Consider the following 65,049-nt stretch of genomic DNA (forward strand, 5'->3'; position numbering starts at 1 on the left):
GAAATCAGCTTGTCTGACTAATGATCGTAAAGCATCATAACTGATAAGCATGAAGATGATACAAAATTATAAGGCTTAATTAATTTAACAATAAATTGATCTGACATTAAGGACCAGGATAGATTTAAATATGTTATACTAAGAAAAATAATGGAAACAAAGAATTGTTTGTTAAAAAAGATCATTAGTTTGATAAGATGATCATTTTGATTCAACTTAATTCCATACTTATTTGTAAATTATAGTCCTTTAATAGCATTGGAACCAGTGTATTTATTTTGATGATGATAATATATTTTAACTGAAACTTAAAGTCATATGACTGACTTATTTAACTAATTAGCTGTGCAATTAAGAGGAATCTATTGTATTTAAAAAAGTTTCTTTTATACACTACACATTTAATTGCATATTTCGAGGACTCCAGTATGAATAATTGCATAATATAATTAATTGAATGGGACTATAACACTAAAAAGGTAAAAATTGACACAAATGATAATGGGACAAAAAAAGAAGCACACCGACCCTCCATTTCTATGGATGTTTTAGAAAGAGAAACACATTTTCTTTTAATTCATTAAATATTAAAAAAAGTTTAATACCAAAACTTTTTATATCAAGCGTTTAATCTGCAAAAAATGGTAAAAAATGAGTATTTTTTCATTAAAAAATAGGGGGTAGGGGTAACTAAAATCGGCTTTCTGAGTTAAAAGAATAAGATTAAGAAATTTTACTTCTTTTTGGAAACATTTATTTTCTGGGGCTTAAATCTGTTACTCAAAATGTCTAACTCATAAGTCGAGATTGCGATGCCTTATGTAACAAATTTCAATCAGAATTCCAGTCGCAGCAATATCACTAATTTTACATTTACACCGTTTTACCCACCGTTTTAAGCGAAAACGACAGCTCTTCATTGAGACGAAAATACTTTCTCAACTTCAAAGACGCACGCAATGTTACATTTTGTATTGTATGTTGCCATGCAGTTGGATTACGTTTCTTTTTCAAGTGATGTCCGCCTTTGAAATTCAATGATATCTTCCACGCTGTCGTTACCTTCATTCCAGGACTTTTTCATCATGAATTATTTTAACAGTGTTAGTGGCTATATTTGGTATAGCTTCATGTAGGCGCAGGGAAATAATTGGAAGGAGCGGATTCCAATAGGTAAGAACGCTAGCTGTTGGATTAGCACGCAATTCCACAACTACTGCAATTTATAACCCAATGAACATTCAAATTAAAAAAGTTAAACCAATTATTATTGGGCTTAAATTTGTGATTCCGTGACATCAAAATAAAAGCACATCAACTGTTACATGCAATTCCTACATAATACGAGGTGATCTAATTTACGGTAAGACATGAGGTACCCTTAACACGTGGCTTTCATAGTCACCTTTCGTGCAACTCTGCCTATCAAATATCGCATACAAAAACAATTCAACGGCGCGTCGATGGTAACTTTCAACCAGACACACATTTCGGTTTTAATCTTGTTTCATTGCCTTGACAAAACTGAAAGTCTATTTTGATTTTGATTTACAAACATGTCAAGGATTCCAATATTTCTGCCCTTTTATTTGACACAGTGAATGTGAAATCTCATTTACATCATTGTATAAAACCAACCACGTTTAAGTGAGCAAAGATCGTTATCATTATAGATAAAAATACAATGTACTATTGCTTTTGTAAATCCATACACGTGTACATTATACTAATATCTCTCGGACGTTTACTGTGGCAATATGATCTTCATCAGAACATCATTCTGTCATATCATTGTCTACAACTTGACCTTGAAGGTGTGCATTGGAAAGCCTCTTTTTTCAAAGTTACAAAGATTCACTTCGATTCTTATCTTCACGTTCATAACACCAAAGAAACATAATACTTCTGTGCAGATTAATGTGGTTTATTTTAAACAAATTGTTATACCAATTGATAGAACAGCTACATTTTGCGGAATGAAGATATTTGTAATGGTTACTAGATCTGTCATGCGACAATTATCAATCAGATATCGTTATTTGATTTTGACTACACGCAATGATTTCCACCATGCACTCACATAATATGGTGGAATGTCTGAACATTGTCTGACTTATGATTAAGTAAGTATTGAAGCTTGTTTATAACAAGGTTTTTGTTGGTAGACGAAGGTTTATCTAACGATTATATAAACTATTGATGCTATGATTATTTTTTCCTGGATCATGTACGTATATCAAAGTCCTTAAAAATGGTGGTTGTTATTCCCTGCTTAACGTTCAGCATTTAAGGTAATGGCAACAACTTGTTCACCCGTTGTCGGTATAATTTGACCGGACGGAATGCTGTCCTGGGTGCTTTCGACATGGTATTTCAGTGAGATTCGGCGTCAGATTCGCGCTATCACAAGAAGGCAATTAAACCAACATACTCTGTCTCCGGCACACATACACATGCCCTCATACACGACACACATGGTGGCATTTCCTTAAATGACTTAAGCTGTTGATAGGACGTTAAACAAAACCAAACAAAACCATGTATAACTGTACGTATAAACAATGGAACCTTGATTTAAAACAGGTTTAAAAATATTGGCGTCAACAAGGAGGCCTGAAATCCGATTTCAAATTGTTTTGAGGATGTAACATCCTTAAGATTATGGACCTACCAATGTCATTCTCTCCTACTTCCACGTACCAATTATTTTGCATAATGCGATGGGTTGGGACAATGGAATTCTATAATTAACTGAGTAAAAATAATCCAGTTTGTTTAGCAACATTTATCCTGGTAAATAAAACAGTTATGGAACCAGATTATTAAACATTTCATTCGTGTTACAAACTTATTTGTCGATTGCAAAAGCAATATTACAGAAATGCATAGGAAATGGTAAGAGTAAAAGTATACTATAAACTTACAAAACGAATGGAATGGAATAAGTGGTAAAACTGCTTGATATACTTAATCCACTTAAAAAGTATATATAAATCTAGGAGGTTTGAAAGACATGGTATGATTTATAAAAAAAAGTGTAATGATTAAATGATAGTTTTGTTCTCCAGTGAGATAAGTAATAACAGTTTTCGTTATTTCCTCGAAATAAGAATGCTCTGAAACAAATTACCTAAAATGTCAGAGTATAACAAGCAATCCTTTACAAAAAGATGTTCTCCTTACATTCTTGCTCAAATAGTACAGCAACGCCGCAAGTAGAGGTGGAGGGTTGCAGTCAATCTCTATGTCATCTACCGCTTCCATATTTAGTGAAATTTGTGTTTGTCTGTTTCTCGCACCTCAGACAAAGATATCCCAAGTCATACCCCGTGCTAGATTTTTCTATCTCGTCCGATCTGTCTTGCACCTTTACGTGACATTTCGCGGAATTTTTACACTGCGATGTATTCATCAGCGAGTTAACTGCTTGAAATTAACAATCTGCATTATAAATGATCTGTTTTATTGTTATATGTAGAGTTTTGATGCTGTTAGATATCTTATGTTGTAGATAAAATATAATCTATACTGTGAAATACATTGTCATCTATGTAAGAACGGACAGCATGTTTACGCGGAAGCATTCAAATGTAGCTTAAGTAGTGAAGAGATCATTATCATTTGAGGCCCCAGACGGGATACTTGATGTTTTTAGCAAAAAAATATTTTTGATCGAGCTGCAGTCTCTGTAACATCCTAACCGAGGCTTATGCCTCGGTTGGGATTTTGTTACAGAATCTTAACCCTCGACCATAACCCGATCTCGCTCAGTTACAGGTCATATATTTTATTAGTATAGTGCCGTTGTCTAAAACTCGAATCAGTTGAAGACTCGCTGATTTACCTGTATAAATCCGTACTATTTCTTACACAGAAAAGCAGTCCTTTTACTCGACGTCCTAACATTGGTCTTCATCACTATCTGTAGTTTACAAGGAGTTATTTCCCTTCCTATAAATACCGCTTTTTGTTTACTCGATGAATATAGGTTGAACAATATACTAAAAATGTTCCGCAAATCTCGTGTGTACCCTGTAAACTGCCGACCTTTTGTATTCCTTTAGGCGTCATAAATATTCTTGATCTCTTCATGTATATTGAAATATTCCACTTCTTGCTTTTGTATATTCACAGATACACTGTTTAATTATGTTGAATATATTTCTGCCTATGTTTCTTTGCCAAAGGTCTCTGTGTATAAATGATGACAAGCGTTTGCTCTTTTCTATTTTCCGTAGATATATTTCCATATTCCTTTGCGTTTTTTTTCCTTTGGCATTATTTCTTTATTTGATCTTAATTATATATGTACTTTCGTGATTACTGTGTTCTCTTCCTTGTCACACTTCTTTCTCTTCTGAGCTCCTTTTTATACTCTCGTCCTTTTTCTTAATGCTCTGTGTTGTGCAATAAAGAGGAATACTTCATTTTTTTCATTTTGTGTTTCTTCTTTGTCCAATCAAATTCTCACAGAACTTTATTTGACCCTGTAAAATATATTTTGTTGAGGCACTTCATGTATTTTTCAAAATAGCTTAGCATAACAAAGTTGATACATAACCCTTTCTGATGTTGTTCTTAGGTTCGTGAAGTGATGGTTGGTAACTGGCTATGTTGAATTTCCTCTATTGGGACTTAGTGTAGGGAGTGATCTGTCAACACTTTTGTTGTTGTGTAAAGTTCTACAAACTGCCTTATAAACAAACGACAACTCTTTTGTGATGATACAACACTGCAGCGTTTAATGTCACGGATATATAACAGTTGAGCAAGTACAGTATTTATTGTAATTAGGATTTGCCTTGAGCATTCTCATTCACACAGCCTTTTGTCTCGTCCCAGATTTATATATACACATTTACAAAGTATATATATACGACAATAAACACATCACAAAAACTAGACGAAACAGACCTATATAAGTAATACTGTTGTAAAGGCGCATAACAATAACTTATGTATTATAGTATTTGTTTTCTAATTCTAATATATATATATATATATACAAAATATATCACAGATTCCTTGGACGGCGTTTATGTGAGAGGTTACCTCCCTTTCAAGAAGTTACCTCCCTTTCATAGCGAGTATGTTATCTAACACATGGTCACACAGTACGACAGTGGTAATAAAACATGATCAGTTGTGTTACAATGATATTAAATGTGTTTTATCACATGAAAACAGACATATTAAAGTATGCAAAAACATATAAAATAATTTAAGATCGTAAAACATCTACAAGTTTGTGTCAATGTGGTTATAAGTTTGTGCAGTTCCAATATAAATGTCAAAACGTCGACGACTTGTTTCATTACCAGACCGTTATTTCCACCACTCAGTTGAAATACGTTTCGTATATTTAATAGGGCAAATCCTCAGTTTCTTATACTTATACAAACCTGGAAATACTGTTTCTGTCTTAACTATATGTATGCTTCACATTCATAACTGTGAGAAAAAAACGGCCTGATCAATGATAAATATGTCATTTGATAACATATTTCAATTTATCAATAAATTATAATCTGGACTCACTTTTAAGTCATTTTCAGTTATACCATTCAGAAAATACCCTGTTCATGTTCCAACAATAAAATAATGACCTGTAATCTTAAATGATAAGGTAGGGCCTCGATGTAGATTTTTACCTATGAAGGTCAGTAATATTTAGAATATTAAGAACGAATAGTTCACTCTTATATTTGTCCTGTATGAGAAGGTTAAAGGTCAATCTTGATCAAAAAATATAACACAAATTAACCTCCAGAAACCCAGCCTAAACAAGTCCTGGTCAATCTTGTGTGATCTTTAATACGAAAATATTAAGTGATCTTCAATGCAAAAATATTCAAACAAGTACAGTGTATAAGTTCCATTTGTTAACAGGACGTTCTTGTATCTCTCCTCGAATCAGCAGTAAAGTGTTCATTTTACAAAATGGTTAGATTGTCTCTTGTACTTGTTTGATATTAAAATGTATTAGGGCTTGTCACATCCGCTCGTTGTTGATCTACTGGCGCTGGTTTTGATTGGTTAGCTGCAGCATCTTCCCTTTTGCCCTGCGCGGATGTGGTAAACCGGAACGAGGTTCCTGGGGCAGGTGGAGCCTCGGTCTTGATTGGGGACCGTCTTCCGGCATTGGTCGGCGGGCGTGAGAATTGTTTCTTGAATGCTTCGCTTACTGGTGGACGGATATTGGTCGTAAGTTCTACAAACGAAACGAAACGCAGTATAGACAAAATATCTACAAAGTTACATTTGAATAGGAATAAAAATTATCACGAAATGTTATATATATAGACAAGATAGATGCAAAGGTATTTATGAGGACAAGATAAAAAGGCAACGTTAACTATTTTGGCAAGAACAATGCAAAGGAAACGTTACTTACATATACGCGATACAAACGTAACTTTACATGTATATTTATCTATTCCAAACACTGCCTTTCATCACACACAATCAAACCCCTTAAACTCGCTGTTAGGAGAACCATCACTTGACTGTATTGAATCAAACGTGGAAAGGAAGCAATTATAAATATCATAAAAGGGAATTTGTTCATTACACTAATTCGAAAGATATCGTTTTACACATTAAAAGATAGCGTAACTAACAGAGTTACAACAAATTACAATATGAAGGTGTCGAAAACAATAGAAATATCACAGGTTCACCAAAGATTGGGATTTAAGATTTTATATCGAAATCAATATAAATAGCGATTAGAGAGAAACTGACTTTATAAACATAAATTGGTAAAAATACAGTAGAACTGTTTATACAAAATCTTTTAAGTAAGCCTAAATACCTGACCTAATGGTTGGAAACGTTTTTGCATGAGCAGATTGATAATTAAGAATGAGATGCTAAAACACATAAAAATAGAAATATATGAAAATTAGTGAAATTGTAATATTGTTCACAGTTTTTGTATTTTGTATGACACAGATCCCACATCATTTGAAATAAGTTCCGACGAAAGCAATCCCTTTTTAGTTAAAAACCTGTTAAATAGTATATTCTCGTACCCATACATGTACAGTAATTACCGCCTGTATTAATCATAGTTTCAGATATATGTATATATTTGATGTTACGCCACCACCTTAGCTGAAGTTAAGCTGTTATGCCTCTGATTTATTTAAAGTTATTTAGTTTTGTTATACAAATGAAATAAAATTACATGTTCAAATTTTCGGATTATAAGCAACACAACTCTTCAGCAAAACACTACGAAAGTCAAAAGGTATGTGTCACATCACGTGATAGGCTTTTACTTGCACATATGTGGCAAAACAGGTGAGTATAAACCAGTGGTGAGGTGTAGTGATACAAACACATTCCATAGCGTAAAGTGTCTGTATAGTTCCTTATTTTGTAGGATCATATGATATTACGTGATAAATCAGCGGTATTCGAGGCGGATCTCACCTAAACACTAACGGATCTAATGTTAAGAACAGTCTGGTGATACCATGTGTAGTGTAGTGTAAGACGCCGTGTTAAACAGATGTAGTGCAGTGATCAGTGGTGAATGGCTCGCTTGAATTTCCGTGAAATATTTTAGGTGTCCCGTGGGATGCAGGGAATATCATTTGTAGAATTAAATCTTTAATTAATAAGCTCTTAGCAAAAAATGAATATAGCTAGACCATGACTTTGCATACTAAGGCTATGTCAGCTACAATATTAACTGTGGATTTAAAAGTATTTTGTAAAGAGTGACCCGTTTTGGAGTAGGTACCGATCTCTCCTTGGAAACCATATAATTGGTGCTGTGTTTGTGATTTAATGATTAACACACATTGTTGGGAAGGCCACCTGTCTTAGTATATATAGCTGATGTCTGCCTAATTACGTAAATTGTTTCAAATCAAATTACTAGTGCTGCTTTGTTCATGTCAAACGTTTCAGTGCGATTTATGATAAACCGATGTTGATAACGTAAATCACAGAAATAGGGGTGCTGCTTGTTCTGACTGTTGTGTGGAGACATAATAAGCGACATATAAGCAGCACAATCATTGTATACCTCCTACCTCCTGGAAACCTAGCACTTCCGGGAGGAACTCAAACTCTGGAAAACCAGCAAGACTACAGTCTGAACATGTGTTACATGTCAGAGGCCAAAACACAGGTTAACACTGTCATTTACTCACGCTTCTAATCAAGACAATCGTTCAATTGTAATCTGCTTATATCAAATCACGAATTGATCTAATTTTCAATAATATTTCATATTCAGCCGCTAACTATGACTGGTCGGAAACAAATTACACCATACTCCTATATAAAATACTAAATTGTAAACGGACTATGACATGCATGTTCAAATTAGTAATTCTGATTAATCTTGTTACGAATAATATAAAAGCATTTTCCGAATTGTTTTTAAAATGATTTACTGGCAGACCGCATTTTGCAACGATTTTCGTAATTTTAAAAATATGAACTTACCTCAAAACAACTATTTACACCAATTTATAAAGTAAGCCCCAAAAATATTGTTAGGATATAATAAAGGAAGTTCAGTTTTACCATTTACGTTTCACACAAGATGTTAATCATCTACAACACTACAGAGAACCTACTTCTATCCAAACAATTGCTTTGATTTGTAATTCAGTCGTGTGTTAGTATGTTTTATCAAATGTTAAGGGTGTGTGTGACGTAGTACCCACCATCCTGATCAGTAATGACGGGTTTGGGTGGAGCCTTAGGCCCCATGGACTGCATCTGTGGCTCCCCCGGGACTCCGTTATCCTCCAGGATGAGCCTGTAACACACAACGTACACGGATATATAGCAGATGGAGGAAGGGCCTCGTTACCCAACAGTAGTAATGCCACACTAAGAAACGTGTACATATGTATATTAAAAATCGTCTGTTAAATGATGATCAACGCTGAAACTGCAAAAAGAGCATACATTGATCTAAATAAGTTCATTTTGAATAATAAGGTTAGGCTAAAAATCTTTAAATTTTATTTATTTATTTAATTTTTGATTTTTGTCAAACTACTGGTATAGTTTTACGATAGCCTACCCTAATGTGTTTGAGTCAAGTAAAGTAAAGAATTGTATTCAAAGTAACTTATATAAATTTTGTAAATGAAGTATTTGCACACCCACTGTCTAGAGGATGATCCACACACAAAATGAACGTTTCAGGCCTAATAAATGTTTGTTAGAGAAACAACCCTGACACAATTCACCATACTACATACCTGTCAATTGTCCTCTCCATATCCCCAGGCATAGTTTGTTTCTGACCTTCGCCGATAGGGGGCAGGATAGTTCTCTGCTCATCCATAAATTCGGGGTTGTAGTCATGTCTGTAGTAAGTCTCCTTAGACCCCATGGCCGCTTTTATCATGTCCATCACCATCGTCTTTTCTAAAATAATATCCATAGCGGTGTTGTTAATGTAATATCTTCTCTATACAAATACCCATAGAGATGCTATTCATGCTATGTCTTCTCTATAGAAATACCCATAGAGATGCTATTTATGCTATGTCTTCTCTATAGAAATACCCATAGAGATGATGTTTATGCTATGTCTTCTCTATAGAAATACCCATAGAGATACTGTTTATGTTATGTCTTCTCTATAGAAATACCCAAAAGAGTTACTGTTTTTGCTGTGTCTTCTCTTTGGAAATACCCATAGAGGTATTTTTATGGCTATTTGAAAACAATAGTGGTCTTATTTAACTATTTTCTCTGTAGAAATACCCATAGTATTTGTATGCAATTGTTTTCATTGTACCAATGCCAGAAGTTCTGGTAAGTTCAGTAAATAAAAGAGGCAGACAGTTTGCCTCGTATAAAGAAGTCATTTTGCCAAATGGTACAGAACTTTTCTTACAATAGTGGTCTAATTTAACTGTAGTGTCTGTAGAAATGTCCACACATCGTTGTTTATACTATAAAGATGTTTCTATAAAAAATTTCCACAACCAAGTTGTTTATACTTTATGAATGTTTAAATTTGACATTAAAATCTGAAGAACGATTTTTTTCAATAAACTGAACGAGCACTTTTCTAGAGTAATTTTTCTGTTGACAAAATCTTATTTTTAATGTTATTAACGGTTATACCTCGCTCCCCTGCCGAACATAGCCAAGCCTGGACCGCGTTAATGTCCTCTGTCTGGAGGATCTGACACAGCATGGACAACACCTACACAACAGACGAAATATGGTATCAGTTGTGCACACAGGTACGAGAGTACTTCATAAACAACAATACTCAATGTGTGGCAGGACAACGTAACGCCTGGACATCATAATGGGTATTTTTTAAAAAGTCAAAAAAATAGAAAGCACTAAATAAATACTTTTACAAATGTACAAGGTGATAAAAAACAAACAGATGACCATAATAAGGGTCACATCAGCCTAGATGAGTTCACGATCATCGTTTAGGATAGAAGAAGGAGAATCTAGACAAAGAGGAATATGATATGTCTCCACTCTAGGAGAGTGTCTTAAATTTTCGTAAAAACAGACGTTTCTATATGTTTATCAATCCTTTGGAATTTGCGAATTATATCTCTAGAAGTAGTTCCTGAACACTCACCATGCTTTCCATATCTGGCTGTGCTGCTATGTGACGTAACAGTGGTTCACGTGCGCCCTGTCGAGATGCACGCCGGGAAGCCCCACGTGACATTGCACGGGAAGGTGGGGGTATAAGTCGACCCGTTTCCGCGGAGTAAAGGGTCCGTGGTCGTTCGGGTTCCTTCGGTGCCAAAAGAGCCTGCGGTTTTTGTTGTTGTTCCTCCCCCATCAGGATTCGTGTAAGCTGCTGGAGTTCGTCCCTCCACGCCTCTGTTACAGGAACTGAATGGAAACAGAAGAAAAAAAATCATGATGTATCGTTGTACATCAAATCTGACCTTAACGAAACAGGTCCGATACCAAACGCATCCAACGAAACATGCGTTCTAATTCAACAACTAATTCTATAGGTCTATTTTATTACTTGTGCACATTTATGTACCTATAAGTTTTATTAAGTATACATATAGAGTACAACATTTTTTTTTATATAAAGCAGTAAAAATTGAAATGGTTTTCCTCAGCAAAGGTTTATCCGGTATTTTTTCGGAAAACGGACCCTGGGATGAAAATGGGAAATCATTAACCTCAGATTAAACACAGGGAAATGTGGATGATCATTATGACAATTTTGAAAACAGCATATCAGACTTTTAGACTTTAAAGCTTACCTCAAGAACACCACTATAATTCAAGTCTTTATACATATGCTGCATGTTGAGAACTCGATCAATTGTGAAGATTTTATGTTAATTTATGCATAATTTGTTTAGGGTAAATTTGGAAAAATCACCTACGTTTCGATCTGACATGGGTCCTGGAAAAGACCGTCAAAGTACTCGGATAACCCCTGCTCAGGTAATTGATACATTTGTAAGAGAGTTCATTCATCAATGATTAAAATAATACTCATTATATCATATTTTTTAACTTGATATGGATTTGCACTGTGATCAATTATAATAATCCTTGTGATTTGAAAGACAAAGACAGAAGAGAAAACACAGCATTTTTAACTGTTTATTACAGACAAAGACAATATTGACATTATGACATTCATAACATTATATAACTATTTATGTACAAAAAAAGTCATAAAAATAACTCCCACGATTCATATGTTTTGATTTGTCACTGTATTTTATTACCTAGAACTAGAACCTAAAACACAAAACTCGCTACGAAACTTAAAGTTGTTAAAAGTTTGCATATCCTGGCACAGCGATATGTAGAGCTCTTTACGTGTTCACTATATATGATTTGTAATAATTAAATATGCGAATCAGTCCTAGAATTAACTGGAATATATACAATCGAAAAATAAAGAAGTAGGTAAGTCCTATATCTTTGTTTTCAGATGTCCAATATTATGCATGTATATCTTTTCAAGAAACACAATCCACAATCCACAAACTCGGCTGGTGCTAGCTATGGCGGAATGAGTATTAATATCACGACGTGGTAAGAAGGATAACTCCAATGCACTTCTAACGTAAATTATTATGTGTCCTTTGGACTCACAATTGCCTCTAAAATGTCAGTCTACTCATATCACATCAAAACGTTAATTATTTGTGGAAACATTCCGAAATTCTGTGAAATTGTCACGTGTTCTCAAACTTCCAAGCTGGACTACGTTGAGTGATGGTCTGCACTAAAAGCACGTGACTTAATTCCATACAGACCTTGGTTGCATCACCGCAACAAATGATTGTAGCTGTACGAGTACCTAAGCGACCCGATCGACCTGACATTACCCCTAACGTCAGTTCGAGGTGTCCCGCTCGCTAATTAAAAAGCAGATAGGGATAATCGTCAGAATCGGCGCAAACGTTAGTGTTCAAACTAAAATATAGTTTAATGATTTAAGAACGTAGGTTTACAGAAGTATCCACCATAATACCAATTTCATTCAAGGTGTGATTTATAATCAAATTGAAAAACCTCAACACTGCATCGCACGAAAATGCCCCCAAGGACTCATTTAAACGACATTAAATATTGAAAGGCGGTTTTCTGTTTGGATTTGTAGTTGAATTGGACGTGGTAACGGTTTAACACCATATAAACAATCATGCTCTTTGTTTACCCTCCTTGTTTAATGTAATGATGGCAGTGCAATATCAATTGTATTAGCTTTCAGACCTTGGTTATTATTTTCTACAACTGCTATAAAACGGGTTGTTTTACGTAACGTTTGAATGCTTGAAAATAATCAGTAACTATTCAATGCCAAGTAATTATTTGCTCATACTTACTCTAGAACTCAAATAGATTCTATTTCAGGTAACGTTTCAAATACACATGGACAGGGAAGGGAGCATCACTCTACATGTTGTTGTCAATGATAAATTGCTCACTCACCCATGCCGACTTTGGGGATGGCCTTTTCCCTCCAGGGGTAGCTCTGTAGGCCGGTGAAGTACTGTAGCCCCGTCACGGTATTGATGGGGTGGAGCTGAGAGTTAACGTTGATGGCGTTGACGGGAACCTTGCCGTGGTTGTTCATCTTGTTGTTGTTAAAAGCGTTTGGAGGGAATTGCAAGGAGTACTTTGGACTAGAAAAGTAGCCATTGTCATTCACAGCACAGATAGGCACATCTAAAAGACCTGTAAAACAGAAATTTGATACAATATGAAATCCCGGGTTTTTTTACAGCCGTTTCAAGTATATCACCTTGAGGAAGGAGCCTGTGAACATTGGGTTTGATTAAGTATTAGGCATGTTTAGGCATGTTTCCTAGCAGGACAAACGTCATATACGGACACCATATATTGCATGTAATTCAATAGGAGCAACATTTTCCCAAGAATTCATATTTACATATTACAGATCTAGAGCTGGAGAAATGTTTTTCAGTACATCTGATATAAATTCAACATTTACTGAAGTCAATACAAAGCATCGTGAACCTGTTGGTACATTTCTGGCTAGTCTTACCAACTAGTATTTTACATTTTACAATATTCTTTTTTTTAACGTAAAGACAACAGTGATATTCTAATAAAGATGAATGAGTGAAATTAAATTTGACTTTTTATTTTATTCGGGCTCCGAGACGGGTACATTGTTAAAATGTACAGGTTCCATTAATGATATCATAATGCCTGCCACTACATTGTTTTTTTTTTCATATCTAATCTCCTGATATTACTTTCGGGGTAAACATTTCCCTTCAGAAAACTATAGGTTTCTTTAAGAAACAACTTAAAGAAAGTTTGTACCTGGCCTTGCATCACGCTCACTCGATAAACAAAATTAGCGGACAAAACAAATATTGACAGAATTTTACGTACAATTGTGTTTTTACACAATAATCCGACCTCAAAATAACATAGCACTGAAGGTTTGAGGCCTGTACGGTAAAATATATTTATTAAGTGGGTTACTTGCATAATGCGAGGTGCTACAATGTTTGTCTTACATACTTTTTTACTTAAAAAAATAGTTTTGCGCTTCGGCCAAAGAGATTGCAGTGTTAGTCCACCATCGAACACAAATAAATAATTTAATCATATCGATACACAATCCCAATGCTTTCATGTGGCTGTTTCCTAATTGTTTGGCGCTATGTAATAATTTTTTGAGCTAGAAGATGAGGTGATATCTAGTTACATATCTAATAAAATATATCGGGAAGATAATATTTCCTTGATATGAGAGTCGTTGTAGATTTGGAAGAGTGTGTTTTTGTATGTCCGTCTTTTGTTACAAGTGTACATTTGTTAAACTGACCAAAGTCTTGATGTTCTTCTCATCGCCTGTCAATGTGATATACTCGGATATAGATGATGACTTTACCAAAATAAAAGGTTTGATTGCACAGAAATTAAAACTAAAACGGTGACCTGTTTTATAAAGCATCTTATCAAGTAAAGTAAACATGTAAATATTTTGGTGGAACTACAATGTAAATATTTTGTAATAAAATCACATTTTTTTTCTATAATTTTCCAAACGCGATACCATATTGTGATCTATATCCAACCTCACCGCCGCATGTGTCCATGCAGAGCATTGATCAATCAAAGAAAAACAATCTCATGATCTTACCCTAGATGTAATATCTGCCTTCCACCCCCCGAATAAAACTAACAATAAATAGTGTATATATATTAAATGTATAATTAAAGCTTTTATACGATTGTGAATTTATTAAACACAATTAAAAACAGGCAATTATATAAACCGGTTGATCCTACGTGACGGGGAGACTAGTCCACGGACAATGACCGACTTCACGCTCCACGGCCACGTGTGTATAGGGAACGACAGTATTATCCGGCAATCACACACACAAGAATTCCAACCGAATTACGTTTTTATTTTGTTAAAAGTAATAGTCCACGAACAATAGCGGGTAATGCCTTGTAGCTATGACGACATGTAAACTGTCAGGAAGCAGTCTGAGTGTCGTGGCCTAACAAGCCGTTGTCGTACTTTACGACTTACGTTTGGGCTGATCCTGGTAATACACACACTCATTTTGGTGTCACTCTATGCGTTAAATCCACCTAGAATGGTTACATAACATTTGGAAAGGAGTACCAAACGCGAACTAGCGAGTTACAATTGAGATCGAGCTTACATCGACTACGGCAAATGAAGCTTGAAACGTATTAGAAATTTTCTTTTGATAGGATGTATAAATCATTCGTAAAATGGTAGGAATATTTAATCAAACTACAGGTGCACATCCCACGCACCCAGTGTACCTGTTCAACAATATCATAAAAAGGAAGTAGGAAAGGGAATTAAGTATTACCCACTAAGGAGGTTTGTTGGACAAGGTAATGTGGTCTCTCTCATCATATACTGAGAGAGGGTTTGGTATCGAGGTTGTCTCTCATTCATTACTTTAGAAAACGTTTAAATGTTCAAAGCAAGGTTGCCTCTCGGATGAATTACATTGTAATTATAGAGGGTTGCCTGTATAAGGCACATATGTCTCTTAGATAATTACTTAAGGAGGGTTCGACTGTACAAGACAAAACAAATCAAACTGCCTCTCAATTGAAGGATAAGTGGAGCTCTGACTGTAAAGAGTAATGTTTAATTTCACTTTGCTCATTGACAGTGTGACTAGTGAAAACATACCTTATTGGAATAAGCTGCATTGTGGTTTTATGGGTTATCCAAGTTAAAAACTAATTTAATCAATTCAATCCTCAGTGTGATCTAATACGACTGTGATATTTCTATAATCCAAGTTCCGTTTAGTAATGTGATATAATAAGTAATGTTACCATTTACAAGACTAGATATTGTTATTATTATTGATTGCTACTGTGTACATGACTACACAATGCAGGGTTGATTCTCATATGACTCCTTGCTTGTGTGAATACACAAAGAAGTCGTCAGAATATTTATTATTTATACTTAATAAATAAGTAGCATTCATATTCTTTGGAATATATACGATAACTCTGGCGGTTGTGGACACGCAACAGACACAGCTCACGGTGAACAATGAGGTACATATTCTGTCAGGTTTCCAACGAAGTGTCCATCGGAATTCCCAATGAGTTAACATCAGAATTCCCAATGAGTTAACATCATGATTCCCAATGAGGTAATATCAGAATTCCAAATAATGTAAACATCAGGATTGTAACGAAGTAAACACCAAGATTTCAAAGAGGTACACGTAAGGATTTTCGATGGGATAGATATATTTGTGATAAGATTTCACAAGGCTTACCTTTGATGTGCCTGACCCTGTTTGGGTGAGGATTATGGCGAGTGAAGAACGAGTTCTGGCTGAGCTGGCCGAATCGGTATCCTCCATTGGTAGAAGGGCGACTTCCAAGCTTCCTAAAACTGTCAACGGACGCCATGAAACCTTCGTCGACGGGACCTGGCCGCGCAATTAAATCTCCGTTTGATGGTCGAAACACTTCCGACTGGCTCATCCTGAAACAACAGAAAACATTAACACATTAGAGAACATATATTATGTAAGCTATATTGTACCAGAGAAAGACTTCAACCACAAGTAACTATCGTGATATTCATAGGTCTAATCAGCAGGGGTACAACCAAAACAGCAGGAAGTGTTGTCACCGTGTATCTGTGGTAATATCGACACATAAAATAATATGCCGTGCGTTTTACCTGAAATAGCATATCTTACCTGTGATGCATATCGATTAAACGTAGGAAATCATGTAACATTAGCCAGCCTTACTAATTACATGTTAGTTGACCTGACTTCTTGACTATGTATATCACCTATTCTTACAATGTACACGACTAATAGGTCTAGGCGCCGAAGTTGTTTTTTGTAAGCCGGTATCTAATATCAATTTGTCAATATGTGTACACCGGAAAATGTCAATTTCTGAATGTGTATAACACTGGAAAATGTCAATTTGTCAATGTGTATACAACTTACTTATATTGATTTGTCCATGTGTATACAACTTGCTAATGTCAATTTGTCAATGTTTATACCACTGACTACTGTAAATTTGTCCATATATATACCACTGACTATCGTCAATTTGTCCATGTGTATACAACTTGCTAATGTTATTTGTCCATGTTTATACCACTGGCTACTGTCAATTTGTCCACATGTATCCCATTGGCTAATGTCAGTTTGTCCACATGTAAACCACTGGCTAACGTCAATTTGTCCATATGTATACCACTGGCTAATGTCAATTTGTCCATATGAATACCACTGGCTAATGTCAGTTTGTTCATGTGTATACCACTGGCTAATGTCAATTTGTCCATATGAATACCACTGGCTAATGTCAGTTTGTTCATGTGTATACCACTGGCTAATGTCAATTTGTCCATATGTATCCCATTAGCTAATGTCAGTTTGTCCATATGTAAACCACTGGCTAATGTCAATTTATCCAAATGTTTACCACTGGCTAATGTCAATTTGTCCATATGTATACCACTGGCAAATGTCAATTTGTTCATGTGNGTGTATACCACTGGCAAATGTCAATTTGTTAATGTGTTTACCACTGACTAATGTCATTTGTCCATATGCATACCACTGGCTAATGTCAATTTGTCGATGTGTATACAACTGGCTTATGCTGATTTGTCAATGTGTATATCACCGGCTTATGTTTGTGGCAAATTGTATAAAGTTGGTCAATGCAAATATGCCAAAGTATATACCCACTGACCAATGCCGATGTGGGATATTTTTATCTATATATTATTTATATACACCGACAGGTATCATTACAGAGAACCATGCTTAATTGCTAAAACAAACTAGCACTGCCTTTAATTCTTATTATCATGGATATGGGTTTGAATTATTTTCTGGCATTCTTTTTTTTACACCAGATGAATGTACTCTATGTGGGGTAATCATTGTTGAGGTTGGCAATAGTCAAACACACGTAGAGAGACAATTAATATGACACGGGGCCGCCATTGATTTCGGTCAGTGTCTCTGATCGCAGTTACCTCTAGTACAACATCTCGCCGCTCAGACCTATTATGACTAGGGCTGATGCATATTTGATCGTCTCTATATACAAAAGTACACCTCTGGCAGTGTTTGCCAGTGAGGTCCGAGACGAGACGAAGTAGTATCATCCAATCAATAAACCTTTATTATCTTAGGTGACTTTGAAATCGCAATAATTATCTGGGGTTCGTCTAGATGTACACAGATCTGTCATCTGTAAAACGATAAAAATAGCACACGGTATCTTCTATCACTCTATCATTGTGACCAGAGCATCGAGAAAGCGAAATTCAAGACATTAATTGTTCAAATGTCGTGAATTTGTATAACATATTGATCAAATGTCTTTAATGTTTAACGTTATTTTCAGAGGATGTCAACGTATAACGTTTCGTTCAAAGGATGTCAGTTTATGACGTTATTTTCATAGGATGTCAATATATGACGTTGCTTTCACTGGATATCAAAGCTACGACACAAGACAGTCAGTCATGTTTTTACTAAGCCATTAACAGTGTATTATAGTTCTGAAATGCTTCGATAATAGTGCATGCTCGATTCAACACACCGATTTATATAGTGGCTAACATGGTGTTCATTCTATATGTAAAAAACCAAGCGTAAATCCGATTTCATAATTGAATAATCTGGCCGGTGTTCAGATTATATACAATCGTCTGAATGGTGACCTTTAACTCGAAGCACGAGTATAACAATGGCGACATACCGAGAACAAGAGACGAGGTTGATATACGATCAAAAAGAAGTTTTCCGCCCCACTGCTAACGATTCTGATCACAATTATTAGAGCAATTTGATGGAGTTTGGAGATTGTTTACACATGCCTAAAGGGTGATACTTTTGTTCCAAGGCTCGATAGTAACTGCAGAGTACATGATTGACTGGGATAGTAACACTCTTTACAGCACTGTTTGTTAGAACTAAACCGTTTAATCATACAACTCTTTATTACGAATACACAGACACATTAGTCATATCAAAATATCGTTTCCCCGTAGTCAACTTAATACCATTAGGATCTTCAAACAAATCACCCTATTTATTTCGAAAGATATATTTAGATTTAGATCATTCAGATATGTCTAAATTACTTTTTGATAAAAAATAATTTAAAAAATCTATTCGGCAAAAAATCAATGCATTTGTTATGTGTAATATGTACGCTACGTTAACACGTTATGTTACTTCAGTAGGTACCTTGATGTGGAGTAGTTTACACTATTAAATGTAGTAACATATATTGTGGTGTTTTATTTTATTGATCTTCGTAATTGTCGTTTCAATTTATAAATATACACCAAATCCACATACGACTTCCACGTGGCCACACTGTCACCTTTTGATGTAAATATGGTACCTTATAACTACTCTGAACTGGTTTGGTCATTAAACGTTTCGGTTTTACAGTATATGAAATATTCCTATATCCGATTACTGATAAAGATTACCCCAAATCCATTTATTCTATGAATTTAAATCTCAGAGTCCAATATGTAATTCATTTTTAATGTAATAATCAGATAAGTTTAAATGTAAGTCTTGCGTCAACTGTTTTCATCGCCTTAACGGATAGATAGGATCCGCGCATTTTCAATGAGCTCTTCAGATAGCAATTCATAGCTCTGGTGTCAATCATACGTTTTATACATGGTTACTATTAAAAAATATTGAAATGTCATGACTTTGCCATGATTCACACGACGGATCACGGTAAAGATTGTGTGAGCGTATTGATTCCAGTTTTCCCTCAGACATAGACATGTCAATATCATTATTGTAATCCAAATTGAACTTAACTTATCTTTATTATCCGAAGTTAAGCATGCTTTGAAGACTTAAAAACATATTGAGTATATGATAAGAAATGATTGAAACCAACAATATAAGATTTAAGGAGAATTGTTTAATTATTTCGCCAAACAATGAATTTAACATACAGAAGATTATTACATATTTTAGCAATTACCGGGCTGTTATATTTGAGTTTGATATCATTACAATGTATCGACATCGGAGTGTTATATATAATACCAATAATGGAATGTTTACAAATATTACCAATATCTGATAAAATGCTACTGCGTGACCCCTTCCTCCAACACAAAAACGCTTGTACGTCTCCGGAGATATAACACTGATTGACACGCTAATGTCTCCGGAGATATAACACTAATTGACACGCTTATGTCTCCGGAGATATACACTAATTGACACGCTAATGTTTCCGGAGATATACACTAATTGACACGCTAATGTCTCCGGAGATATAACACTGATTGACACGCTAATATCTCCGGAGATATAACACTGATTGAAAACGCTAATGTTTCCCCCTTGATTTCTAAAATTGATGTCATTGTTTTGCTGTAAAGCACCAGATATTATGTGACATAATTATAATCATGGGGCGTGGCAGTACTCATCTAAGGACATATAAGTGTTGATCGTATAAGTCCCTCCTAGCTTCCAATAGGATTTCAATAAACTAAATCTGGCACACTAGTTATTACGGTGGCCATTTAAATTTGAGAGCGCTGAAGGTTCAATCTCTTCACAAAATGACAAGATCAATTGGTACGATTTTTATTCAATTTTGTAGTTCAGGAATTGTTTTTTTAACAAGACAAAAGTCTCATTTGTGATGCTTTGGATGTCCATAGCAACAGAAGTGTGATTTAATGTGGATAGCAACAGCGGTGTGTATTTATGTCCATAGCAACAGAAGTGTGGACTTATGTCAATCGCAATAGCGGTGTGTTTTTATGTCCTTAGCAACAGAAGTGTGTATTAATATCCATAGCAACAGTAGTGGGTATTCATGTCCATAGCAACAAAGGTGTGTATTTATGTCCATGGCAACAGAGGTAAACAATCATAATCAAAGCTACAGTGGTGTGTATTCATGTCCATAGCAACAGAGGTGTATATTTATATCCATAGTACCACACCATACATGCATGTTTTTATGTTCATAGCGACAGAATTGTATATTAAAATCCATAGCAACAGAATTGTGTTATTCTTTCGGTGGCAGCGGTGATGTGTACATGACTATACGTTATAGATATACTCCAATAACTGTTGTATCCGTTCCCCGTCACAAACCCGGACTGTTTCGGAATGTATTATACGAGTTTTTACAAACCCGGAATGTTTCGGAATGTATTATACGAGTTTTCACAAACCCGGACTGTTTCGGAAAGTAATATACGAGTTTTCACAAACCCGAACTATTTTTTAATGTATTATACGAGTTTTCACAAACCCAGACTGTTTTTAAATGTATTAAACGAATTTTCAAAAACCCAGACTGATTTTTAAACGTATTATACGAGTTTTCACAAACCCAGAATGTCTCTGAATGTATGATACTATTGGGTAAACTAGTAGTAATTAACGGAAATGCATGTAACAAGAAAGCGCCATAACAGGTGAAGTCCTACTTTAAAAGGAAACTTTGTAAGTATACGTTGACCCTTCAAACGTCTTAACTGTACAGCTGGAACACACGCTCGTAATCTCCTTCACCACAACGACGTACGTCAGTTAAATCGTAAACAAACATCGGTGGTTTGGAGTAGGAAATATCAGAAGCACTAAAATATATCCGAAAAATAGTCGTCGAGAAGTGCCGTCGGGATCGATATTGATCGGTTGGCTAAATAGCACGGACATTGTATATTTCAGTGTTAGGTTATCACCGCTCTCCCGTCGCTATCGAATTGTCAAATATTTATTTATTTCAGTTTATCGGAATACGTATTTGACAAACGGAACACAAAGATATGGCACGAGAATTGGACAAAGCCGTCTGTTTGGTCACAGAGGGGTTATGGCACCAGTCGGTGTGCTTGCCTTTAACTCTAATCATATATAATGTTGCTAATTCTGTTGCAAATACGCCGTATATCAATTTGTTTACAAAATATCGATTAAAAAGTTTTATATAGCATCTTTGAACGTATATCAATGAATAATGTTTAATTGTTTTGATAATTTTGCTCGTCGTAAAAACGTCCGTTAGTACAACAAGGAGTGTTCACAGCAAACAATATCTATATATCTATACAAGAATATCCAGGCGCGTACGTACACGAAGCCAGCGTATTTATCTGGTAGACCTCAGAACAAGTCATAGCCAAAGACTGGAGTAGGGGTTGGGCTTAATTTGGGGTTGCCCCAATCTCCTCCAAACGAAGGTTGGTGCAAGGTCATTATAAGAAAATATAGAACCTTTCTGGTGTGTTTAAATGGACAACATTCTTGGATTTGCACCTCTACAGTGTTGTGTTCTGTTATAACATAATAGTTTATTCAAAGTGTACTATTTTGTCAAGATGTTATGAACAGGGTAAATCAAAACTGTCATAATCAGAATGTTTATGGGTGGCTGAGGACGATTTGAGTTTTCATACAGGGTCGCATCTGTCTCTTTATACGAAGATTCACCAAGCGATGGCCGTATATTTCATACAAGGTCGTATCTGTCTCTTCACACGAAGATTCACCAAGCGATGGACGTATATTTCATACAAGGTCGTATCTGTCTCTTCACACGAAGATTCACCAAGCGATGGACGTATATTTCGGCAACTCTGGATTCAAGAACATAAGGATCCACATCGAAATATATGTGAGCATATAACAGTACCAGCAACGACAGTCACACTGCGTCGTCAACCCAAAACGTTCAGCTGAGATTAATGGCATACAAAGGAGTACCTCCAGACATAGGTTTGCATTAGAACACAATCAAGGTTCGTTGGTAGATGTTATGGTGTCACGAAGACCAGCTGGCTTGTTTCTATAAGCATTGTCCCATCAAACATTTCTTAACCCGATTTCCGCATTCAATTGCATCCTGTCTCCAGCAGGAATATTAGCACCGTGGGAGGCTTACAGGTGTAAATGCTTCGTTCGTGTCTAGATAATCATCATTTCGTTCTACACTAAGATATTCTTTGACAAATTCTAGGAGATTGATCTAATGGTTGTGTTTTGTCCAACAACAAGTTGTTGAGTTGTTGAAGGATATGCTCAGCTGTGATAAGGGAGGTAATGACAACGAGTTGTTCGATGGACATGGCATACTCTCTAGGTTTAGGGAGTATTACCTCCGTCACCTTAGTCACCTTTACCCTACAATAACTTGACGACAACAGTCCTCAACCCGGCCAAACCAGACTGTTTCTCAGAGGTTCTTCAGATTTGTCTTCCTGCCCATAGCAGTCGTTGCTTCATTATCATTTTTCCAAACATTGTTCAAAATTCAGAATACGTCTTGAGGGCAAATGCGGTTGATTTCGTATACCATCATGTTTCTGATGTGAGCTTCTTTGAAATAATGTACGATCGATAGATTCGATTAAGGGGCTCAACAATAGCCAACGGAACACGTTATCGAATACGTACTACTCACCTGGGTTGATCATATCGGCGGCAGTATCCTATGAGCATATCATTGATCATGTACTTGAATAGAGAGACTCCGATTCTTCAAACGCGCACGAAATAGTTTTAGCTAATTTTGTCTTAGGATATATCTATCTGTTTTATAACAGATATACGTTTACACACAGTAAAAAGATACATGTAGAAAAGTCATAATTATAATTCCTTTTATATCGCTATACAATCGAGAAATCCAATGGAAATTGCAATTACATATACGAGTTAAATATGCACATGAAAATGTCATCTGGGATCGCAAACACAACTAACAAAAATGATTGTAAAAGTAGCAACATTTCAGTTTTATAGCAGAAAAATAAAGTACCACAGCTTTAAATGAATTCAACAATTATCTGGGATACTTGAATCCTTTAAGTTAATTTTGCTAACAAAATAAGAGCGTAATTTGGCATTTATTTTTACATTGAAGTGACAAAGATATTGTATATGAACTTTAACACAAAGTGAGGTATATTTTGTTAAATTTGCTTAAATATACAAGCACTAAACAGATATATTATAATTCTAATAGCCCAACAGTAAATATCGCCATAGACACTTAATAGGAAACGAATATTTTTCTATGATAGGTTTTTCTATTTTTGTATTAAAACATACACTGGGAATATAATTTATTTCACATTAATCAATAAGTTTGTCATTTAAATTTACCATTTATTTGAACGTTTACCAATTAAAAACAAACTAGGTCGTAATGATTTCGATAAAACGTGAACTGAAATTAGCTGTCCTCTTTACATCAGCTGTGTGTGAATTTAAACGTTTCTATATCACACTGAAAATCTGCCCTATTGAAATAGAAACGAGACCCTAGTTTGGAGTAGCGGAATAATCAATTGCTATGATGTGAATTGACTCATAATCGACAGTTCCATGATTTCATATCTTCAAATAAAATGAATTACTTTTATTTTAAGATTTTCGATATAACTTCTAAAGATTTCTATGATTGTCATAAATAATGTCCAAAATATACATTCCAAGCCTATAAACCCCCAGAACAAACTGAACTGATAAGTCTCGACGAAATATAGCCATGGCCAAATTAATGATTAGCGTTACTGTGACTCATGTTTTAATATACATTTATAACCACAAATACATTTTTAAGTACATAAACATTTATAACGACATGTAAAGACAGCCCATAACCCCGCATGCTTAACTACAGCAAATAACAGTTATAAAATATATATATATCATGTAAATAATGCAGTGTTACCGTAAGGACTTCTGTTGCAATTTTGGTATTGGTGTTGTAGTTTCAGAGTTATATGTATTTTGTACTTTAGTGTTAGGATTTTTTATGTAATTTTCGTGTTATAACTTAGATGTATGTTGTAGATTTAGTGTTTTGTCTTTGTGTTACAGTTTTAGTGTTTTGTCTTTGTGTTACAGATTTAGTGTTTTGTCTTTGTGTTACAGTTTTAGTATTTTGCCTTTGTGTTACAGTTTTAGTGTTTTGCCTTTGTGTTACAGTTTTAATGTTTTGTCTTTGTGTTACAGTTTTAGTGTTTTGCCTTTGTGTTACAGTTTTAGTGTTTTGCCTTGGTGTTACAGTTTTAGTGTTTTGCCTTTGTGTTACAGTTTTAGTGTTTCAAATTCTGTTGTAGTTTTGGTGTTATACCTTGTGTTGTGTAACCATGCTTTATATTATTGTTTTTATCGATTCAACAATAATAAAGATAATTGTAAGAAGTTATTACAAACGTTAAACAATGATTATATATGAGTATTCAACGAGCATTCACATTACTCTGTTTACATCATATAGTTTAACCGTTAAATTATTGTTATACAAAATATAACTAGATAAAAGCATATCTAAGTGGTCCACTAGCCCAGTTTGCTTGCTGTCAATATATGCTTTCGTCATACAATTGTAATTAGCTCCCTTTTCTAGCACAGTCTAGTCATTCCCTCTAGCTCATTAACCATTATTACACGTGCATATTAAACAAGTATAAAACCATTGTGAATGAAACGACATCGACAACTTTATCTTACCGTAGTTTCTCTTAATGATTCCAAGCGTATTAAATGATTTCATGACCAGGACATATTTAACACAGCATTCATAGTGGGAGTGAGCAACAGGAATTGTCTAATGAGGAGGAACCAGTCTACGTATGATAAATGATGTCGATGTGTTTCATTACAATGGTTGTCAGTAATAAATTGGTAAATGATAATCTTACCACTGCCAGGAAACAAATATTCTACAAACAAAAGAGTTAAATACTATGTATATAATATAACAATGTATAAAAGACAAATTAGGAATGCATTTGTGACATAAAATCCTGTAAATTACATGTTACCAACATCAGAAGTACGATGGTATTCCGGCTAATTCAGACACGCTGTAAGACAAAAACAAACAAAAACGAAAATATTGTGTCATTATTCCCGATACATTGCTGGAATCACAACACAAATTTCCATCCAACATGATAACAGAATGTCAAATAAAAGCACGAGGTATGTTTACACTTACACATACTATGCGCCATCCTTTAAATACATCACCGAGGGAAACACATAATGAATTCACTGAAAGGTATTATATAAAAATACCTTACTTGAGAGCAATATCTTACTAAAGATGTACAAGTTTACTTACATCTACCAAACAGTCAGTTGAATACGTCGTTATGATTTGGGATAACTGCTTATGGCAGAACAAAAACGTTTAAAACTCCATACAAATTAAGGCTTGTATTACACCTTGACTACATCAGGGAAAATCACATGAATATTTACACAATGGGCTTGTATTTGGAAATGTTCAAAGCAGACAGGAAAAAGGTTAACGGATATTTTTGTATAAAATGTTTCATACATTTCAAATATATTGTGAAAGAATATTAATAAGCTAGTTACAAATGAACTCATTGGGGACACTTAGAGCGTTAAATAAGGCAATATACAACTGTGGCCATAATAATGTCTTACCACCTGTCGCGAATTTATAAATTCAGCGATAAAATTATAAATGCACCATTTGTTGAAATATTCTTAAAACATTAAATATGTATATTCATAGAAAAAAAATGCAAATAATACGTTGTGAAATGGTTCAAAATAATTCATTGGTGCAATGCATAAATATATCCTACTTAATGTGACTAAACTCTTCAAAAGCAAGAAGAAGGTCTGAACCTTTTATATCCTTAAGTGTATTAATTGCTAGTTGTAATCTTAATAGACTAATGGTATATATATGAGCGCAAACCCTGCAGGAGGGAGAGAGAACACACACGTAATGGATTTGATTATGCCCAGCAGACCTGTGTAAGGAACACTGATGACTAAATACTTTTTTTCTCAGACATTATTCCTTAATACTCAATAATATTCCAAAGTCTACTATGTCAGGAACTCTGGGGAACTTTTACACCCTCCTCTCAGCTCCATTTGTATGTAACACAATTATTTAATTTGGTATATCATTTCAAACGTTTCACAACTAAACAAAGACATCTGATGTTAAAATATGAAAGTATGAGACCCTTGCTTACTTTAAATGACCTTATTCCATGTCTGTTACCGGATATTATTGGGATACAAAGTATTGTATTATTGATAGAACGAATGCATGATTCATGTCTTATGTCTAATCCTAGTATTTATCAATAAAATGCACTGACTCTGACTTGTTACTTGGAACTCGTGAGTATTAAACTGTATACACCTATCCAACAGTTATACTCTATATGTTATGTACATAAGTACGTTCATCAGGATTGACCAATCAGCTTATGCAAAGTACGTGCATATGAGACACATGTATAGAGCTCTAAGGACAGTACGGATATATGGTCCACATAAACAAACTATCGAGTGAGGTGTACACTTTCTAATACGGAATACAATCTAGCAAGCCAATACAAAATATCAAAGTGTAATTTGGGGGGATCAGCTGGGCACAAATAATAAATACTTTCTATATCTTACAAAGAGACACATAACAATATCTGATTATATCTAATCGGTGTCAATAGGCAAAACTGACATGGCACAGACAGATTAAAACGGTTGCTTTGATAAAAAACAGTTTTCTCTTAATTAAAATCCTTGAAGTTTGCACTTGTAGTATACTCAAACACCCCTACAATGTCAGTTTGACGAGGCTAGTAAAACTTAATTAAACTGTAATACATTGATGTAACGAACAGAAATAAAATGCAAACTGTTTAACACGCTGACATAACATCAAAGAGGAATTCACACACTACAAACTCTGGAGAATACCTTAAAGTGCATGTATTCAAATGTATATTGGTTGAATTAACATCAATATTACGGCATGTATATATGGCATTTCCGTAACAAGTAAATGCTAGGTAAATATAGACATTGACTGTCGGTACATAAACCTAATTGAGGTATAAATTACAAGCCATATACGTTATTACACCTGAAGTCCAACACTACCTTAATTACATATTACCTGTGCAAGTCAGTGCAGTAGGTATTCACTAAGTCTACGTTGGCTATCATTAACACTATCTTATACACCTAGTCTATTCCGACATAGGTGTGGACAACACTTTAATGTATTTGATACCTGTTCTGATACTTCGTGAAGACGACTTAACTATTACGTATATTACCTTATATACCTGTCTAGTTATTTATCTACCATAGCAATGTGGAATATAAAAGTAAGATCAATATAAAGTGTACCAAATCGTCAACACACAAAGACAAGATCTCTCGAACTGAAAAAAGCGACCATGAGCGCTAAACAAAAAAATAGCAAGGTGTTCAGGTAGGTTAAACCTTTTCTGCACCACATGTGTCATCTGTCCTGATGTATGTGGTCAGATCGATAAAAGTAAAACGGTATTATGCATCATCATATTACTGAAACCCCATACCAGTGATGACATGTATGGATTGTGATTAGTGTGAACCAGTATGTTTGTATTGACCGACTCTATTACGTCTTCATACCACATTAAATAGTGCGTATACCCTAACAAAAACAAAAGCGTGTACTTGAATAACCACAATTCAGTTCTCGTCTGTTTGTTAAATGTTCTTTCCTGTCACATTCCTGTGTGATATTATGGGTTTAGAAAATGTAATCCCGTGGTGATGTTATACCGAAATGATGTATGCCAACTGTCTATATGTTTAGATCTTTTCTATTAATTCACTTGACCTCAAGTATTCAAGATGAATGTTCTACAATAATTAGGTACTGGGTATGCGATTACAGCAGCATATTTCAAAAGTGATTATTTGTTTTTGGTTTATGTAATTTATGCTGTAGTGTTGTTTCATAGTGACTGTTTACCCTTGTTATATGTTGTTATATGTAAATGTTCATGTTTCTGTATTGAAAAAGGGGCGGATTGCCCTGAAAAATTGACAATTCCCTTTGTCTGGATTGTTGTTATTTCTTCCTTGCCCATATATTATATATATATATATATATATATATGTTTGCACTACATATCCAGAGTTCACAAAGTTAAATAGTCACGCGAAACAGGAAAGGTGACTTTTTCAATAACACACATTTTTCATATCATAAAAAGAAATAGAGGGTGTGTTTCGATTGACACAGGTAATTCTATAAGACTGGTGACGGACAAAACTACGATTTAAACCACTTAAAATACGATTCGTCAGGATTCAGGAAGTTCACTGAAGCATGAAATAGACACCTCCCCATGTCCCCACCATGGACATCAATTGAAGTACGGTTATACACAATGGACGTGCTCTGTCAGTCTATGTGTGGGGTAAATGAAGAGGGTTTGTGATTTAAAAATTTGGAATTACTGTTCTTGTAATTGTGTCCGCACCGATAGATATACAGGTTTAACGGTACTAATTTCGACATCACTAGCACGGACTGCGGTTTAGTAAAGGTTTATGTTGGCCATAGAAAAGCGATAAGTGAGAGTATAATGAGTGCCTAACTCAACTCGATCCAGTTCATGTTAAGTGACCAATGGGATCTTACTACAAATTGTTGATGTGACTTATTACTCTACACCGACAAGCATAGCACGGGGTTGCATTTCTTGTTGATGTAATCATATTTTTGTGACCTTTTTGGTTTTATTTCATGTCTTAATTTTACGTTTGCATCAGAGCATGGCATGTTAAAGTTCATTCAGGTTCGAGTTTGTTGGTATTTATTTTCTACATCAAACCTAGAATTTAACTGACGTCACAGGAAAAACAACGTGATATTACAGAACACATGTATTAATGAAGTATATGGCGCTGGAACAAACGCTCGTTATTTGCGTTTTCCCTACATGTTCCAAGACTGGTGGCGATGGCAGTGTTCGCGGAGGTCTAGTAAAAAATCATGGAGGTCTCGGATGTACGGTTGTACAGAAAGGACACTTACCAATAGATCGATTTCACGCTGTGCATATCACTGAATGAGGTATTGGGGATGGGGGCACAGTGTACATAGACATAGGGCGGTAATCCGTTTACTTTGGTGTATTTGTAAACGTACGAGATGAGAGAATCCAACCAGTACACCAGTCGCTATCATTAATTTCAAAGCCCCGTACATTGTCTAGTGTCTTATTACTTATCGCAGTCCATGAAACGGTCATCTAGGGAAGGAACTTGGAAAGTAAGGTGTGTAAATTATTCCAGTTCAATTTCAATTTTTAAATGCACATACTCTGATGATGATAAATTTGTCATTCACACCTAGGATATGATAGATAGCTAACAGGGGGTCATTCAAAGGTGTTATCGTATTGAAATAACCTTTAGCCGTACGTGCAATCTTGCCACCTGATACTAACCCATGACAATCGTGTACAGCTTTATATATATACGTAATATATAACTCAATATATCAAAATCTGTCAAAACCCCACTTGACGAAGCTAGACCATAGAACAGCTGACATGCTTACGTATGGCTTGTGAATATAATTGACGACACGTTTGGTTTCAATACCAAAGTAGGTCGAGTGTATGGGACGTATTTGGTCTCAATACCTATGCATAGGAACTTGACTCAATTATTTGTTAAAGGAAATTATCATTCTATAATTTTTTACACAATTAACAGTTCATATTGAAGTACTGAAAATAATATAGCTAATTTGATATTCCGTCTTATCTTAAAGTGAAATCGATTGTGAATCTCTTTCACAAGGACATAAGAGTTCGTCAACATATCTGCTAAGGTTTGTCTCAGTTTGAATTTACATACCATTTAGAACATTAATACATACAAAAGGTTAATTTACATTGATCTTATGATATTTTAATAATATTGCACATTTACATATTGTTTATACAGTAATTATAAAATTTGAAGTACTCAATGGACTCAGTATGATTCTGTATGACATATATTTACATACATGGATGTAATTTCTATAAAGGGCGCCAAGTCGTTACGCGTGTTCATAGACAACAGTAGTCACAGAGATTCAAACGTGGGAAAGCATGTCTGGAAAAGTATCTATAGCGACAATGTATATCACTGTATAGGAAGTATATACATTTTATTTAAAATAGTTTAAAACCCTTTTGCTTCGTATTGTGAAGACGCAAACGTAGACGGCATTGATGCAAATTTGATTTCATGATTAAACATTTCGTAAGATAACGGAGCTGAAATGTGACTCACAAATACCTGTTCATAATACCAACTACTGCATCTAGTGTACAAAATTAGTTTTGGTGAAAAATAGTTTCTTTGAAGATCAAACCGTCGAAGTTACATGTAGCAAAGAATGCTTTCATCATCTTGTAGACACTTAACACCACCATAAATATATCAGATCACAGGGAAACCTGTATGATAGAACGAATGTCAATACACAAGGGTACACGAAACGGTAACAATTTCCTAATTGACCGTAGTGCGCAGCTTATATAGAACTAATTCTTCCATGGCAAACATGGAGAGTCCACTTAGGTTTATACCCATTCGACATCGGGGCTATGGCAAACATCCGTCTGACCTCTTCACATCCATGTGTAAACCCAGTAAAAAAAGGTCGCGTGTTTGACAAGGAGAAACAAATTGATTGTAAAAGAATACCCCTGCTAAATCGACAGGCAATTCATATGATCTCGCGTTCTGGGTTCGTAAAGGTTCCCGCCATAACTGCTGGAAGCAGACGACAACAGGACTTCAAAAGACAGTCGTAGTTGTTCATTGACATACAATTTATCAATAACATTTAAAAGCAGGATAATATAAAACATCTTCTTTGACATTTTCATGAATATTGAAATTGTAAAAAAGTGTTCCTGCTAGAATTGTTATGACCGTCTCGTGGTAGCACAGACCCAACCACTACCATTACAGCAATATCTCAAAAGCCCACATCGGCATTGCGGTTGTTTATAAAAATGGCAAAATGATTGTCAAAATGTTCAGCTTTCAGTAACTGTACTGATAAAATATGTAATATTCTTAAAGATATGAGTTTCCAAAACGTAGACGTACCTACATTTGTATAGTATTTTAATTCCTTATAAAAGAACACATATATGTCCGAAATATGTCTATGACATACCGTGGTAAGATATCTAACCCTAGTATAAAGGAAGGAAGGAGCCGTTTTGCAAACAAAAACTGTGGATTGTTAACCGGTAAACATTATAGATAAAGGGTCCTTCTGAAACATATAATTTAAATGGATTTACAACAGTAATGCGTCTCGAGTCTTACCGATATACGTAGGTCTACAACACATCCAATGAAACCCTAATCACGTGGTGACGTCATCAGCGTAACTTTAACAAGTGTTTATATACTAAAGTATGACACTAAGGTTATCGGTTTTATTCGTAGAACGTGTGAGTACATTGGTTTGAATGCAGATGTAGAACGTTTCAAATAAATTGTATACCTGTTCAAATAAAAATGATTTACCTTTATTCAGAAAAATATTTTGGACTACAGCTTGAAAACACATGAAACGCAACTTTCGGGTGCATAGAGCTCCAATATTGAATACAGACATGCGCTGAAATGAGAGGAGTTAGAACACAGATGCATTTCAAGTCGAACGATCTGGAAACAAAACTTAAATCGGACCCTGTAAACGACCAAACCCTTTATGACAGCGTGTAGTACGCTTTTATTGATTATACCTCCGTCTGGTGCTTCCGTTAGAAACATGCTGTAAGCGGATTACCTGACAACAAACGGACTTATGTAAAAAGGACACGTATGACGTAACAGACGGTTGGATCATCAATGCTTAATGCCCATTAACATCTCAATCAAGTCGGTAAATCTACCATACCTCGTATGTGTACATAGAAGAGGTTGACCGCTGTACCGTACCGAAATATTTATCGACTAATTATGCTTTGCTTGTATCCAAAAGATCGTTATTCGATATATATGCGAAAACATGGCGACATCACTGAGAATATTGCTTGAATGCGCTCGTATCCTGTTACGGAGGCAACGGACCATACGATAGGCAATAAAGCCATAAAGCATTCTAGAGGCCTTTGATATAAAGCTTTCATTTTAGGACAATAACGGTGAAAAATATTAATAAATAAATTGCAATTAATGCAATGAAAATAAAATCAATTTCAAACATTTCCCAATTGGTATCCCGAACTCAACCATGAACTACAAATCAATATTTTACTCAAGGTATTATCCTTGCGGGTAAGTTTAAATTACTTATTGATTGTAACGAGAAATAAGCGATTGTAATCGTGCCCTACATCAAAAAAAAAATGCCCTCCAATCACAGGATATAACTCTACAATTAAATCGTCTCACAGAGATAACAGTTAACAAACTTACGTACCCCTCTCCTCTTTTACCAAATTCACATACTACTGTAATATTGTTCAAGACCTACGTTAACTTAGCCCTAGATGTAGCACCTCAGGACAATCACATCATCAATACCTGCTCAGGGTCTGCAACTTAGGGTCCTGATCTACACCCATGCTACCCTACCCCAAAGCAACTGCCATGTTGCCTGACATACCTGACGAATGCTACATTGAAGTCGGTGTATCGGATCGCAGCATAACGCACGTCACGGATGGACGGGACGCAGCCCGTCTCCACTATTGCTGTCATCTGACGTCAATAATTGATGGGATAACCTACAGTATCCGGAACGTTCCTGAAGGTGAATTAATATGTATTTCCAGTTCCAGGTACACAAAACAGCCGTGTCTGTACTCAGGCTTTGCATGAACCGTGGAGTTTAGATCACGACGTCAGGATTAGTCGTCTGTGACACTACATACCTGTGTTCCAGAGTGAAGTCTACATGTAACCGTTACCTATCGATCTGTAGTCAGATCGATTGAGCGTAACTGTCAAAATTCCAATGTGTTCAAATTCTTCAAATGTGGTCAAAATCGATACAAAATAGCCGTAAAGTAAATAGCAGGATTACCCTCTACCGAATGGTTAATATTTAGGCGTGCCATTAATAAAGCCCCGATACCTAACGTTTAAACACGTGCTTTTATAAGCTTACGCCATGACGTAATATATACTGAAATTCGATCTGATGGTTATCTTTCCGTTGACATTACAGATTATTCTTGGTAAAAGTATACATTACGAGTTCTGGCGACAGTGGTACCTCGACTAAAACCCTCGGTTTGTCGCTTACTTTTGTTTTATGGGTTGCGATACCTAGGTATTCCCATTGAAATGTTCATGTACAATCAATAGCCTGTATGTTGGAAGGTTCGACGTATATAGTGTTACCCTAATATAAAAATACTCGTTTCATTTATAAGTTATATTAAAACGATGAATGGACTCAATTTCGTTTTATAAGTCAGGGTGAATCTCTGTCTACGTGTATTTTGCTACCATTAACACTACATTATTCTTACGGTCGGGAGAATCTCAACTCAAACCAGCCCGTCTTCCAAGTGCAGACAAGAAGGATTACAAAAGCATATCTTTGCATATTGTTAAGTAGCGTTCTAGGGCGTGTTGGTTTGGTACAGGTGCAATACGACACAGACAGGAACCAAATAGCTACAAACTTTAACACACCTCAGATAACCATATTTTATAAATAAAAGTATGTAGGTTAACATTCCAGTCCTATTCGCATAGTATACATAAACATTCTAATTCTCTTCATAGGTCCTCATAGTGTTGTTTTACACATGTAAAACGAGAAAGTGCTGTCATGCCCCTAAAACACAACCACCCTGCAACACCGATACCGCAAATATCGGTTGTCTGCGAGTAATATAATGTCGACAAAAGCTGTTAAAGCTGTTCTATTTACATGTACAAATTCTACACGAGGTACCTACCTATATATGGGAATTTAGGACACTTACTTTGACTAAATTTTGTGAGCTTTATTATAGAAAGTTTTCTTTCACATTGACGTAAATTGTCTTTCAATAGCAATGCAACATATCGTTTAACTCTGTCTATATTTAGTTGAATTGAAACTATATAAGTTTATTCATTATTTTCAAAATAACAAATTATTACACAAGATTAACAAAACATGTATTGACAAAATAGATTCAGTAACATGATGTTTATATGCAAATGCCCCTACGTTTAAAGTACTGTAATACATAATGTATGTAGTGGTCAGAAGGCTTCGGACAAAATATCTGTGTGATGATAAATCAGTGTGTGCCACTGGGGTAGATTAAAGTTAAGTGTAAGTTATATGTACATGTTCAGACAACAGCTCCTGGTGGACGTCGTGCGTGTTGCTGAATACTAAATAGTGTCCCAAGGGGAGTCTAACAAAGCCAGCACACAAATAGTGTTCCCGGGGGAGTCTAACAAAGCCAGCACACAAATAGAGTTCCCGGGAGAGTCTAACAAAGCCAGCACACAAATAGAGTTCCCGGGGGAGTCTAACAAAGCCAGCACACAAATAGAGTTCCCGGGGGAGTCTAACAAAGCCAGCACACAAATAGAGTTCCCGGGGGAGTCTAACAAAGCCAGCACACAAATAGAGTTCCCGGGGGAGTCTAACAAAGCCAGCACACAAATAGAGTTCCCGGGGGAGTCTAACAAAGCCAGCACACAAATAGAGTTCCCGGGGGAGTCTAACAAAGCCAGCACACAAATAGAGTTCCCGGGGGAGTCCAACAAAGCCAGCACACAAATAGAGTTCCCGGGGGAGTCCAACAAAGTCATTATACAAATAGTGTTCCAGGGGGAGTCTATCAAAGCCAACATACAAATAGTGTTCCATGGGAAGTCTAACAAAGCCAGCACACAAAAAGTGTTCCATGGGGAGTCTAACAAAGTCAGCACAAAAATACTGTTCCAAGTGGAGTCTAACAAAGCCAGCACACAAATAGAGATCCCGGGGGAGTCTAGCAAAGCCAGCACACAAATAGTGTTCCATGGGGAGTCTAACAAAGCCAGCACACAAATAGGGGTCCCGGTGGAGTCTAACAAAGCCAGCACACAAATAGGGGTCCCGGTGGAGTCTAACAAAGCCAGCACACAAATAGGGGTCCCGGTGGAGTCTAACAAAGCCAGCATACAAATAGGGTTCCCGGGGAGACAAACAAAGCCAGCACACAAATAGAGTTCCCGGGGGATTCCAACAAAGTCATTATACAAATAGTGTTCCAGGGGGAGTCTAACAAAGCCAGCACACAAATAGTGTTCCCGGGGGAGTCTAACAAAGCCAGCACACAAACAGAGATCCCGGTGGAGTCTAACAAATCAGCATACAAATAGGGTTCCCGGGGAGTCAAACAAAGCCAGCACACAAATAGAGTTCCCGGGGGAGTCTAACAAAGCCAGCACACAAATAGAGTTCCCGGGGGAGTCCAACAAAGTCAGCATACAAATAGAGTTCCCGAGGGAGTCTAACAAAGCCAGCACACAAATAGAGTTCCCGGGGGAGTCCAACAAAGTCAGCATACAAATAGAGTTTCCAGGGGAGTCTAACAAAGCCAGTACACAAATTGAGTTCCCGGAGGTGTCCAAAAAAGTCAGCCCCCGACCTACACGTCTCGTTGTTATCATGTTGTGTGACAAAAACTTTACTTTGCAGATATTTAAAACTTAAACAGATTCCACGGCTTGAATAAGCAATGCCTTAATGCATAATGGATGAAATAGCTTAGCCACACACTTCAGAAAGTATGAAGGCTTTGTAAGTTTTGCAAGGATTCGCCAAGGAGCAAGTTTATATGTATTTGCATTTGGATCTTTCACCATAATCTCCCACCCAGTGTTTAGATGACACTACACTCTTGATAGGAAAGCGAATATAGTTATTACACAAAGAAAGGCAGTCAAATCTCGTACTTGACCTCAATGTGATTGCTCCAAAGTGTCCTGTTTGGGCAGCTTTAATGTATGAAAATGTCATTTCAGAAATTTGAAATGTCGCTATACGAATGATTCGTCTCTGCATGACTCCCCAAGACATGCACCGATATCAGTATGTAATCACACTTCTTGATAAGATATCTGGGGTAGTTTCATACAACTACACTCATTTATAATTAGCGGTCTGACATGTATTTGACGCGCTGCCATACAGCACTATCACTGACGACAAGGCCACGACGTTATAAATGTGGCAATGTCAGTTCGCACTGTTTCCGGAATGTCTGTCCAATATATGAGAATACATGTAGAAACGCACTACTACTTAATTTTCGATATATGGTAACATTTCGAGTCACAACATTTAGTGCTCTTTGACATTTCCAATTTTACTTCTTATACAAAGTCGTGGGTAAACTTTGGTTGTTTTCGTCCCGTGTCAATATGTGCGTAAATAAAGCACCTTACTTCTCTCTATATAAATCATGTATATAGTTATCCAATATATGAGTCGACTAGGAACCTTCTAATGTGTTGTCTATGTATTCGCAAATTTAATTGCAAATTTCTTCTCAACCTAATTTGGACCTCCGTCATATTACTACTGTACTTGATCGATAGCATGTCGAGTGAGAATGGATAGCCCTTTACAGTCTTAAGTTTATCAACTGATCAACAAAGAAAAACAGACTTTTACAAACAACAATTGTCGTATCGTTTAAAAGACTGTTTTAACAAATCGCTACACATTTTGGACGCCTGTCAATATATTGACACAGAATGATATTAGATTGGTTTTACATTACGTAACCTTACTCCTTTTCCGATTAATCCGGCGTAAACATGTCCAATAAAACGTGGATGTAAAAGATAACCACAGTAGGCCATATTGTCGCGTGCCGCTACGTATGTATCCCGATTCTAATTGACACAGACATGTCAGAAACCACAAATATTTAGATGTCCATTCTTTTATTTATTTTACGATGAAAAAAAATCACGTTACTGTAAGGTATGCTCCAGGCAACGTCGATTAATTAACTTTTAATTGAAACGTCGTGCAGGTAAATATTTATATTAGATGTAACAAGATAAAGTCAGTAGTAAAACGTGTCAATAGAATCAAAGTCTACCTAGGTTCTTCCCAGTGAATGGATTACCGCCCTATGTCTATTTTTACTAGTACTGTGCCCCTTCGGTTAAGGGTGTCAGGAGCGCGTGCTATGACGTCATATTTGTGAACATACCCAAGTACCTATTTTAAAAGGTATTTGAGTAAAATGTGCAGATGTAAGAAAATGATCAAATATTACTTATGATATAAGGATAGGGGTTGGATGCACTTTTCTGTGTTGCCAACAATACGTAGACAATTAAAAGTCACATTCATGTCTTTGATACTGAAGACAATTCCTCAGTGAGGAGCTCTCCTTAGCTGATGCCGTGGCCACTAGAAGACCAGTGTTAAATCTCTTAGCTGATGCCGTGGCCACTTAAAGACTAGTGTTTAATATCTTAGCTGATGCCGTGGCCACTAAAAGAGCAGCCACCTTTACGCTTTAACACATTGCTTATTGTGACACATCCAATGCTACTACAAGACTTATCATACACCGCGCTGATACCGTCATCGTGTGTCTTAATCCAAGCTAAGTAAGGTGTTCCCAGGCAGATAACATGTGATCCCACTAACACTACAGTGTGGGTGCGGGACTCCCAAGAACCCATATAAGTACGCCACAGAAAGAACGTCGGTACAGGTCGGCACTGCGATTCGTCGATCTGAATAAACACACATACCTTCGGTACTCATATGTCTAAACAATCAAAAAGCCCTACGGAACAGGTCGTCAGTCTAAATAAAGTGCTTAGTTAAAGTATACCCGAGAGTTTGATATGAACAATAATTTACCTTTGGTATTCTTTAGTTTCCATGGGTAAATTTTAATAATCTATTTTAAGCTCAGCACGAATGTTAGTGATTCTTTCTCTATTTTCGGTACCGAGGCTGTACCAGTCTCAGTAAAACTTCGGTTAACTTGAGGAGTTAATTAAGTCTCTATCCCTAAAAGACTATAATACCAATGTCTAACCACCCTCGACAAAACCTAGGTAGCTATCGGTGTGGTTATGAAACCAATAAACCGACAAACTTGTCCACTCTAACGTGAGTGACATGTATGAGGTATAGTTTACGGACGCTTGAAGCCGCGGTCAAACTGAAGTGCTTCAGACTGTTTATACAGGAATCTACACGAAAGTCAACAGGACTGCCTTCAACGTATATATGCTGTGTCCTAGCCCAGTCTTTAGATGGTACATGCCGGGAAACAAGAGCTCATCCACTTCAGACAAAACCGGTCAGTCTCCGAAATGGTCAGACAAAATTGGTCAGTCTCGGACATGGTCAGTAAAAAACCCGGTCAGTATCAGACATGGTCCGACAAAACCGGTCAGAGTCAGACATGGTCAGTCTATAACTGATCAGTCTCAGACATAAGCAGCTAAAACTGGTCAGTCTCAGACATAAGCAGCTAAAACTGGTCAGTATCGGACATGGCCATGGACCATTCAACTGCTATTTTAGTAGTCGGTTCAAACATTTAAGATTCTGTATGTTCGCAAGCAAATTCACGTGTAAGGTACAGACATATACGTAAACGCACTCTAAGGTTCCTAGGCCACGGTTAGACCCTAACTATCATCAGGAGACAAGCTTCGTTGACGGTTCGTCATGTTCTATGTCCCTTTAGACCTTCTTTAGAGCATTTTTATTAGAAGACAGGTCTTGTTGACAGGCTCTTTTTCGGCTCCCTAGTCTAGGCATTCTTTGAGAACTACCCATGACTAAGATACAAGTATTCTGTATATTTGTTTTAGTTCATAAACCTCATTTAGACCTTTCCTAGGCTTAGAAGAAAAGACATGATGGCAGTTTTTAAGTTCCTAGACCTGATTTAGACCTTCACTAGGCTTAGAAAAAGCGACTTGAGGGCGGATTTTAAGTTCCTAGAACTGATGTAGACCTTACCTAGGCTTAGAATATATACTTGATGACAGTTTTTAAGTTTCTAGACCTGATTTAGACCTTACCTAGGGTTAAGATACCAGCCTTGTTGACGGTTTTGAAGTTCCTATACCTGATTTAGACCTTACCTAGGCTTAGAAGATAGACTTGATGACGGTTTTTAAGTTTCTAGACCTGATTTAGACCTTACCTAGGGTTAAGATACCAGCCTTGTTGACGGGTTTGAAGTTCCTATACCTGATTTAGACCTTACGTAAGCTTAGAAGATAGACTTGATGACGGTTTTGAAGTTCCTAGACCTGATTTCGACCTTACCTAGGGTTAAGATACCAGCTTTGTTGACGGTTTTGAAGTTCCTATACCGCTTTTAGACCTTACCTAGGGTTAAGATACCAGCCTTGTTGACGGTTCTTTACGTTTCACTGTTTGAGTCAAGAACACAGTGACACTGCAATAACACCACTTACAGATGTTACGAGCCCAACAATACAAAAAGTCTCCAATATGTACTCAGACTAAATCCCATATAACTCTCCTCTCGACTAATGCACTGTTTTGGAGACCGATTCTTATGAGGGTATGATAAACAAATAGACCAACTGTTAAAATTTCAATTAATTTGTCTGAGTTAGTGTTGTTTGCCCTGGCTTATTTGAGAGTCATTGAGCAGTGTATAGCAACTGATACTCTGTCAATACACAAAACAACTGGTAAAATAAGCAACTGTCCGCCTACTATTATACTTTTAGGTATATCGTCTGTCAAAGGGCAAAAAACCTGGATGTACAGTGTATCTTTCTATTAGCCGACTAAACGGCTGAGTAATTACAGGTAAACCATATTCAGGTAAGAATAATACCTTCAGTCAACAATGTTTTAATTTCTTGAATAAATCTCACAGTAAAAAAAAAGTTTGAAACGACGACAGTTAAATTTCTGTAATATATTCAAATCTATGTGGTTGGAATTTTATTGTTGTTGAAAGGCCTATGGCTTCAATCGGGATCGTCTTGTTTAGAATTTAAATGTCTTATTCAAAAGACGTTAAGGACTAAAGCTCTTTATAAATGAAGTAAGTTATTCACCAGACAGTGGGGTGTATATTAAGTTGTGGGAGACTCATTGGTAGATGAACTTCACAACACCATAGGAAACCTCAGTATGGTCTATACTAGTCACGTTATGTTGTTTACCAGACCCCGTGTGCTATATACTAGACATGTGTGTTATAAACCAGGCCTGTATGTTATATACTAGATCTGTGTCTTATATACTAGACCTCTATGTTATATACTAGACCTTTATGTTATATACCAGACCCTGTGTGCTATATACTAGACATGTGTGTTATAAACTAGGCCTGTATGTTATATACTAGATCTGTATCTTATATACTAGACCTTTATGTTATATACCAGACCCTGTGTGCTATATACTAGACATGTGTGTTATAAACCAGGCCTGTATGTTATATACTAGATCTGTATCTTATATATTAGACCTTTATTCTGTATCTTATTCACTATACCCTGTATGTTATATACTAGACATGTACGTTATATACTAGACATGTATGGTATATACTAGACCCCGTATGTTTTCACTATACCCTGTATGTTATATACTAGACTTGAATGTTATATACTAGACCTGTATGTTATATACTAGATCTGTATGTAATATACTAGACATGTATGCTACATTGTATACACAATACCCCGTATGTTACATGTATTTATCACATACCTGTTGAATCTTATTATAGTAATACAAGCAATTTCCAGACCATGAAATACAACGTTCTGTATTGCACATGTGCAGCCGGAATAACTTTTTGGTGGAATCCCCTTGTCATGGCCAACTGAAAAGTTCCCGGTATTTTCAAAAAAAAATCAAAGTTTGTAAAATCTTTGTATCGATCTCTACCAAATACGGAAGGTATGTGATAAAAGCAAGACCACACACTTGTGTTTTTCTAACGAATCAGAAAGTACTCATTTATTGCGAGAACGTATATATTCACTGTGCGCTCCGCGCACTCGTGAATACTTTCTGATTCGTTAGAAAAACACAAGTGTGTGGTCTTGCATATATTCTATACCATGTATGTTATATACAATGTACTAGACACAGTATGTTATAAGACTCCGTATGATACAAATGTATATACATGTTCTATATACTGTACAATATACACTAGACTGTGTTATATCTCAGACCTCGTATGATAAATATTATATCATATACAATATACACTAGACCCTGTCTATTAGATGAAACACATTTCCCCCACATTCTCTGTGTTAGGTTACATTTTCACGTCCAGGTCAGTGGTTTGATATTGACTTGGTATTACCATTTTTTAGAAACAGCAGGTTAATGTTCACTTCATGACGACATTTCAATTGTAACGTCATAATGCTCTCTGCTAAATGTAGTACTTTCCTCCGTTTAATTTATATACATTTTGTACGTTCCAACTTGTTTAATGATAAAAGCATTATTAAGCATCTAATTTAACAATTAAGGACTTTTATTTCGGTGAATATGTCGCTATATGGACATGAGAAAGAGATATTAACCGAGGCAAAGTCGAAGTCAATATCACTTTCTCATGTTCATGTAACCACATATTCACCTCAATAATAGTCTATAATGTATTAGACCCTATATGTTACATACTAGGCATGTATGCTATTCCCGAGACCCTGTTTGTTGTATACTAGATCCAATAAATAGATGTATGATATTAACGTATCATATCCGATGATATTCGTTAACAAAATATAATGACCACATTTTATCATTGTTATCAACCTTATGGTATCTCAATATCAGATCTAATACTACATATGTTTTATAATTGGTTTACTTAGTGATTCGGTAGAGACAATCAAAAGTAAATCGCTGTTACTGTGAAGAAGTTTAAAATTTCGATAATCATTTTTGTATTAAAATTGAGCCTGATGTAGTGGCCGAGTGATGATCGAGTTACCAGCTTATAACCCACAGCCATTGTACGGCGCCATATTGAATTACACCAGATAGCATTCAGTGAGTTACCGATATATCAAAAAATCATTTACATGAGTCAGAACATTATTTTATACCAATCAAATTATGAAATTTAATCCAATATTTTTAACGATCCAATGAGTGTATGTATTATCAGGGTGGTCGGGTGGTGCAGGGTGGTCGGGTGGTGCAGTGGATAGCGCACTTGCCTTTCACCAAGGCGGCCGGGGTTCGATTCCCCGATCGGACGTGAAAAGGTTGGGGTCACCTGCCCGACCACGTGGGTTTTCTCCGGGCACTCCGGTTTCCTCCCACACTAAGACTTTAATCAATCTCTAAGGCGAGGACAGCTTGAACCTAGATAAAGTTCTTGTTCTCAGATGTAACGTTTTATCATCAAACCAATTTTTAAGAGGTTCGAATCCATACAACACATATACATGGAGTTGCTGTATAAATCCTTTTATGTGACTTTAATTGTGGTCAAACAATTACTAAAGGTTTAACATTAACGTAACGCTGTTCTCCAACTTAAACCCGTCGGATGTCAGTCGTTCGTTCAAGCGTGCCATTTGCGGCAGGTTCCGGTATGAACAATGTGTCTACATGACCACATTTCCTGTGTAAAAGGTGTACTTAGCCAGTTAACGCTAGTCAATATTAGCCGATACAGTGGTCGCTCGCCCATGTAATTCCATAGTAATACCTAATGGACGCGCTGTGTCATTCAAATGGTTCCTTCTCCACAAATATATACCGAGTATTGTACTTAACAAATTAACATATCTATTCCCCGTAGTGGTTTGTTTGTCAAACGAGGCGTTCTGAAGCTTTAACCGATATGGGGTGTCTTCCAGTCAATAGTTGGCAGGCAAATTTGTGACATGTGTAGTGTAGCTAGGCACATCAACGATCGGGAAACATAATGGTTCGGTTTAAATACTGGATTAGGTGTCAAAATATCGTAAAGGATATTCTTATTACGGCATCTACAGTTCAAAATATTGTGCCAAGCATCCTTGGAATCAAAAAACATTATCTGTCTTGGGTAGGATTGGTGCGCCTACTAAGGAAATCTGAGACAAGTAATTTATCTTACCTATAAGAAAAGGATTATTTTTAAATAGAAGCGGAGAGTTTTGAGTGTCGCTTTTGTCGAGGTTTCTATTGTGTCACCAGTAATACTACACCCATTCAATGTGCAACGGGTAATTGCTTGATATTTCCAACTTTCAATTTGATACATGTACATGTCATCTGATTCCGTAAATCGATGAAAGTATATTGGTGTAGTGACAACATCATATATTGACATACATTAGTGTGATGGTAATATTGTAGTGACGACAACATCATTGTAATCCATGTGATGACATACATCATTACTAGGATTGCTATTAATGATTCGATGGCGTGGAGGACAACGGGATAGTGGTGGAATATATATACCTCACTGAAATTAAATGACAATCAAAATAAAATAGGTCGTTTGTTATAGTAGATATACTCTAAAAAGCTGACTATTCCGTGCGTGCTTCCTTTCAATGGGAGGCACTTTGCACATCAGGACAGCATAGACAACACGAGGTCATCAACTGGAACGGACTGATCAGCTCAGTGCCATGCATGATTGGCCAAACCCTATACACCAAGTTCTCCGTTGTATAGCTATAGGTAGATTACACTAATCCACGAGTACGTGAATACACTGTACATAACGTGTAAGTTCTTACTATTACAGGGATTAAAATAACGGGCCAACGATGACAGTTCGAAAAAGAATTAAAACTGCCAATACCTCATCTTTTGAATCGTACTGTACGTTTTTATATTATGAGTGTACGCGTTTTCCATCTATAAGCAGAGAATGGAGTGTTCGGGTGTTTATTACTCATTAAACATATAGCTAACTACACATGGGACTGAACAACATTTCCTCGCTAGACCTGCCATTTTGACGAGGAAGCCATCATGAAATAAAACAAGGTTAAGATTTACAGTGTCCCTCATCGCGTCAAACAGACACAGACAATGAGAAAGAAAGGTTGACGTTAGCGGAGGAAAGGTTTGAACTAGCTAAGGAAAGGTTGGAGCCAGAAGAGGAGGGCTAGAGCTAGCGGAGGAAAGGTTTAGGGAAGGAAAGGTTTGAACTAGCTAAGGAATGATTGGAGCCAAAGGAGGAAGGTAGATGCCAGAGGAAGAAGGTAGAAGCTAGCAGAGGAAGGTTGGAGGTGGCGCAAAAGAACCGCTACATATGCCTGTGAAAAGAGCAATCTTGGGCATCTACCGGAGCAGTGAATGTATCTGCGATCATATTTGTAACTTACGCGGAACATGGAAACAATAGATCACAGGACGGCTTACCGAGTGCCTTCGTTTAGTAACTTAATATCATGGCACAGATACAGGACTTCAGTTAATCAAATTACATACAAATGTACTTGGTCAGATTGGAGGTGAGTTCTGATACACATTGGGTCGATTATTAATTAGCAAAATGAGTGTCTTAATGAAGGAAACACTAATCTTACATACAAATGTCGCGCTGGATATCTACTCGACAGACAATTCAAACCCATTTTAGACATGCACGGATCCCGATGATCTCTGTGATAACTGGATCTTTAAAACGAATCGAAGTCGGGTTATTTAAAAACACATGTTCAACAATGTAAAGGAATATATTGGAAATATACCAGTAACACATTTGACATACACGAACAAAACCGAATAGTTTAGTGAATTTACTAACACAGGTGTCCTTCTAATTTAAAACCGTCCTCTATTTAGTTTTATCTGACTTGACAGAATACACCTATTTCCATTGGAGTGTGAAAATCTAACCACTGCATATATACCGACTAACACCGTCATATATGTACATATTTAAGAAACACTTGAACGAAAAAACAGATAAAACATTAAAAATTGATATTCGCTTATAAATTTGAATAAAAAGTTTTTAGAAATGAATTGTCTTACCTGGTTTTGTATAGGTGTAATTTCCCCTGTTTGTCAGGTGTTAGCGACACAACGGTAGCTATAGAGGGCTGATCCAGGTAAGGTCTAATTCACGGAGACGCTCGAACAGCATGGCGACGGGTAACCAAGGACGCTAAGGCCACGGACTTAGTCAATAGTCGACTGATTAATAGAGCCTATTGGAACAATATATACCGGCCCACGATTAGTGTGTTAATCTCATAGGACGAATGCTGTGTGTGCCGGAATCTACTGTGTGTTTAAAACTATTGCACCCCTTCAAAGTGTAATATACGGTACAGATATCGTTAACCGAAATTGATTTTAAATGTTTGAGCGTTTAAGTTGAGCAATCCGTTACGTTTATCCCCGTTATGTTCGATCGCGTAACATGTTATCGGAGGTACTTAAGCACAATCTTAAGTTGCTAACGAAGAAAATATGCACTCCTAGACGGCAACGTGGAAAAAACAGTCAGTTACTTAATATATCTTCCGTTTACTTTTTCAACTGTAGACTTAGCACCTCGGAATAACCTGTCGCTTGACATTACTGCATTGACTTAAAACATTCTTTTCAACGTCTGACAATTTTATGGCAGGACACCCATTACAGAAAACTTGCTCCCGGATTTTTACTGCATTGGAAATGAAAAAAGATTAATAGACGTGTCGCGTGGTGGCTTTAATTGGGAAATTGAAAAAGTTATTTTAGAGTAAACGGTTTACATTTGGATATAGACACAATTATATTGGATAAATGGAGCTTATGCAAATAATCTCACCATTGACACTGGGGCCGTAAAGATTTTTAAACGTTTCCCCCAAACACAGAAGACATGACCACACCAAGACCAGCTGTACCTATCTGATGACACACAGCTTAAGTTTTAAAACGATTTCTTTTCCAGAAAATTACCTCAAATTCAAATATTTTTACTCCTTCTTTCCAGAAAAAGATTTTGTAGAAAACATGAGTGTGTCAATGCATGTACATTGTATTCTACAGAACTGTGTTTAATTGTAGCGGTAAGAACGTCTCTCGGTTAAAGTTTAACACGGCAATTATAACGGAAACGAATCCTAGATGAGCGTTTTAGCTGGTAATTCTGACGGAAAAAGATTAGATTACCATTTTACCCCGATAAGAACGTATACCTTATCACCTTTTTACTCAGTAATTCTGACAGATAAGAAAAATCTTTCATAACCAATTTACCTGGAAATTGTGATTGACAAGAATGTACACAAGGTTACCGTTTTACGCAGTTGTTTTATTATCATAATAAGAGTTATATACTCTATATGTAAATATTTACGTACTGATATTTGCAATTTAAAAATGAATGTGTACCCCACATCTGTCCACATTAGGGCCCGTATTCATGAAACGATTTTCATGCTCAAACTCATGCCCACATTTTGTGCTAAGCCAGACTTTTTGTTCTGGTGAGAAAAACGTTTTTGTATCAATGATTTGTAAGAATTTTGGAGACACCTCAACCTGATGACTGTTTTAAATGTTGATCATTTTTTTTCACCGTCACGCGTGATTTGAACGAGTTGCAAGAAATAGTTTGAGCACAGAATCCATGCTTGAGCTCATGAATACGTGTCCTGGTATATGTATCGAACCGAATCTTGAACATACCAAAGACTTGTCCATCATACTTGCTCGTGCATTTATAGCAAATATAAACACAGTATTGCTATAGTATAATTAAATACAATACCAGAATTAGTTAAGTACTGTGTCGTAATGAATATAGTCTCTAGAAATTAATTTAAAAATATATTACTCATACATGTAGAATGTTAAACAAGAATGTTGTGTATGAACGAATCCATATGAGGTATCTTTTGCTTTTTTTTGGTGTATGCAAAAACGGTTGAAGATACACTTGACTAACCAATATTTAAGAAATAATCAACATATATGCGTGTATTATGGAGGAATATATAACGAGGGTGAAAAAATGTTGGTAATAATAATTAACGAAGGCCACTTCGGTTCGGCCTGAGTTAATTATTTTTCCAATATTTTAGAATCCCGGCCTTCGTTTATTTATTTTTACCAACATTTTTTCACCCTCGTTATATATTCCACCATAATGCACGCACATAAGTTGATTATTTTTATTCTACCACGTCAAATGTAACTTATTGTAAAGTTTTTGCTGTCTTATAAGACGACATGACCTAGATAATTCGATATGCAAATTAGACGCTGTAATTTGCGCGTGCAAGATTTATCACGTGATCGTCATGCCTCGTTTTAACTTGATCAATGTCGCGCCAACATTTCTCAGTGCGTAGGGTTGGGATTCCCTGATTGTGTTTACTTCTAAAACCATCATCATCGTACCGATACCATGCGGATTTTCTTGGAAGTGCCAGTGATACAACCTCATACGATAGGCCTGACATGAGTTGGCATATTTAGTTGGTTGCCATGACGTGATGGAAAGTCGCTGACCGGCTGATCATGACGCGACCTTCACCTTCACCGACTTCACCGGACAGCTGTGTTTTGCAACCACTGTTCAGACCGATGCTACTCTTTGCAACATTACTCTTCATACACGGTATGTACACTGTAGGCGAATGTTCGACATCACTTTGATTTTTTGAAAGCAGACGACGTTTTGCAGACCAGAAACAACTGAACACGTTTGACGTCAGATACATGTACGATGTTTATTTCAATCAATCAAACATTGGCATGCTATCCACATCGTTCGTCAAAACATGAAATCAACGCTTGACAGTACATACACACACTGCACACATCGTGAAATGTACGGCACTACCCAGTGAAGTAAAAACAGAAGTAATTGATAATTTACCATTTTGTCTTCAGACCTGTACATTTTAAATGTCAATAATTAAAAAACCAATTTCATTGCACTGACCCACATACTTTAGGTCTATAGATCCGCGTAATCTTTTGTATGTGAGGCCTGTCAAATATTTTGATCCCGCCTGACAGTTATGCTTTTTTGTTAATTCATGACAAAATACGGGGAGGTTGTTGGAACAGCATGCGTGCGCACTATTTCACGTACATCGGTTATTGGCACGCGCATGGTATATCGCTCAATAATGCACTCTTTTTAACCAATGAAAACCGTCGTTACATCACAGACGTGGTAGAATTAAACGTAGTGCATGTATTGGTACGATTTATAGCCACATTATTGTATATACGACTGACAATACATACACACCGTGTGTGGACGCCACGACGTTTGTGTAATCTGTACACATTGATTGTTGTTCACAAACAAATCCACGTGTGAAAAGGTACACACAAGGTGTTTACGTATTATATTTGTGGCTAATCAAACTTTGTGCAAACAAAAGGTGATCCTTTCTACTATCGGCAGTTCCGGCGAATTACGGAATTTAACACAGTTTTTGGATGAGCAAGGCTCAAATCGTGGTCAACTTATGTATATTTATTATTACTGTGTAATCAACTATCAACTACTAAAGGGAGTTGAGAAGAAAGGAAAACTGAACACCAATAAACAGTTATATGTATGAGTTTCTTTGATTTATATATAAGCGTATACCTGTCTATACTATATTAGTAAGGTATAGACTTGGTGACATCCTAGACACGGCTATTTTATTATGTTCATTAAATATGAATGGCATGAGCTTGCGCGCCGTTATAAATGAAGATTGGAACTATTGTCACGGCACGATTGATCTGGAATCAAATTACTGTCACATCGATTAGCAGGATATTGATGTTTGCGTATCCTTGTCAACATACGGGCACTTCATATACTACAGAGAAATGTGTCAGTCATTCGTCCTTACTAGCTATACCTTGTAAGTCTTGACCCGAAATCAACAGAATGACAAAAGTCTCAGCCCAGGGGTCATATTATTGACTGTCAAACTCGGGGCTTGCTTCAAGCCAAGGGTTAAACTTTCAAGAATATGTCCCTGACAGTTGAGCTTTCTCTGTTGATAACCCTTACTGTAGGAAACATTTTTTTCGAATACTAGCACTTATATTTTCCAAAATAATCATAATCAGCATTTAAACGTCCTCAGATTTTTACTGTAAATGTGACTGCACATACGACGTACTCCATCCCGTCGACAGCTTATGACGTCAAATTCTATTGTTCCCGTAACGTCATCTTATTGTTTGTTTCTGGTGTTTTATGGTGCCAAGCAGCCAGAGAGCGCACGCGAATGTCAGGAGGAATCCTGGTCCTTGTCAGTTATACCTTGTTCCTCATTAGTTATACTTTGGTCATTACTATAGCCATATCCTGGTCCTTATCTGTTATACATCGGTCCTTACCAGTTATACTTTGGTCCTTACTAGCTATATCCTGGTCCTTACTAGTTTTAAATCGGTCCTTAACAGTTATACCTTGCTCCTTACTAATTATATCCTTGCTGGTCTTTAACTGTTATACCTTGGTCCTTACCAGTTTTACCTTGGTCCTAACTAGCTATATCCTGGTCCTTATCAGTTATACCTTAGTCCTTATTAATTATATCCTGGTCCTTACCTGTTATACCTTGGTCCTTACCAGTTATACATTGGTCCTAACTAGCTACATCCTGGTCCTTATCAGTTATACCTTGGTCCTTATTAATTATATCCTGGTCCTTACCTGTTATACCTTGGTCCTTACCAGTTATACATTGGTCCTAACTAGCTACATCCTGGTCCTTATCAGTTATACCTTGGTCCTTATTAATTATATCCTGGTCCTTACCTGTTATACCTTGGTCCTTACCAGTTATACATTGGTCCTAACTAGCTACATCCTGGTCCTTATCAGTTATACCTTGGTCCTTATTAATTATATCCTGGTCCTTACCTGTTATACCTTGGTCCTTACCAGTTATACATTGGTCCTAACTAGCTACATCCTGGTCCTTATCAGTTATACTTTGGTCCTTATTAATTATATCCTAGTCTATACCTGTTATACCTTGGTCCTTACTAACTATATCCTGGTCTTAACCAGTTATTTGGTCCTCAGTATTTGTACCTTGGTCCTTATTAGTTATACATTCGTCCTTACTAATTATATCATAGTCCTTACCAGTTATACCTTGGTCCTAACTAGCTACAATGTATATCCAAGTCCTTACGCGCAGTACATTGGACCTTACTTATTATACAATTGTCCTTACCAGTTAAACATTTGTCCTTACCTGTTATACATCGGTCCTTACCTGTTATACATCGGTCCTTACCTGTTATACATCAGTCTTTACTAGCTATATCCTGGTCCTTATCAGCTATAACTTGGTCATTACTTACTATATCCTGGTCCTTATAAGTTATACATTAGTCCTTACTAATTATATCCTGGTCCTTATTAGTTATACATTGGTCCTAGCTAGCTACATCCTGGTCCTTATCAGTTATACCTAGGTCCTTACCATTTATACCTTGGTCCTTACTACATGTAATTATATCCTGGTCCTTACCAGTTATACCTTGGTCCTTACCTGTTATACCTTGGTCCTAACTAACTCTATTCTGGTCCTTACCAGTTATATGTTTGTCCTCAGTAATTAAATACCTGTCCTAACCAGTTATACCTTGGTCCTTACCAGTTAAACTTTGGTCCTCAGTAATTATATCCTGGTCCTTACCAGTTATACATTGGTCCTTACCAGTTATACCTTGGTCCTTACCAGTTACACATTGGTCCTTACCAGTTATACCTTGGTCCTTACCAATTATACATCGGTCCTCGCCTGTTATACATCGGTCCTTACCTATTATTCTTTTGTCCTCAATAATGATGTCCTAGTCCTTACCAGTTATACCTTGGTCCTTACCTGTTATACCACGGTCTTTACTAATTTTATTCTGGTCCTTACCCGCTATACCTTGGTCCTTACTAATCATATCCAGGTCCTTGTGTGTAATACCCTGGTCCTTACTACATGTCCACTGTTTTTAAACATTGATTTTTGTTAAATTGAGCTTCACTAGCTATATTGTGGTCCTTACTTGTTTTTTGTTGTGTGGAAATGTCGTAAAATGGGTTATACATGTATTAAAGAAGTTCCAGGATTGTAGAATAACCAAAGCGGAACGACTCTTCGATTTCATCAAATCGATAAAATCTCGGTACAGATCTAGCAAAGTAAAGAGTGATTTATGTTAAGAATAAATCTTTATTTATTGATATAAACTTTCGTTGTTACTTTGCTATAGACACGTCTCATGCATAATAAAATACCACTTTTATTTTTACTGCTTACGATCTCCAGAAAATCAATAAATTCAAATTAGCCACTGGCAGCTTTCAATTTATAATCTATGAGACTATGGTGATAATTTCACTATGTGTTTTACGGAAATCAAAGATTTATCGCGCGAAGACCATTTATGTGTCAAAATCAATTGATTAGTGGAAATGGAGGTTAAAAGATTTACAAGAGCACAAAGTTCAGTAATATACATGTGTTCAGTAATATACATGTGCAAAAATTGTATCAAAATAAGATGAACCTGAACTGTGAAAGCGGACAAGGTGTTTCTGTGTTAACTGGTAACGCTTGGTTTAGGTTGGTTGGTTGTACAAGGTTTAACGAACAATCAACAGCTAAGGTCATTTAGGGACGTAATTGTTATAGGGATTGACTCTAGATCTCTTTGCACGTATGATTCAATTCATGGCAGAAGACTCAGACTTGCAAGGGATTCAGAATGGTTATTAACAGTCGCAAAACCAGGTGATAATTGTCACAAAATTATACACAACAACCTAATTTTATTATATGGATATATCTTCATATCATTAATCTCACCACAAACACCAAATCGCGAAAGATGTCGACAACATTTTGAGAATATTCGTGTTCACATTTTAATGTATACAGATAGGCAAATAGAACATAATAGGTCCCTGTTTATACAGATAGGCAAATAGAACATAATAGGTCCCTGTTTTGGCCGGCATAAAACGTGTACAGCCACAAAGGACGAGAAATGCAACAGTGTCAAAACTGTTGGAGCTGATGATATAGCCATAGACTTGGACTAGCCCCCGGTCTTATAGAATATTCCTTTTCTATTTCACAAATCCTTCTTTTTAACAAAATGTTAATAATTATCTGCATTTTTATAATTCATTGAGAAAATCCTTGGAAAATAATTTCCCGTTGCAGTTAGAAATTACTAACATAAAAATTACAGCCAAGGAGTACAGACGATACACACGCTGCTTATGTCAACAAAGTCTCCTTGAAATGTAGAATTATGCTTGTTTATTATTTCTGGCTAGTGGAATAAAGGGGGAGAACTCATTTGTTTTCTTCGGGGCAAAAGGCTGAAACCTTCTCTGCATGTTTAGCCTGAAAATCACATCATCAATCCACTGACTACTGACTGGTGCCCTCTCGTTAGACATTTAGTCTTAAGCAGCACACAATTGTTTTTTTTGCATATTGTTGAATGAGACTGTAAAATATTTGGCATTAATCGGAAGTGCTCATAACCCTTATCACGTTTCTAAAACCCTGTCGGATCCGGAGAGAAAACGAGTTTTGAAAACTGAGTATTGTGGTTATATTTAGAGGCAGACGAACACAATGTACCACATAAAATTCTAACGCAGAACCTTAAAACCACAGGATACATATCACATGTCATATAACACTGTACCGAAACAGGATAACTTGAAAGGAAACAATCAAATTCATTTCAGTAACCTCAGAAGTGCTTAAAAGATTTTAACAAAACGAAAATCTTGTAAACTTTTAAAAAACTGCAGTATTTTTCAAATCTTTAATAAATACTTTCTATGGGTTTTTTTTTATAATAAGAAAATTGAATTCTGGAGGGAGACTCAACTCTTTATCTTCCAATAGCACTGTATATTCGTTCACTAAACATGGCGCACAAACACTCGAGACAGTCCATTCGGTGCTCGCACGCTCTTTCCAGCTGTGGTTGTGACCGTGTTATCACGATCCGTGGACACAAGCGTGAGACGTGGACGTGCCTGGACGGAGTTCACTCTTACTGGTCTCATTCCTCGGTACCATAGCCGAGTAACGCTGCCCCTGTAGTCTTCGTTAAAGGCGATGAACACTAGAGGATTGACAAAGTTGGGTAGGAAGAGTAGGCAGTACCCCACAAAATCCTGTGTATATGTGATAGTAGCTCTGTCGGTGTCCAGGCTCAGTGCAGACAACACGGAATAGGGAGCCCAACACAGACATATGGTGCCTGGAACACAAGACAGAATGGTAAAGGATGGGATGTCTGGAGCAGGAAGGAAGATGCTACAAGGTGGATGACATCTGCAACGGTGGTGGGGGGTTAGGTTTGGTCTGGAACAGACAGGGAGCATGATGGAAAGACATAATAATTTTAGACCGATTTAGCAATTAGGACGGGGATGGTTATCTTTCAGATATGACAAGGTGGCAATCTAGGGTCACCTAGAAGCCCAAGGACGGGGTGGCACGGTGAGAATATCCTGAACATATTGGACAGAGTGGTAAGTGTTCGTAATGGTTTCCTTGAACTTACAGGAGCGATTGGTTTATTAGGGATCGCATGAAGATGTAGTAAGAACACTGATCGTACTTCGGGGGATTGGACTACAGAACAGGGTTGATTAAAAGGAGATACGGCTACGGGATGGGTGGCAACAAGGTAACAATCTATGACGACGGGCTACAGTGCGGGCTGGTTACCTATTTACATGGGGATTGGACTAAAGGTCGGAGTTGGCTTCAAAGGGAATGGCTACAGGACGGGATGGGGGTTCAGGAAAGGGAAGTAATTATGGGAAAATGGGCTACAGGATGGATTGGTTACAAAGGGAATTGGGTTACAGGACGGGGAAGTCTTCTGGACCGATGGGGCTTCATGAAGGAAAATTAACATGCTTATAAAGTGGATATAACATCTCTTATTTAATAAGTCTAAATGGTGGTTAACATTCATATTTTAATATACAGCAGTTGACCTGTTTTTAAACATAAACATTTTTTGATAATGCTATTTACGATAGAACATGCAGACTTGTATCGACAATGGCCTTTAATATGTACCGTATTAACCTTTAGCGATGCTGACTCTGGTTTGAATATATATATCTTACCTATATTGATGATAACTATTTTGAATGTCTTGAGACAGGAAGCAACTGATCTTGTTCTGTCCACCAGTCGCCGTCGAGGGGGAGGAGTGTGGCCACGTATTGTTCGTATGTCATCATTGCCCCTATGACAAGGGTCAATTAACGACCGCGCCAACAACGCGATCTTCAAGTAACAAAATATAAGAAGGCAGAGCGGTACCATAACAGTCAGACACCACGTTGTGTAGGAAAACGCCCTTGAGGTAATCCACGTGATTCCGCAGATCTGAAGACTTCTCGGCTGGAAACAGATGCTGATACCTCCCCACCCTAAACATGGCGGGACAGAAAACATGATCCCGATACACCAGGTTGACATGACCATTGCAAGGCTCTTGCGGAAGTCCATAGTTAGCGAGTGTGTGAATGGCCGGAAGATGGTGAGGAATCTGTCCATACCAATCAGAGCTAGTGTCCAGTTAGTGGATATGGACGTCACCATGACAACTATCGGAGACGAGCGACATACGATGTCGGCTAGGACGAGGTGAGAGTAGACGATGGAATAGCACAGTATAGGTATGGGGTACACGGACGATAGGAGGTAGGCAGTCGACAGACTCAGGATGCATGCCTTCATCGATGTCGTCATCGATTTCGTCCTATGGACGACGTAGATCAGCAGGGCGCATGACGTCACACTCAGTATGATGATACACACAAGGAAAACTATCTGGATTCCCACTAATGTCGGTCTGACACATACCTCGGAGTGCGGGTAACAGTAGATGTCACGGGGATAGTCCTCCATGTCACATTTATTACTTCCGTTCATCGTCCCAAATATTCCATACAAATAGATCGGAAAGTATTCAGGGTTTCCGGTTGTTAACAGATCCCTTTATATTTGGTACAACATTTCACTATTTTGCCACATGCTTGGAATGATTAACTCTCAGTGACCATTTTGTCTATACCAATGACTGGCCGATGACTATTCCGTCTTAACTGTTGACAGAACCAGTGACAAGCCGGTGACCATCTCATCCAACACTGAATTGTCGGATGAAATCCTGACATTCAGATCAAGCCAATTTATTACAAAGTCTGCTATTGATAAATAATGCATATATTTTCATATTTAATGTATTAGATATATGTATCGTTGTCTTAATGGCGTTGAGAGTTATAGAGGGATTGCTGTATGTAATGCCGAACTCCCAGTGGAACTACTGGTACAATGCAGACGACAGTGGTCATATACATCAATCTACAGGTGTAACACAACCAGTAGACGTTGTCTAGCTAAGTGATTGTCTTTTTACCGTTGAAATCAATTTATACATTACATTTCGTTTCATATATATTGATAAAGAGCATCTAAATAAAACAAAATATTACAAAATGTATTATTTTAATTTATCGTTTTTCAGGACACGGATACACTTGTTTATATGTGTAGATGCTGCTTGCATTTTTCTAAAACTTTTCTCTTCTCATTATTTTAATGAGTATTGTTTGTCATCGCTAAGAGAGCAATCGTAATTACGTGTATAAATTGTTTAAACTCATTTTCATGTAACTTACATGTATACGACGTCCTTACTTTTTGTTTTGTGCTTGGTTTTTAGGTTATACGACATCGCCTGAAAAAGTCTAGCATTGAGAGAATAGCAAAATTAATATAATACGGGTATAAGCATTCATTTGAACTTGGCGACCATGGAAATTACCTCGATGAGAGAAAGGGTAATACAGTACATTTCAATAATAGACAATGGAATTTACCTGTGCATGTACATTGCACGAAGTCTTTGTAACTTTAACAACTCAAAATTCGATAAAATCGGCCTAGATGATTTGTCACGGGAGATCGAGAAATCGAGGCCCGGGTAGGGTACAGGTGAGTAAAAAACTGTCTTTCTCCGTAAGAGTCTTTCAGAAAATATTTTATGCAAAGTACATGTAAAATAGATTTTAGAAATCTGTCCAAAATCTGTCCAAAATCTAAAATTGTAAAAAAATCCTAATTTGTTTTAGGTATTTAAGTCTATAGAGTTTCGAAAAAATACTGACAACTAACACTTTTGAGGTGTTATATCAAAGCTGAGTGAATATACAATGAATATAAGTACTCGTCTTTTAATGATTCACCTTATATTACCCCTTCAGCTGAGAAAGAGATAGATGCGGTGCCCGTAAGAGAATGGAAATTATTTAAGGAACCCCCAGTGAGTCACGTGTACCTCCGTGAGTCACGTGACCAGATAGGATACCCATGTAGATTGTTATTGCCAGCAGCAGTAGCAGCTGGTTGACCTCGCACGACAAATGTCTGGGCTCATTTCTGTGGAAAGGAGTCCAAACCTGGATCAGAAATTACTCAAACAATGGTCGAATAATGCATCGGCGTCCCAAAGAACCGCTGCCACGGTAAGTCGTGTGTAAACTTTCTCTGAGTGAAAACAAAGATTGTTTGTGTACTTCCGGTTTTACATAAAACTCCCTAATTATCTATATGAGGGTAACACGAAAGTACACACATATCGATACCCCATTGTAAGGTATACATGTTGTGGTCTAAAGGTCAGTGTACACGGCCAGCTAACACGTAGGGGGATTGCTCATTTATGTTTACCAGGCCCACACGTGTGTGATGAGGGGAACAGCACAAGGAGGGGGGTGAACGATAACAGCATTTGTAACTGTGGACACTGTATACACGTGTATGTGTAGTGCATACGCGTACATTGTACTTAGGCACCTCGACTGGGGAGAACTGTGTACGTGTAGTTGAAAACCGTTTCTGAAGGATCACAACTATTTAATTTCGAAGGGATTTGTGTATACGACTGTTCGAGGATACATATTTATATATATATACATACGACTGGTAGGTGTTGGGACATCTACTTACATATTGTACGTGAACACACGAGAGTAAGAAATGTCAACGAGAGGAGATTGAAATATATTGACTGAGATGTATTCAATCAGTACTTATGAAATCATTGAATCCCGTTACATATCATGGTAGTGTAATGTTTTGTAGCACCATTATATAATCTACGGTACCTTATATGAATAACAACACACACTGTGACGTAAATATTACACCATGTCATTAATTCACGGCAATATTAAAGACAAACATCGTGACGCTTCTCTTTTCTAACTCTTGCAATGTGTACTGTATGAACAGAATCTTTTAAAACACGTTTCCATATCGCACGTGCATGAAACTCGCCAAAGATCTTTTCAGCATACAATTTCACATTTAATGTTATCTTGTTTAGGTTTTCATGGGATGTCCCGACTTTATGACTTCCGTTATTGAAAGAAAGCTTTCAGTTGCTATGATGTACAACCAGAATACACTGTAGACAACTACTTACATGTGTATGACTTCATTGTTGATATGAAGTGTCACATTAATACATACGAGTGTTAAATGATGACATTGCTGGTTATCAGGTAAATGAAGCGTCTATTTATAAGTGTTCAACTCTTTTAGGATCATGTGCGATATAGGGAAGTAAGATAAAATATGTATGGATAATTCAACCTGCAAATTATAATAATACATTATGTATTTTGAAAGCATAAATGAGTACTAATTAAATATTTGTATTTTTCAGAATAAAATGACACTTTGGCCACAGCGATCGCCACCTGTTTCCCGCCTGTTGTTGCGAGCCGGTGTAGTGATAAGCGGAGTTGCCTTTTTTTTCTTGTGTCTGACGTCATTGCGTGTTTCACAGAGTCAGGATACACAGCTCAAAAAGATTCATACCGTACTCCACCGACCCGTGTCGCAGGCATGTGTTGGCGGAAAATGCTTCTCACAAACCTCGATGGACGAACAATATGCACAATATTTTATTCCTAGAAAAGAAAAAGTGAATCCTTTTCCGTTAAAATATGTAGTTCCAGGTTCATCGATATGTTTAAAGGGAGCCCCCGTATACTTGGTCATTCTCGTGCCATCTATACAAACACACGTGGAAGAACGTCGTGCAATACGTAATTCATGGGGAAGTGTTGCCAGGGGAAACCACTGGCCCCGGCATCATGTCAACACAACCGTTAAACTAGTGTTTTTGTTTGGTAAGGATCCTGCCATGAAAAACAACAGAGTTGCACAGTTAGAGAGCGAGATGTACGGTGATGTCGTGCAGGGAGATTTTGTAGATACGTATGCAAACTTGACACGGAAGATGCTGATGGGTCTTAACTGGGTATCGAGTTATTGTACCGACGCTGAATACGTACTGAAGGCGGACGAGGATACCTTCGTACACATCCCTAAACTCGTGAGCGTCCTGGCTAGAACGCGACACCCTGCCTACCGGGGAGTTGTACTAGGACACGTGAATGTGGGCGGCATTGTAAAACGTGTAGGGAGGTGGAAGGTGGAACAAGAAGATTACCCGTTTCCACATTACCCTCCATACGTTTCCGGTAACACATACGTCATTTCCTCTAACATCGCAGCGTCCTTATTCAGGGCGTCAGAATACTTCCCGTACATCCCCATTGAAGATGCCTACATCACGGGTATTTTAGCTAAGGCGGTCACTGCGGAGGTTATTGACGTGCCAGGGTTCACGTTCTACCTAGACAGACCGCCTCATGCCTGTGATTACCTACAGGACAGTCGAATCTCCTCCACAAAAGTCAGCTCTCACTTGAAGATCTATATATGGGAAAAACTCCTGTCGAATTCGCTCAATTGTAAGAGAAAACTATACACAGAAAATGAGGAGACACAGTAAAGGAGGAAACAGATAGAATGCAATCACTGACAGTGAACATTAAGATAGAGAAGACAAGTGATGATAGTGAGAAGATTTTATGATATGATGGTGACGCAATACGACAGAGTGAAGACGTTATAGAAGTGAGGAGACACGATATGGTAGTGAGGTGATAGTATGTTTTGGTAGTGAGGAGAAACGTTATGATAGTGTGGAGACACGTTATGGTTGTGAGGTGACAAGTTATGGTAGTGATGTGACACGATATGGTAGTGAGATGATAGTACGTTATGGTATTGTGGTGGCACGTTATGATAGTGTGGAGACACGTTATGGTTGTGAGGTGACACGTTATTGTAGTGAGGAAACACGTTATGGTAGTGAGGTGACACGATATGGTAGTGATGTGACACGTTATTGTAGTGAGGTGACACGATATGGTAGTGTGGAGACACGTTATGGTTGTGAGGAGACACGTTATTGTAGTGAAGAGACACGTTATGGTAGTGTGGAGACACGTGATGGTAGTGTGGTGACACGTTATGGTAGTGATGTGACACGTTATGGTAGTGATGTGACACGTTATGGTTGTGAGGTGACACGTTATTGTAGTGAAGAGACACGTTATGGTAGTGTGGAGACACGTTATGGTAGTGAGGTGACACGTTATGGTAGTGTGGAGACACGTGATGGTAGTGTGGTGACACGTTATGGTAGTGAGGTGACACGTTATGGTAGTGATGTGACACGTTATGATATTGAGGAGACACGTTATGGTAGTGAGGTGACACGTTATGGTAGTGAGATGATGGTACGTTATAATATTGAGGAGACACGTTATGGTAGTGTGGAGACACGTTATGGTTGTGAGGTGACACGTTATTGTAGTGAAGAGACACGTTATGATATTGAGGAGACACGTTATGGTAGTGTGGAGACACGTTATGGTAGTGTGGAGACACGTTATGGTTGTGAGGTGACACGTTATTGTAGTGGAGAGACACGTTATGATATTGAGGAGACACGTTATGGTAGTGAGGTGACACGATATGGTAGTGTGGAGACACGTTATGGTAGTGAGGAGACACGATATGGTAGTGAGGTGACACGTTATGGTAGTGAGATGATGGTACGTTATAATAGTAAGGTGACACGTTATGAAAGTGAAGAGACATGTTATGATAGTGAGGAGACATGTTATAATAGTGAGGGGACAATTTATGTTATAAAGGAGACACGTTATGGTAGCGAGGAGACACGTTTTGGTAGTTAGGAGACAAGTTATGGTAGTGAGGAGACAAGTTATGATAGGCAGGATACATGTTATGGTAGCGAGGTGACACGTTATGGTTGTGAGGAGACACGTTTTGGTAGTGAGATGACACGTTATGGTAGCGAGGTGACACGTTATGGTTGTGAGGAGACACGTTTTGGTAGTGAGATGACATGTTATGGTTGTGAGATGACACGTTATGGTTGTGAGGAGACATGTTTTGGTAGTGAGATGACACGTTATGGTTGTGAGGAGACATGTTTTGGTAGTGAGGAGACACGTTATGGTAGTGAGGAGACACGTTATGGTAGTGAGAAGACGCGTTATGGTAGTGAGAAGACGCGTTATGGTAGTGAGATGACACGTTATGGTAGCGAGGTGACACGTTATGGTAGTGAGGAGACACGTTATGGTAGTGAGGAGAGAAGTTTTGGTAGTGAGGAGAGAAGTTTTGGTTGTGAGATGACACGTTATGGTTGTGNAGTGTGGAGACGCGTTATGGTAGTGAGGAGACACGTTATGGTAGTGAGGAGACACGTTATGGTAGTGAGGAGAGAAGTTTTGGTAGTGAGGAGAGAAGTTTTGGTTGTGAGATGACACGTTATGGTTGTGAGGAGACATGTTTTGGTAGGGAGATGACACGTTATGGTTGTGAGGAGACACGTTATGGTTGTGAGGAGACACGTTTTGGTAGTGAGATGACACGTTATGGTAGTGAGATGACACGTTATGGTTGTGAGGAGACATGTTTTGGTAGTGAGATGACATGTTTTGGTAGCGAGGTGACACGTTATGGTTGTGAGGAGACATGTTTTGGTAGTGAGATGACACGTTATGGTTGTGAGATGACATGTTATGGTAGTGAGGAGACAAGTTATGATAGGCAGGATGCATGTTTTGGTAGTGAGATGACACGTTATGGTTGTGAGGAGACACGTTTTGGTAGTGAGATGACACGTTATGGTAGTGAGATGACACGTTATGGTAGTGAGATGACACGTTATGGTTGTGAGATGACATGTTATGGTAGTGTGGTGACAAGTTATGATAGGCAGGATACATGTTATGGTAGCGAGGAGACAAGTTATGGTAGTGAGGAGACACGATATGGTAGTGAGGAGACAAGTTATGGTAGTGAGGAGAGAATTTGGTAGTGAGAAGACATGTTATGGTGGTAGTGAGGAGAGAAGTTGTGGTTGTGAGATGACACGTTATGGTTGTGCGAGACAAGTTATGATATAAAGGAGCCACGTTATGGTAGTTTGGTGACACGTTATCGTAGTGAGGAAACATGTTGCGGTAGTGAGTTGATACAATATGATAGAGAAAAAAGGTGTTATAAAAGCGAAGTGAAATGTTATGGTTGAGAGAGGACACGTTATGGTTGTGAGGGGGCAAATTATGAAACAAAGGAGAAACAATATGATATTGACGAGACATGTTATGGCAGTGAGGAGACACGCTATGGTAGTGAGATGACACGTTTTGGTAGTGATAGTGTGGAGACACGTTATGGTTGTGAGGTGACAAGTTATGGTAGTGAGATGACACGTTTTGGTAGTGAGATGACAAGTTATGGTAGTGAGATGACACGCTATGGTAGTGAGATTGCACGTTTTGGTAGTCAGATGACACGTTTTGGTAGTGAGGAGACACGTTTTGGTAGTGGGATGACACGCTATGGTGACACGTTATGGTAGTTAGGTGACACGATATGGTAGTGTGGAGAAACGTGAAGGTAGTGTGGAGACCTGTTATGGTAGTGTGGAGACAAGTTATGGTAGTGAGATGACACGCTATGGTAGTGAGGAGACATGTTATGGTAGTGAGATGACACGCTATGGTAGTGAGATGACACGTTTTGGTAGGGAGGAGACACGTTTTGGTAGTGAGATGACAAGTTATGGTAGTGAGATGACACGCTATGGTAGTGAGGAGACACGTTATGGTAGTGGAGGAGACACGATATGGTAGTGTGGAGACACGTTATGGTAGTGAGGTGACACGTTATGAAAGTGAAGAGACATGTTATGATAGTGAGGAGACATGTTATGGTAGTGAGATGACACTATGGTAGCGAGGAGACACGTTTTGTTAGTTAGGAGACAAGTTATGGTAGTGAGGAGAGAAGTTTTGGTTGTGAGATGACACATTATGGTAGTGTGGAGACATGTTATGGGAGTGAGGAGACAAGTTATGGTAGTGAGGAGACAGTTATGGTAGTGAGGAGACAGTTATGGTAGTGAGGAGACAAGTTATGATAGTGAGGAGACATGTTATGGTAGTGAGGAGACACGTTATGGTAGTGTGGAGACACGTTATGGTAGTGTGGATACACGTTATGGTAGTGTGAGATGACACGTTTTGGTATTGAGGAGACACGTTTTGGTAGTGAGATGACATGTTATGGTAGTGTGGTGACACGTTATGGTAGTGAGGTGACACGTTATGGTAGTGAGGTGACACGTTATGGTAGTGAGATGACAAGCTATGGTAGTGAGGAGACACGATATGGTAGTGTGGAGACACGTTATGGCAGTGTGGAGACACGTTATGGTAGTGGAGGAGACAAGTTATGATAGTGAGGAGACATGTTATGGTAGCGAGGAGACACGTTATGGTATTGTGAGATGACATGTTATGGTAGGGCGATGACACGCTATGGTAGTCAGGCGACACGTTATGGTAGGGAGATGACACGTTATGGTAGTGAGATGACACGTTTTGGTAGTGAGGAGACACGTTATGGTAGTGGAGGAGACAAGTTATGATAGTGAAAAGAAAGGTACAATGATATAAACAACATTCCATTCGGTTAATTGTTCGTACACTGTACAATGATTTGATCAGAATTAAAGTGTCTGTTTGGTTTGTATTGAAGTTTTTGAGTGTTTTGATCATCTCTCTCCAGTTCACCTAAAGACTGGTTTTACAATAAACAAAGATGTGTCACGAATCTTGTTGAAGTAAACAATAAACAAAGATGTGTCACGAATCTTGTTGAAGTAAACAATAAACAAAGATGTGTCACGAATCTTGTTGAAGTAAACAATAAACAAAGATGTGTCACGAATCTTGTTGAAGTAAACAATAAACAAAGATGTGTCACGAATCTTGTTGAAGTAAACAATAAACAAAGATGTGTCACGAATCTTGTTGAAGTAAACAATAAACAAAGATGTGTCACGAATCTTGTTGAAGTAAACAATAAACAAAGATGTGTCACGAATCTTGTCGAAGTAAACGTTTTCCAAAGGTAGGGTCAACGCCTATGGAGATTTAACAATAGCGTCGGCCCCGCTTGGAATTTCAAAACAAGATAAATACAAAAACGTATGGGTATAGGAAGCTTAAATCAGGAACCGTTAGTTTCAAAATTCATTTTAGGATAAATGGGACCTCATTGACTTACACCAGTATGGGTGTTAAAGGTGCGGTAGTACAACTCCTTCTAGAGCATTTAAATGTCATGATTACTATAAAATTATATCATCATTGTGTGTAACATATTCCAACTGTTATTTTGATACCGAATATAACACTATTTCAAGAAAGAATTGTTCTTTTTATTAAAGATTTAAGCAGAAAAGTATGTGAAAATTCATTACTAATGTGAAAATTTACATTTTCGAAAGTTGGCTGCCCATAATATCTTTCAACATCAGGAATTTCAAGAAAATTGACCACCGGTAAATTTGTCATAACACTTTTGATTCAAAAAAGAAAAACATAGCTTTCTTTCCACTTTTCCTTTAACTTGTGTTTCTTCATGACCAAAGGATATTGGGTCTTGCTATTTGGCAAGTAGGTTGTTCATTTGATTGGATTTAAATTTTGTAAACGTTGATGACCTTGACCTTCCTTCAAGGTCACAAAAATGAAATTTGCTGAAATGAAATTCGTGTATGGGGAGTCTTAGAAGGATGCCTTTCCATGCTTTATTTGGCTAGAGTTCACGATATAAAATCATGTAATATTCCTCCTTATTTTGTTTAATAAACGGGCAATAGGCAAAATAAAATAAGAACTAGCGCTGTAAGCTAAAGACTAACTCATACCCCCGCTCCTATATAAACAAGAACTGTAAGCTAAATGTTAAC

The 65,049-nt window shown here is 37.1% G+C and overlaps 4 protein-coding genes across 9 annotated transcripts; 2 read left to right on the forward strand and 2 right to left on the reverse strand.

Moving 5' to 3' along the window:
* Window positions 1-4,719: 4,719 nt before the first annotated feature.
* LOC110462832 (protein TBATA-like) lies at window positions 4,720-46,097 on the reverse strand. Of its 6 annotated transcripts, XM_021517034.1 has the most exons (10): window positions 45,829-46,097; window positions 25,715-25,735; window positions 16,278-16,489; window positions 12,937-13,182; window positions 10,592-10,854; window positions 10,111-10,192; window positions 9,234-9,402; window positions 8,688-8,782; window positions 8,039-8,083; window positions 4,720-6,211 (listed from the first exon to the last, which is right to left on the reverse strand). In XM_021517034.1, the coding sequence occupies exons 3-10, from the start codon at window positions 16,486-16,488 to the stop codon at window positions 5,973-5,975; spliced, it is 1,350 nt and encodes a 449-aa protein (XP_021372709.1). In that variant the 5' UTR covers window position 16,489; window positions 25,715-25,735; window positions 45,829-46,097; the 3' UTR covers window positions 4,720-5,972. The 6 variants fall into 6 exon arrangements, with proteins under 6 accessions (XP_021372709.1, XP_021372708.1, XP_021372706.1 ...); XM_021517033.1 differs by lacking the exon at window positions 25,715-25,735; XM_021517031.1 differs by lacking the exons at window positions 25,715-25,735; window positions 45,829-46,097 and adding an exon at window positions 33,490-33,762.
* A 7,616-nt stretch (window positions 46,098-53,713) lies between these two features.
* Window positions 53,714-55,754, reverse strand: LOC110462833 (violet-sensitive opsin-like). The gene is made up of 2 exons (XM_021517037.1): window positions 54,941-55,754; window positions 53,714-54,057 (listed from the first exon to the last, which is right to left on the reverse strand). Exons 1-2 carry the CDS (start codon window positions 55,752-55,754, stop codon window positions 53,714-53,716), a joined length of 1,158 nt encoding a protein of 385 aa, XP_021372712.1.
* Window positions 55,755-57,200: 1,446 nt separating this feature from the next.
* Window positions 57,201-59,697, forward strand: LOC110462835 (beta-1,3-galactosyltransferase 5-like). The gene is made up of 2 exons (XM_021517040.1): window positions 57,201-57,352; window positions 58,558-59,697. Exons 1-2 carry the CDS (start codon window positions 57,251-57,253, stop codon window positions 59,692-59,694), a joined length of 1,239 nt encoding a protein of 412 aa, XP_021372715.1. The 5' UTR covers window positions 57,201-57,250; the 3' UTR covers window positions 59,695-59,697.
* Window positions 59,698-59,953: 256 nt separating this feature from the next.
* LOC110462834 lies at window positions 59,954-60,805 on the forward strand (the record flags this gene model as incomplete). The annotated part of the gene is made up of 1 exon (XM_021517039.1): window positions 59,954-60,805. A coding segment is annotated over exon 1 (852 nt), but the record flags the coding sequence as incomplete, so codon positions are not given.
* Between the last annotated feature and the right edge of the window lie 4,244 nt (window positions 60,806-65,049).

This window comes from Mizuhopecten yessoensis, unplaced genomic scaffold, assembly GCF_002113885.1.
Source record: "Mizuhopecten yessoensis strain PY_sf001 unplaced genomic scaffold, ASM211388v2 scaffold10833, whole genome shotgun sequence".
In the NCBI taxonomy this organism is placed as follows: domain Eukaryota; kingdom Metazoa; phylum Mollusca; class Bivalvia; order Pectinida; family Pectinidae; genus Mizuhopecten; species Mizuhopecten yessoensis.

Coding starts and splice junctions, on each gene's coding strand:
- LOC110462835 (XM_021517040.1), top strand. CDS start 57,251: ATGTCTGGGCTCATTTCTGTGGAAAGGAGTCCAAACCTGGATCAGAAA. Junction 57,353..58,557: donor CCCAAAGAACCGCTGCCACG/GTAAGTCGTGTG, acceptor TGTATTTTTCAG/AATAAAATGACACTTTGGCC.
- LOC110462832 (XM_021517031.1), bottom strand. CDS start 33,584: ATGACAGCAATAGTGGAGACGGGCTGCGTCCCGTCCATCCGTGACGTG. Junction 9,403..10,110: donor ATGTTCGGCAGGGGAGCGAG/GTATAACCGTTA, acceptor ATATTATTTTAG/AAAAGACGATGGTGATGGAC. Junction 6,212..8,038: donor AGGTTTCCAGGAGGTAGGAG/GTATACAATGAT, acceptor TTTCGTTTGTAG/AACTTACGACCAATATCCGT.
- LOC110462833 (XM_021517037.1), bottom strand. CDS start 55,754: ATGAACGGAAGTAATAAATGTGACATGGAGGACTATCCCCGTGACATC. Junction 54,058..54,940: donor AATAGTTATCATCAATATAG/GTAAGATATATA, acceptor CTTGTGTTCCAG/GCACCATATGTCTGTGTTGG.